General features: G+C 32.5%; 1 protein-coding gene across 1 annotated transcript; it reads left to right on the forward strand.

Annotated features, from left to right (window-relative positions):
• Positions 1-31,013: 31,013 nt before the first annotated feature.
• Positions 31,014-55,163, forward strand: LOC132715558 (annexin-B12-like). The gene is made up of 11 exons (XM_060698570.1): positions 31,014-31,085; positions 35,752-35,833; positions 39,123-39,217; positions 41,206-41,319; positions 42,824-42,914; positions 43,539-43,618; positions 44,231-44,287; positions 46,603-46,774; positions 47,489-47,547; positions 48,379-48,501; positions 55,104-55,163. Exons 1-11 carry the CDS (start codon positions 31,014-31,016, stop codon positions 55,161-55,163), a joined length of 1,005 nt encoding a protein of 334 aa, XP_060554553.1.
• Positions 55,164-72,089: the final 16,926 nt, after the last annotated feature.

Consider the following 72,089-nt stretch of genomic DNA (forward strand, 5'->3'; position numbering starts at 1 on the left):
ATATATATTAGACACTTATTGAACATCATAAACTAAGGTTTGGTACTATTTACGTTATTTTGGACAACATGTAAAACTCAGATCTTGTGTAAAATAAATTCATTAACTTAGTTAGTTCTTGTGTAAACTAAACTGTTCACTTGAAAATGTAATAAGATCTGAATACAAGAAGTACCGTTAAACAAGAATTAAATATGTAGAAAGTTAAAGAACTTTCATGTACATTTTTCTTTAAAACTATTTATATTTTATTTCATAATGACAAGTATTATTGGAAGGTGTGGTTTTTAGAATTTCAAAGAAAAAAACTAATATTAGCTTTACTCAGTCAAATAAATATACTTAAGCCATGAGTTTTCAAAACAATTAGGTTTTAAAGATTGTTTCGAGATTGACTTCTCAGTTTTATAACTGGCGCATAATTGATTTTTGATATTATCGTAATTTAGCCTTGTTTGTTTTAATATGAACATTTAAAATCATTTGGTTTGTAACACTGTCCAGATAAGTATTACCGAAGGCTATTGAAAACTATTGAAATAAATATTACATTTGTCCTTTATATGTATCTGTAACTGTGTCCAAAACTGTTTTAGGACATCACAATTCAAGATAAAATGCACCAAAGTTTCTTTGTCATTTTGAAAATATCCTCATTTATAATATCTATTTAATTAAGTTATAATTGGTTGAATTCTGTGATTTATTCTAAATTGAAACCATATTAATTTTGGATTTTTTGTTAATTTATATGTAGTATCATATATCGAGTGATTTCGCAACAAGTTAAGATTCTATCAGATATTTCATTCATCCATTTTTGTAAAGTATTTGGGTATTGTTCTAAGCAACCTTTTTTATCTTTGATGATTGTTAAAACAGTCCATTGGATAGGTAGATTAAGTTTCCATTGGATAGGTAGATTAAGTTTTGTACATTTAATTTTAGTAAATATAATTTAACAGCTGTTACGATACTCCGGTTTTTTAAAAAAAATACGTCTCACTTTATATATTGCACAAAATTAATCATAAGTGTAATAGTTACCCTCTTGACTTACAAGATCTCCTAAAAACAGAATTCTACCATTAATCCATCTGTTCAGATAAATGCTGGAATTCCCAATCTTAATTTCAAAGTTATCCAACAAAGAAATGGAATAATAATGATTAACATAATTTGGCTTTAAGTTCAAAGATAGAGAATAAAAGCTCTGTAAAATATTTGTCCAAAATGGATTGATGTAATTTTACTTTTATAACAAAATTTATACATAAGCTTAACTATTTCCCTTAAGTAAGCAAAATTTGTTTCATTTTCCACTATAAATATACGACAAAATTGCAATCTAAAAATTATTTGGTTTTCTAACACTGCCAGATAAGTTATTATATTTTCCCAAAATCAAATAAATTGTTAAATGTTTAAATTCTCCCTAATCCATGTGACCCTTTACAACGTTTTCATAAAACATCTAATTCCTCCAAAACTTTATTTCTTGAGTGATTATTACCCTTAACTTTGTCCAACCTCCACTAAGAAAATTGGAAGAAAAATTTGTATTTAATATTTTTTCTAAAAGGGGATAAGGTATATCCATAATTTAAATGAATTAGTTTGGCGATGCCAAAATTGTAAATAGCTAAAGTTTTTCCAAAGACGAGACAAAATAACAAAATATTTCTTAAATTATTTGAATTTTTGCGTCATAATTAGATTATCATTAGCTTAAAATCATATTAAAACTTAATACATAACAGGAGTAAAATGTTCTATTAAATTCAGTCAATGTTCTACCTCTGGACAATCAACACAATGAACTACAACCAAACCACTTTTAGTTTTGTTTCTGGTATGAATAACAAGCCTTTGGTATATAAAGATTTCCCTGTGGTCGTCTGGAACAGGCTAGTATCATCTCTATTATTGGGAACACTTTATATTCTTTGCCGCCATGAATTCTGATATATCATAATTACTTCGTGATCAATATATTAAAATATATCCAGCACATAAAAATGAACATTGTACGGCTGACGGGCATCCCCCTTGAAATAGTTCTTCTCTGAAGAGAGAATCAGTCAGAAAATGTCCATTTACTAATAACACAATATTAAGACTCAACATTTTGTATAAAAAAATTTAACTCAATGTTCCACCATGCAAAGGACCCAAAATTTTAAAAACTTCTAAAACTTCAAAAACATAAAATCCAATGAACATAAAAATCGAAAGAGCCCCAAATTAATGAGAATAATCCAGTCTTGGAAATATTATTTTTCCAGTATAGAAATAACAAATCCATACATTCCGTCCTAGTAATAGACGCAATTGAGTCTTCCAAGGTATGAATTCCTGTTTTGAATCATCATGATTTAATAAAAAATGTTGTCCAAAAAAATTTTTAAACGAAAGCAAAGCACGACAGCACCGATGGGTTGACGGGGGTCCGTCCGTACTGTCGTATAGAATATTCTCTTTAATGAAGCTAACATTCTCATATAAGTCAATGTCTCCTATTATGCGACAGCTTAAAATAATTTCGTGTAATTTAGGAGTATTAATGCCTTCAAAAATATTTTCAAGTGATACAACTATTGTTTCATTTCTTTTAAAAAGGGTTTCATAATATTGTTTTGTTGCAGTAAGAATATCATTTTGTGTTTGTTATACAATACTAGTTTTTGATATAAGTGAAATCATCAATTCTGATATGTTATTTCAATTTTTAAATTGCTAAAATATCTTGAAGGGTTTTTCACCTTCAATGATCCACTTTGCTTTTGACCTAAAAGTCCCTCCATTTTGTTCTTTCTCGGTCTCAAGTGTTTTTTTTCCATCTAAAGTTTCATAGTTGATATTTTGTTCATTTTCAATATTTTCTATTTCTTTTAGAAGTACATCATCTTGATCAAGTTCAATTTTTTCTATGATTCATAACTTATTGCTGTCCCTCTTATACTGAAAATTAAAGTCTAAAAAAGAAGTCGGTTGTTAAAACCACAGGTGTTCGTCCTGTCTTGGTGCCCATACAACCCCCATGCTCACCCCCACAAAAAATGGAAAAAAGTCCCAAAACAACTTTCTGTGATAAATGAAAGAAAAAAAAGATTTTTTCTTAAATACTAATACCACAAAAAGGTCACCTAGTCGCATTAACGCTATGGAGCTTTTCTAGGACACGTTATAAGTTGTTGCTTGAAGAAAATGAATTTAGGCAAGACTGAGGCAGTCTCATTTGGGTCTAAACATAACATAGACTTAGGTCAAATTCATCCCTTAATATTAAATGTTATGACACAGTTATTGAACCATTTTCTTCAGTCAAATATCTCGGAGCAACCATTGATCAATCATTATCTGACTAGGTCAGTGTCGCAGAAGGCTAATGCACGCTTGAAATATTTATATCGCAAAAAAGAAACTTCTGGTAATGGCCTTAATATAATGTCATTTTGGTTACTGTTTTTCAATATGGTTTACCGGCCTATCCCAGTTCCTTAAACACCAATTCCACAACTCAGAACAAGATATGCTTGTAAAACAGAATGTCCTCCTATCGGCAGCCAATTAGTCATGTGGTCAGGTGTAGGTAACTGACTTTTGACCTAGCGACCAAAAAATAATCAAATTAATACACTCTTACCAAAATATATATCATAAAATTTTTAGAATCATGTAGCCTCCTAAAATTACAGTCAATTTTGTAAATTACATAACACTTGAAATGTTTAACCCAAAAGCATTTTTTAGTTTAATGAAAAAATTTTCAACCAAGGCAAACTTGATTTGTTTCGTTTCTGCATCGGCCAAGCCCTTAAAAGTACAAAGGTCAATGTACTTTGAACCCTTCACCTAAAATCAAATATTTATGGCCAGACCGATAGACCTGTAATTTTGAAGATAAATTCCCAAATTTTGTTGAGATAATTGATTAGAAAGCGTTTTACCGTAAAAAGGTCAAAAAATTACTTTACCTCTACCCTTGAACACCAAAAATCCATTGAGATCATCTTCTGACCAAAAGCAATGCATCTGTGATGTTTAAAGGTCAAGGGCCCATGGGTTGTACAGTAATTAATAGGAAACTATTTTGACATACAAGGTCAATGTGACCTGGACTTTGACACAAAAATCGAAAGGGATCATTTACATGGCAAGACATACACCTACAAAGTTAAAGGCCAAAGTCCCATATCTTGTCACGTTATTAATCAGAAACAGTTTTACCTACAAGGTCAATGTGACCTTGACATCTGACCCCTTGACCCCAAAATCATAAGGGGTCATCAACTGATCATGACCAACCAGAATTCCAAGTTTAATGTTCCTAGGCCTAAGCGTTGTTTAGAAATTGATCGGAAACCGTTTTTACCTACAAGGTCAATGTGACCTTGACCTTTAACCCCTTGACCCAAAAATCAATAAGGTCATCTACTGGTCATGAACAATTAAAAAACCAAGTTTGAAGTTCCTAGGCCTAAGCGTTCTATAGTAAATGATCTTACACCGTTTATGCCTACAAGGTGAATGTGACCGTGACGTTAGACCCCTTGGCCCAAAAATCAATAGGAGTCATCTATTGGTCATGAACAATCACCATGTCAAGTTACAAGGCCTTAGCATTCTTAAGTTATTGGTCGGAAACCGGTTTTACCTACAAGGTCAATGTGACCGTGACCTTTGACCCCTTGACCCCAAAATCGATAGAGTGAATCTACTGCTCATGAACAATCATCATACCAAGTTTGAAATTCCTATGTTTTAGCGTTCTTTAGTTATTGATCGGAAACCGTTTTTACCTTCAAGATCAATATGACCTTGACCTTTGATCCCTTGACCCCAAAATCTATAGGGCCATCTTCTGTTCAAGAACAATCATCAAACCAAGTTTATAGTTCCTAGACATAAGCGTTCTTTAGTTATTGATCGGAAATCGTTTTTACCTACAAAGGTCAATGTGACCTTTGACCCTTAAACCCTTAAAATCAATAGGGGTCACCTACTGCTCATGAACAATTATCATACCAAGTTTGAAGTTCGTAAGCATAAATTTTCTTTAGTTATTGATTGGAAACCATTTGGTCTACTCACCGACCGACAGACCGACCGACAGACAAATGCAAAGCAATATACCCCTTTTTCTTTAAAGGGGGACATAATAAGCTGATTAGGTTTGTGCGAGGTCAAATATTGGTCCAAATCACTTTCTCTCACTCAACTTGTTACCCATTAATACATAGAAGTAAGGGAATATTTGCAATCCAAAAAGTCAAATGTTTTAGTTCCAAGTCCTTTTGGTTTGTGAGTTATTGGTTGTGGAACAGTTTGCCAGCTGAACTAAATAGGCAGGTTACCTTCTTTCAAAATATCTGTTAATAAGCAACTTATGGACTACTAGTATTTGTAATATTTTAATACTTTTCTTTTTATATGAGTTTTTAAATTAAAATCAGATTGTTTCGGAATCGGAATTGTTTTAACTCATTTCGTTTATTTTTAGCTCACCTGAGCACGAAGTGCTCAAAGGTGAGCTTTTGTCATCACTCTGCGTCCGTCGTGCGTCGTGCGTCGTGCGTCGTGCGTCGTGCGTCCTTCAAAAAATGGCGTCAAACTTTTCAAACAACATCTCCTCCTAAACTACATGGCCAATTGCAACCAAACTTTACAGAAATGATCCTTAGGTGGACCCCTTTCAAAGTTGTTCAAAAATTTAAATTCCATTAAAAACTCTGGTTGCCATGGCAACCAATAAGAAAAACTTAAAAAATCTTCTTCTAAAAAACCGTAACAGCTAGAGCTTAGATATTTGGCATGAAACATCTTCTAATGAGTGCCTACCAAGTTTGTTCAAATCAAAGCCCTAGGGTCAAAATTGGCCCCGCCCCAGGGGGTCATTGATTTTCCCTATATGCATATAGTAAAAACTTAAAAAATCTTCTTTTAAAGAACTCAAAGAGCTAGAGCTAAGATATTTAGCATGAAACATGTTCTAATGGGTGTCTACCAAGTTTGTTAAAAAAAAAGCCCTGGGGTCAAAATTGGCTCCGCCCCGGGGGTCAATGATTTTCCTTATATGTGTATAGCAAAAAACTTAAAAAATCTTCTTTAAAAAAACCCAAATAGCTGGAGTTTAGCTATTAAGCATGAAACATCTTCTAGTGAGTGTCTACAAAGTTTGTTCAAATCAAAGCCCTAGGGTCAAAATTGGCCCCGCCCCGGGGGTCATTGATTTTCCTTATATGACTGCATGTGTATAGCAAAAACTTAAAAATCTTCTTTGAAAAAACCCAGATAGCTAGTGTTTAGATATAAAGCATGAAACATCTTCTAGTGAGTGTCTACCAAGTTTGTTCAAATAAAAGCCCTAGGGTCAAAATTGGCCCCGCCCCCGGGGGTCATTGATTTTCCCTATGTGCATATAGTAAAAACTTCAAAAATCTTCTTTTAAAGAACTCAAAGAGCTAGAGCTAAGATATTTAGCATGAAACATGTTTTCATGGGTGTCTACCAAGTTTGTTCAAATAAAAGCCCTGGGGTCAAAATTGGCCCCGCCCCGGGGGTCATTGATTTTCCCTATGTGCATATAGTAAAAACTTAAAAAATCTTCTTTTAAAGAACTCAAAGAGCTAGAGCTAAGATATTTAGCATGAAACATGTTCTCATGGGTGTCTACCAAGTTTGTTCAAATAAAAGCCCTGGGGTCAAAATTGGCCCCGCCCGGGGGTCATTCATTAGCTTGACTTTTTTTTTTTTAGATATATACATATTATATATATACATATAATTTACGTTACTGTCTGAAGATATGTAGAAACATTTGAAAGCGCTAACAGAAATAAACGTATAAAAAATTAAAGAACTTTGTACTGTGCATTTCCCTAAACATACTTTTTTTATACATGAGATCCACACAAGGAATCGAACTTCTTTTTTTGTATATATATATATATATATATATATATATATAAATATATATATATATATATATAGATATATATATACATATTATGTGTGTGTATATATATATATATATATATATGTATGTATATGTATATATATATATATATACATATACATATATATATATATATATATATATATATATATATATATATATATATATATATATATATATATATATACACATGCATACATATACAACCAAGTTTGTTCAAATAAAAGCCCTGGGGTTTAAACTGGCCCCGCTCCAGGGGCCTATATACAGGTGAGCGACTTTGGGCCATCATGGCCCTCTTGTTAACACATGTCATTTGAAATTAAATGATGCATTTCTTTCAGTCTAAGTTATACTTATTTTTAAATTCTCATTCCTACATTTTATAGTTTCGTCTCTGTTTCTTGTCAAATCTTTAAGTAATATGATGAGATGTAATGATAATTTGTCTTAATATAAGTTTGTCTTTAGTTAAAATATCATTTGCTTCCTAGTATATATTGATTCTGTTTCAACTTGAATAATGTGTTCTAGTCAAACTGTGTTAAAATGAATAAAACCTATCTGTGATAGTATATAATTGAAATATTTGCACTGGATAAAGGCTATCTATGTCATGTCACCAACACAGGGGAGCACAATGGAAATAAGATTCCCTCTTGTTTGTGCTATCGTTGGTGTTGGCGTGCATGTCATGGCTTAGCTAATATCATTTATGTTATATATTTCGATTTGTTGTTTTTATGTCCCCGCCATATAATGGCTGGGGCATATAGCGTTACCCTGTTCCGTCATTCCGTCCTTCCGTCATTCTGTCATTCCGTCATCATCAGTTTCCGTTCATTATTTTAGTAACGGCTGCACACATTCAACTCAAATTTGAATTTGGTCATGGTTCGATGATTTTTGGCAGAGTTATGCCCCTTTTACTTTGAAAATAATATGAAATTTTCAGTTTTCGTTCATTGCTCACCAACGGTATTACACATTCAACTCAAACTTGACATATGGATGTGTCATGAGACAATACATGTCAAGTTTGAATTTGGTTATGATTCGATGATTTTTGGCAGACTTATGCCCTTTAACTTTAAAAATAATATAAAATTTTCAGTTTCCGTTCATTATCTCCCCAACAGTATTACACATTCAACTCAAAGTTGACATATTAATACGTTAAAGGAATGCGCAGGTTAAGTTCGAATTTGGTTATGGTTTGATGATTTTTGGCAGAGTTATGTCCCTTTCACTTAGAAAATAATATGAAGTTTTCAGTTTCTGTTCATAATCTCCCCAATAGTATTACACATTCAACTCAAATTTAAAATGTGGATATGTCAAAGGAATGCGCTGGTCGAGTTCGAATTTGTTCTTGGTTCGATGATATTTGACAGAGTTATGTCCTTTTCACTTTGAAAATAATATGAAATTTTCAGTTTCCTTTCATTATTTCCTTTAGGGTATTACACATTCAACTCAAATTTGACATATGGGTACGTCAAAGAAATGCGCATGTCAATTTCGAATTTCGTCATGGTTTGATGATAGCTGACAGTGTTATCCCTCTTGAACTTTGAAACAAAATAATAAATTTTAAGTTTCCGTTCATTATCTCCCCAGCAGTTGTACACATTCAACTCAAATTTGACATATAGATACATCTTAGGAATAAGCAGTTCAAGTTTGAATTTGATTGTGGTTCAATGATTTTGGACAAAGTTATCTTTCTTGAATGTTGGAAAAATTTTGAATTTTCAGTTTCAGCACTCATACTTTTGTGGAAATGTATGTAGCTATTATTTTGGCTACAAATATGCAATATGCAATTTACAAAAAGTTAACATTGAATAGTTTCAGTGCCTTGAACTTTGTATAAAAATGGTTTGTGTTAACATTGAAAAGTTTTCAGGGCTTCGAACTTAAAATGAAAAAAATAATTTGTGCAAACAAATTTGGAACTAAATATTATAACATCTGAAATTTTGGATGCATGCGGGGGCATCCATGGCGTGACGACACATTTCTAGTTTTGAAATGCCGTGTAATATATGTATATCACACCAAAATAAAAAAAATGACTTTCTTAATCACGTTTATTTTTCATATCAAGGCATCTCAAAACACTTAAAATATAAATAAATGCCTATTTTTGGCTTGGGATATTTAAGAGACTTTATTCAGACACCTTTTAAAGTCTAGTAATTATGTCATCATATTTATTTTAAGTAATAAATATAAATATATATCACATAAATTTTGTCATTTGTTTCATAACTAATAGTAACAATTTACTTGCGTAATCATATTACAAAACGAACTTGAGAAGTATTCTGATATTGATTTAAATAGAATGTATTTTTCTTTTAAAGTTGTATATTGTCTACTAAAAACATTATGACTTTGTTCGAACATTCACCCCATTTTAAATTATTCATTTGCGAACCCTGACACTCGAGTGTAAGTACGACATTGTGCTAATAAATATATTACCGTGTTATATCTAGTTTTTATTAAACTTTTATCAGTGTAGTTTCAAGTCGCAATAAATTTGCAGCTGTATTTTAAAAAAGTAAAAGATCATGATTGTCCCAAGGTTGCTTATCTGGCAAAATATTGAACTAAGGATCGGTTACTTGTACTTACGTCATTTATAATTTTATTATAATTACCGAATAACATACTTGTATTACAAGTTCTTGTGCAAGTTTTAACTCATTACTGTGAAATATCAGTCAATTTTGCCTTGACATAGATTAACTTGAAATTAAGCTACACATCGTATTCATGTATGATTTTTTACCAATTGATATTTTCTAAGTGATTATTATCATTAATATTCAATTTTTGTCTTTTGTTTAAAACTTCACAAACATTTGCATATAACAATTACAACTGTACAATTGTACCTTTTTTCAAGTAGAATTTGGTATAATGTAAGTATTTTATAGCGTTCAAGTAAAGGAGAATTCATTATATACACATATTACATTTGACTTTTATGTATTTAGCTAGAATAACATAGGTATTACATTTTCTGAAAAGGTTTACATATCTATCACGCTTTATTTATAAACTGTTGCACTAAAATGTGTAATTAAGCGTTTTAAACTTGGAAAGACGAATTCATAATTATGCATACAGTATGTACATTTTAACGTCTTAAACGTAACACTCATATTATTGATATCTATCAGTAAACTCCAAGAATTTAACTTTGAGTTTAAACTCTCGTTTTTTTATATATTTTTTAACTCTCTTCCGCCAACATTGCTTTTTTATAACCAACTTAAATTTGTACAATTTAGGTAACTTGAAATGAACTTTACCTGTAATAAATCATATTAATTTTTGTTAACAAGTTTTCCAAAAATTATTGAAGAAATCTGTCTAAGTACATATTTATATTATTATATATATTGTCTCACTACTTTTGTCATATTCAATTATATGCTCCTTTTAGGAAAAACAAGTAACCTGAAAAGATGCCATTTGACATTTACAATAAAGAGTTTCAAAATTGGTTAAAAGGTGTATTTGGACTAAACGCAACAAGAACTGCATTATGTGAATGTATTTCAGATAAACTGAATACCGTTTTAAGCAAAATGTTCTCCAATGAGGAATTACACCAATATTTTTTGTGTTTAAAAGCAAACAATATATCACTGTTGAAAACAACAACAAAAAAAGATCAACGGGAAAAAGAATCGAAATCAAAGGGATCTAAAAAATCGAAATCAAAAGGATCAAAAGATAAAAGATGGGAATGTGAACATGATAGGTGTCGGGAACTTATGCAATATTTTATTGACAACCATCAACAAAAAGTACATTTACATTACACATGGGCGCTGCTAGGAAAGTCAAAACGTACTGTCACAGCAGGTGATGGCTATCCTTGCAAAGAGTTAAAATGGAATGTTATCAAGCTATATATGCACATTGAAAAAGAAGATGTTATAAAACAATGTTCCAGTTTAGACTGTCTCGATATAACGCATGTTATCAAAATCATAAGAAATTGTAAACTTATAGCTACGGATGGCTCCGATGAACCTTTAGAAAAGGTAAATTTCTTTTTATGCCCCCGCCATATAATGGCTGTGGCATATAGTGTTACCCTGTTCCGTCATTCCGTCATTCTGTCCTTCCGTCATTTCGTCATTCTGTCATTCCGTCATCATCAGTTTCCGTTCATTATTTTAGTAACGGTTGCAAACATTCAACTCAAATTTGGCATATGGATACGTCATGAGAAAATACAGGTCAAGTTCGAATTTGGTCATGGTTTGATGATTTTTGGCAGAGTTATGCCTCTTTAACTTTGACAAAAAAAGAAATTTTCAGTTCCTATTACTGTCCCAAACAGTTGTACATATTCATCTCAAATTAAAGATATGGATATGTCATAAGAATGCATCGGTCAATTTCGAATTTCGTCATGGTTTGATGAAAGCTGACAGAGCTATCCCTCTTGACCTTTGAAACAAAATAATAAATTTTAAGTTTCCGTTCATTATGCCCCTTTTACTTTGAAAATAATATGAAATTTTCAGTTTCCGTTCATAATCTCTCCAACAGTATTACACATTCAACTCAAACTTGACATATGGATATGTCATGAAAAAATACAGGTCAAATTCGAATTTCGTCTTGGTTTGATGATTTTTGGCAGAGTTATGCCCCTTTTACTTTGAAAATAATATGAAATTTTCAGTTTCCCTTTCATTATTTACCCAACGGTATTACACATTCAACTCAAACTTGACATGAGACAATACAGGTCAAGCTTGAATTTGGTCATGGTTCGATGATTTTTGGCAGACTTATGCCCATTTTACTTTGAAAATAATATGAAATTTTCAGTTTCCGTTCATTATCTCCCCAACAGTATTACACATTCAACTCAAATTTGACATATTGATACGTTAAAGGAATGCGCAGGCTAAATTCGAATTTGGTCATGGTTCAATGATTTTTTGCAGAGTAATGCCCCTTTCACTTCGAAAATAATATGAAATTTTCAGTTTTCTGTTCATTATCTCCGCAACAGTGCTACATATTCAACTCAAATTGGGCATATGGATATGTCAAAGGAATGCGCAGGTCAAGTTCGAATTTGGTCATGGTTCTATGATTTTTTGGCAGAGTTATGTCCCTTTCACTTTGAAAATAATATGAAATTTTCAGTTTCCGTTCATTATCTCCTCTAGGGAATTACACATTCAACTCAAAGTTGACATATGGATACGTCAGAGAAATGCGCAGGTCAAGTTTGAATTTTGTTATGGTTTGGTGATTTTTGGCAGAGTTATGCCCCTTAACTTTGATAAAAAAGGAAATTTTCAGTTCCCATTCATTATCTCCCCAGCATTTGTACATATTCAACTCAAATTAAAGATATGGATATGTCATAAGAATGCATCTGTCAATTTCGAATTTGGTCATGGTTTGATGATAGCAGACAGAGTTATCCCTCTTGAACTTTGAAAAAAGCCCAGAAATTTTAAGTTTCCGTTTGGTTGTACACATTCAACTCAAATTTGATACATCTAAGGAATAAGCAGTTCAAGTTTGAATTGAATTGGTCGTGTTTTAGTGATTTTGGACAAAGTTATCTTTTCTTGAATGTTGGAAAAAATTTGAATTTTCAGTTTCAGCACTCATACTTTTGTGGAAATGTATGTAGCCATTATTTTGGCTACAAATATGCAATGTGCAATTAACAAAAAGTTAACACTGAATAGTTTCAGTGCCTTGAACTTTGTTTAAAAATGGTTTGTGTTCACATTGAAAAGTTTTAAGGGCTTTGAAATTAAAATGAAAAAAAAATTGTGCAAACAAATTTGGAACTAAATATTTTAACATCTGAAATTTTGGCTGCATGTGGGGGCATCCGTGACCTGACGACACATTTCAAGTCTAGAAAAATGTTCGTATAAAAGAGTAATGAAATATTCACAAATTATGAAAATCAACCAGATGTATGGCCCCCTTTTTTCGTCAAAGTAGCAGAATAAAAGAAATTAATGTAAAGTAATCAATTCTCAGCCAATACAAGACATATATATAAATTAGAGGCCATGTTTGGTTTTAGAATACTTAACCGGCATTCTAAATACACAAAATATTTCAGGTTTTAGATTCCAGGAATCAGTTAATGCACTCACCTAACAATAAGATGACGGATAGTGATACGTGTAATATATTACAATGGACAAAGAAGCTTCTGGATTGTCTCGATATAGCAGAGAAAACGTATTATAACAATGCTGTGCAAGAACTTCAAGACGTAAGTTATAGCTAAAATAAATATTATGTTCTGATATGACTCGTGTTTTTGTCATTACACATAAAGAAGTAAAAAAAAGTAATAATGGACAACATGTATATGCAGCTGTTATTTCAATACATCAACACCCATAAAAAATGGATAATCAAAGGCAGCATAGATAATGCAGTATTATTGGTATTATCCGTTTCTTTCAAGTTTTAATGTAATATTATCATAAAATCACATTTCACATACAATAAGGCTGCAAGGTTTAAATCTTATTTTTACTTCATTCCGACGATATGATAAATGTTAGAATAATTTAAGACTATTTAGCATCAGCGTAGTGACGTCAATCAAGAAGCGAACTCAATCATTATTTAACGCGCTAGAATGAAGTTATTATAAACTTACATTATAAGATTATCCGTCGATGTGATAAATAACTTTAAATTGTTAAACAATTGGTAAAATAATACATAAATATGTTCATTCATAAGTGTGTTTGATACTTAAAATGAAAAACCTCTCTTCTCATTTCTTTCGTTTATTACATATGCGGTAGTAGGTTGTGTAAACGGAAAACAAAATATGAAACCGGCAGCGAAAATAATCTCTCTTTCAAAAAGCGTGTTTGGACTGGAATAATATGAGTCTGTCGTATTGATACGAAAAAGTAAACAGCCTTTGTGGTGAATTCCTATGCATCAAAACTCCAAACCGGTATAAAATAGCCAAATAACGCCACTCGGACCGACATGATTTTAATAAATATACAATTGTCACAGTTGATTATGAGTGCTCTTTATTTCAAAGTACATGTTTTACTATTTTTGTAAAACATTTGAATTTAAGAGAGATTTCTTTTTCTTAAGCTTTCAGAGAACGATTTTGTTTTAAGATATCAGTCAGATGACTGTGAACGAATTCTAGCAGATGTGATAGATGCAAAACACCTTGCTGATGAATTATATAGTACTATCAAGGATGACAGTCAACAGGCTAAGAGTCAGAGTAAACGTCTACAAGATATGCTTGAAAGTATAGCTGCATTAAGGGTATGTTTCTCAGTTACATGAAATATTTTATATCACAATACGAGAGAGAAAGAGAATCAATATACAAATTCAAATTGAGACTCGGTTTGATTGACTTGGTCATGGACGGTACTGGTAAGTGCAATCTGCCGTCCACTCCACTCGCACCGGCACAATTCATTGGTTTACATGGAATGGTAAAATTTTAAGTTAAAAACAAATGCGGATAGTTATTTTTAAACTTTCCATTTGGTGCCATTTCTTGAAAGGAGGCGTGTGGTCAACTGTAAGAAATGGGCAAAACTTAAAAAAATGGAATTTTGAAAAGGAACAGAGGTTATAAAGCCTGCATTTAAGAGGCAAGCTGTCAAAGGCAAATTTAAAAAAGGCAACATATATTATATGATTTTATAGTTATTAAAGAAAACTGGAAACCAGTTATGCAACCAGAGAAAAAAAAACCTCGTGCTTAATGATATGCAAGGATCGGGAACATTACATTTCTGATTGAATAGACGAGTCTCCACAAAGCACATATGATATATTTTTCAATTTCATTTATATAGGCTAAGCTTTACTTTAAACTGAAATATAAATGGATATAAGATATTAACCATTAAGGAAATAGAAATGTTGGTTACTTTGGCAAATTGGTCGGAATCAGTTATTTTGTGTAAATAGTCATTTTAAAATATTGTTTTTACTTTCACACCTTCAATATACATACATGTATATGGTATATTTGTACATTCCGTTTTTGTAACAACGATTTCTCAAATATTAAATAAAAAAAATCATGACAACTATAAATCTTTAAACTATATAAATTCATTGTTTTTCATTTCAAAGTGTAGAGAATAATAGGTTTCATAAAAAATCGTTTTATTGGTAATATTATACGCAAATATCAGACGTTATTGACTATTGTGGAAAACATAACATTGATGGAAATCTTTTATTTTTAGATTTTAGATATGCTTTCGATACGATCAAGTTTGACTTTCTAGTTAAAACCCTTGACAATTTTTACTTTAAACAAATATATATTCACTGGACAACGTCCCTTTACAAAAATATTTTGTCATGTATATTAAACAATGGGTGGATATCAAAAATCTTCTCTCTAACACGTGGTCTCAGACAGGGGTGCGGGATTTCTTCGTTGCTTTTTATTATCGTTACCAAGGTCCTAGATAATTCAATTTGAGAATAATGACATTAACGGAATCTCAATAGAAATAAACAACGGATATTTTAATCTTAAAATGACACAACTTGCCGACGATACTACAATGTTCTTAAAAAGCTCAGAAGACGTACATGAGAATTATAAACTATTGAAATTTTTGGAAACATTCTGGTCTACAACTAAATTTGCGCTAGACAGAAGGTGTTAGATAAGGAATAACTTTGATAATTTAGAATTAACTAACATAAAATGGATCAAAAACGTTAACGCTTTAGGCGTCTTTTTTGGCACAAATAAAATCAATTCGAACAATCAAACTTCGAAATGAAAGTTCAAAACTGTAAAAACTTAAATAACTCATGGAAGAAAAGAAAACTTACTATAAATGGACAACTCACTGTTATAAAATCAATTTTACTTCCAAAATTTACCTACTAAATGCAATCACTCTACTTTCCAAAAGAGATACATAAAAAACTCAACTCATTATTATATACTTACCTCTGGGACGATAAATGTGAAAATGTCTAAACAATTATATTGATAAACAATTTCGAAAAAAAGGCGGTTTAAACATGATCGACTTTGAAAGTTTTGTTAAAATGCTGCAAGTAAAATTGGTAAAATCCCTAGTTTCAAATGAATTTATTTGCAAACTGGAAAGTCATTCCAAGTTATTTCGTAAACAAATTCGGCATGTTGTTTTTTTTACATGAACTTAAACAAATCTGTCTCAAGTTAACCAAAAGACTATTTACTTTATCTGATATGTATAAAGAACTTATTTAAAATGGATCTTGTATAAATAATTGTAAAGAAGCAGCCAAAACACTTCTTTGAAATTCGTAAAGAAATAATTTGGAGTAATGAACAACTTTTATGGAATAAAAGATCTTTATATTTTCATAACTGGATAAACTCTGACATAATTTGTGTAAATGATATAATCGATGCAAATGGCGAGATTAGTGAAATTCTTATTCTTTCAAAATTCAGAAGTAAATCAAATTGGCTATCCGAAATTTATACGCGACGAAAAGCTATACCGCAACTCTGGAAATTCATCTTAAAATCTGACGAATCAATCAAAACTAGGGTTAAAACTGACTTATCTCCTTTACTCATAAAAGAATCAAACAAAAAACTTTATAACATACTTAGAAACAATAAAACAGAAAACCATACATTCATCGCTAATGGGAAATTTTATTTGAACATGACATTCGTTGGAATAAAGTATACCTGAATATAAAATCAAGCATTGACAATAGATATAAACAGTTCCGTTATAAAGTCATTCATAATACGGCAGGGGATAACTTGTACAAATGGAAATTGAAAAAATAATCCAAACTGCGTTTTATGCAATTGTACTGATAGCACAGAACATTTCTATATTCATTGTCAATCACTAAATGCTTTCTGGAAAATAATTATTGAAACTTTGAAGTCGTTAGGAATCTGTAAACATATATTTTTAATTTCAAAAATATTGTACTGGGTTATAGTTTCGAAAATACGCAGCAATTAAATCCTTGGCAAATTAATTTGATCTTTAAGAATATTGGCTTTAGTAAAAACAAAGCTTATATGACGAGTAACCAACGTGCAGATATTATAAACACTCATGGAATCTTTCTACACGAACTTACAAGAAATATAATTCTCATTTTGTTCAACGCTTTACAACAAACTTTTAATATTGTCAGACATGTAAAAAGATACTTATTGTGAGTAAATTATGTTATAAAAGTTTATTACAGCTATGTATACCTTTTTCTAAATTGTAATTCTTTTATAATATTATATTTGATATGTTAAAATTATTAACAGTACAAATATTATATGCAAATATTCTTAATGTTTTTAAGTAAAAAATTAAAAAAAAGAATAATATGTAACGGATAAGATCTGATGCAATAAGTCTGAAATGCAAATTATATGTTTGCATAATTTAAATAATAATTGTACATGTATTTTGCATGCACTTTAGTCTACAACAAACACAAGATTGGAAATGAAGCTCTCTAAATACAAAAGAATATCAAAAGAATTCTTAGAAATGAAAATTGGTGCAATAACATTGGATCAAACGGAATTCGATAAAAACAGCGCCGAATATAAAAAGATGGAAGACCTTAAGGAAAGGACAAAACGGGAAGTCAAAAAAGCTATAGTATGTTATGATATATATTTACCAAAACTGATGATTAATGTCGTCTAAAATTAATAAAATTTCTTCAGTTTAAGTCAAACTTTTTTATTGTATTTTGTATTTTAATAGCTAAGAGCACACTTAGACACATGCTTACAAACAAAAGGTCAGCAAGCATTTATAAATGACATGTTTTTTCCATTTGATAGAAACAAATGCAAAAGCTGGAGCCAGAAGAAATGGCTGATGAAATTAAAAAGTTGAGAAAAGAAAATGAATCACTAAAGTGTGAAAACGAACAATACAATACAGCGGTAAGTATTCCTAATCAGAACATAAACACGAAATTCACAATTAAACAACAGGTTTTTAATTTTGTACTTAAGAAATTATATCGGTATAAGCGGTGTTAATAGGCTATTTGAAACCGGTTTGGAGTTTTGATGCGTAGGAATTGATGTGGAGGCCTGAGTGGTTAATTTTTCCGCATCAAAACTACAAAACCGGTGTTAAATGGCTAATAAACACCGCTCAGACCGATATTATTTCGATTCCAACAAGATAATATAAGGAAGATCACTGATGTTATTTTTTTCAAGCGGAAATAACTTCCGGTGCCGATTTTCGAATAATGCTGTTTGATTTCGCACCCTATTGTTGCTAAGATATAGAAATGATTAATCAAAGAAATAATAAGAAAAAATGTTATTTTATTAAGATTTCAACAATAAAAACTTACGTCTTAGAATGGATTGTATTGTGTTTACATCAGTGTCCAATTTATCATTCTTGTATGTTTGAAATGACGTCATCGTTTATGACCAATTCGTATACTTAGGATGACGTCAGTACGCTGCTTACGGATTGGCGCCGTTTTGTCAAAATATTTATTAACTGATATGGATCAAATCTGTGGTGTTAATGTATGTGAGATATTATTTCGGTATTGTATGAAAAGAATACATTATAAGAACTGAAAATATGAATTAAAAATGCTTTTTATTGTTGCTTTAAAAGGCTTTGTAAACTATACAATCGAGCCGCATATACAAGTAGTCCCTAACCAGTGTTTATTGGCAGTTTAACACCGTTTTCTTATTCTTTGTCTATAGTGACAAAATTACGAGGAGTGTAAGAATAAATATTATATGAAAGCTATAAAATGATGTACGTATATACTTAAGTTGGTATGTGAGTATATAGGTTTGTCGAACTATTTGCTCTTTTTGAGAGCGTCTTTTTCCGCGCTGCTATGGAAACAGTCGTTATCTGCTCTTGACGTAAAGGCTGCCCGCTGGTGAAATATTGCAATAAATGTGTAATATATTTATAGCAAAATCACTCAAAACAATATATGTCTTTTAGTTAATTATACATTTTTATTACTGAACAAGAGCACCGCTAGACGGAGCATTATATGCCCGAAAGTGTGTTTTTTAGGTAAGGATGAAGCTTTTGTAAGACATGGAAATTAAATAAAGTATAACCTCCTTTAAGTCGCAATCCTCCTTTATAGCTGAAGAACCTTCATATATATACAGTTGCTGTTCCTAAAGCACCACCATCAAGTTGTTAACTTGTAAGTAAAAATGCTACGACGGATGGATATATTGGACATGGCTGTTCATCCTTTTAAATTTTACAGCTGTAGGTTGATTAAAACTTAAATTACTGAGCGGAAACCATTTTCAGTTTTAAGGTTAAAGCGACCTTGAACTTTGACCATGTGACATCAAAATCAATTGGGGTCTTCTACCCAATATTGACAATCATCATATGAAGTTTGAATATTGTGGGCCAAATGGTATTCACAACACTCTTCTTAACTTTATGAATGATTGTCTCGGACTGAATGGAAGTAATGTTGTGAATGAATCAAAGACCATATACAATACTTTGCACTGCCAAATTGTTCAATCTAGCCCCCCCCCTAATTTAGTTGAGAAACGACAAAAACACGAGATTGTAAATTTCCGTACAATTATTAAATAATATTCTATTAAAGTTTCATAAACAATGGTATTTATTCCTTTCAATTATAATCTTAATTTTTATTTTAAAACAACAATTGTTAGCGTTATAAATAAGTTTGTCATTAAAAACCTCTAATAGGTTAATGATATATTTAGGGGTTAAATGTCAAAAATGTTAAACATGTTTGACATTTGATGAGAATATTACAAATGTCCGCTCTATAAATCCTATACGCCTTGAAGAATTTTCTTCAACTATGGCTCAAATTGTAAAAAGCGGTAATGATGTCTCAAGGTCAAGTTGAGCCTTGAAACTCAAATAATAGATAATCTTCTGTCCGCACTTTAAATGTTATACTCCTTAAAGAACTTTCTTCAAAGCTTAAATGGTCACTTTCAAACATAATGTTAAACGGTACATACGATCCGATGCACCTGTAGCCGGTATAAGAGTGTTTGGGTATTTGTGACTCCTTTGGCAGCTCAAGTTTGGTAATAAGTGTTTTATGAATGCAATTGATTGATGGCATGCCGTTTTATTCATATAAATCTTGATACATACTTTTGTTCAGATTGCTAATGTCAATGACATTAATTTGTTTAAATTCTATGATATGAGGTTTGTTAAATCCGTCACAGGGCCGTGGTGCCATCTCATCTAAATTTAACGATACACCTACATCTACACAGTTTCCTTTTCAACTCAACTTTATTTAAGTAATTGAAGGGAAGAGTCAAAAATGGGAGAAGGGGGTAAGTTTTCAGTCAAAACGAAGTGACATTATTCTGTCATTACGTGTCTTCCCATTTCAACCGTAAATTTATGACAAGAAAACCGAAACTTTTCAAGAGCAGCAACAAATTCTCTCCTCTAATATATCAAAGTAAAAGAAACCTGTTGTATTTTATACTGTTTCTCAAAATTTAGGCTCACTGTAACTGTCACTACAGCTGAATCAGTCTGTTAAAGTAATCGAGGTTTAAAATTGGACAGAGGGATCAAAGATGGCTGCCATTATGTTAGTTCCTGTAAGAAGAGAACGCCAATTTTGTTATACCTTGCATTTCTGTTGTACTTTACTAATCGTTCCAAGCAGACTTTCCGGGCACTCTCCGTCTCTCTAAACCATTACGCATGTTCATGCAAACCGGTAGGTCTGGGAACACTAAATTATTCTATGCATTCACAACACTCTCCTTAACTTTATGAATGATTGTCTCGGACTGAATGGAAGTAATATTGTGAATGAATCAGTATAACCTGTTTTCGGAAGCTTAAAAGAACAAATGTCCTTTAACTTACTTGATTGTAACAAAATCACAAGTCGGCTAAAAGCCTATTACGAATGCATCTTCAAGAGACAGGAAGTCGTCTAAGACAAAGGCTAAAGCTAACTTTCTAGGGCTGGACGCCCACCAGAATTTCATTTATCATAGCTGCCTGTCCAAATGCCTCCATACATGACCAAAGTTACTTGGTATTTTTTAAATATCAGGATTTCAGAACACTGGAGCCTTGGTCCTTGAAGTATTGATGTTATTTATGTTGATCGATCACTGTTACAGTAGCAATCTTGAGACGAACTTCAAAACCAAGTTGAATGTAACGCTGACAAGTTCTGACAGCTTTACTGGCGGACCTAAACCCCAACCTGAATGTAACACTGACAAGTTCTGATGGCTTTAATGGGGGACTAAAGGTCCAACCTGCCTTCTTCCGATCATATTTGACTGATACTGCCTTCATAGAGTTACTGACTTTTCTCATCTGAGACTTCTAGAATCCTTTCAACAAAACTTTGGCTACTTTTGGCCACTTTTCTGGCTACTCTATACAATTGACAAGGTGACGATACCCTGCATCCTCTGCAGGGGGAATATGGCGCATCCTAATCCAGAAGAAAGGGAGATTCTTCGATCTGGGATCGCTGCTATCTGGTCACACAGGAATGAATAAACCAGATTAGTGAAACCAAAGTACGTCCTTGGAAAAAGCTCCATGCAATTCTTGAGCACATACTGGTCTCCTGTCAAGTAGTAGTGTTGAATATGTTGACGTGAAATGACGAACTTCTTTTAACGTGCTGCAAAAGCTTGAACTAACATCCAATACCTTCTTATCTTTCCCGATGCCATAGCTTAGCATGTCTTGGATGCAAACCGACAGCAATTTTCATGTCAACTGGCAGGTCAAGAAATCTCTGCTCAGAAGGATATGTCTTTGGATGGTTAAGGACGGCTTCTTCACCAACCAATTTAACTTTTTTAAGTTTGGTTAAGGCTTGGTTAACAAGAACCTTTGCGAGGATCTCTTCTAAAGGACCTGATGAAGTTCTGTCATGGTGGAAATGACTGTCATAAACTTCTGGCAATTTCTCTTAAGATTTCTCTTCTGGCTTATCAATTACTATGCCCTCCAGTGGTCATTTTCCTAAGTGTCAGTTCTTTTTGCTAGTAAAACAAGGACCTTACAATGAATTAAAGCATCTGGTGAATTGATTGGCTCTAATACAAACTCGTTTTGAGCTGATATCTTTCGGAACTTACAGAATGCCTGCAAAGCCTCTGACTGAATTGACATCACAACTGTCTTGTCTATTGAAATTTAAAGTTTCTGGATTTTGATGAAGGACATCAATTCATCTAGGGAGGCTTGTCTTTCCAGGAGCCATCTTATAACTTGGATATGTGCACAATACTCCCTCATCATCATGTTTGAGCCTCTTATGAAAGATACAACGGATATGAAGCACGAAGGCGTGAGCATACATGTACTTGGCTGGTTCCAAGCAGCTTTGTACCAAGCATTTAGCGTGTTTCACGTCTATTTTGTCTTTCTCTGTGGGTTTTCTTTCTTCTGTTGCTCTCCTGACTATAAGTAAAGTATCCTCCGTTTTCTGTTTCTTCAAACTTAATGAGATGGGCAGTTTCGGGTAGCTGACTGTCATTTACACTCCCCATAGTAACATTTCGCTCTCCACCTCGGATTAAGGTAAAGAATAACCTAGAAGAATCAGAAAGCGGCTCTTGTTTTCCTTTTATGAGAAGGGCTAAAAGCCTCTATTTCATGCCTGGTCTTTAATGATTCATCGTGTTTAACCTTAGGAGGTGCAGATACAATGACTGGACTTTTCGTAGTCAGCTTCCTCATTGGCGACTTCGACTCTCGTTGATGACCGGACTACGACTAACATCCATTTGATTAGGAGAAAAGTCTTAAAGAGCTTCCTCTGCCTTCAGATCCAGGATGTCTTCTGAAAGATCCAATATGTCTTTCAGAATTTCTTCTTCTTCGGATTTCTCCTTCGGACTTGGATTTTTTCCCGAAAAATCTATATGTTCTCAGAGATTCAGTCTCGATTTTCTACTTTAGCCAAGTCTTGCTGCACTGCAGCTTCCTTCAACCAAGGATTCCTAGTTTTAATATTTCTGCTCGTTAGAGTTCTTGCTTCACGAGAGTAACCAGTTCCAAAATGGTTCTCTCTGATTTACTGGTCTCCTGCTCACTAGGATATTTTAAACATATCTTATTGATAAATTCCCTAGTAGGCTTATACGCCCGTCCTTCCTCAAGCTATTTAGTCGCAATAACCTCAAAATCACTATGTTCTTTCATATCTAAAAAAAAGGATAACAAATATACAACGCTTACCCTTATCACAATATTTTGTTTTTCTCCTTGCATGCTAGGCATTTATATCGATCAATTTCAAGCGGATCTGTTGTGCTGACATGACGCATGATCCATGGAGCCATTCATTGCAATATTTACACATAATCATAAATTTCCGTTCTGTGGCTTCCTGCAGATGCAATACACTTCGTGTTCTTAAGCATTTAAATCATAAGCATCTGATTCAGGTCTTTCCCTGTATTTAATAATCCATGATGGTACAGTCCGATCTTTACAAGGCATCATCCTTGCATGGCTTGATACGAATTCGGTATTTCGTAATTTTACCCGATGCAATTTTGCTGACAGCTTCTTGGTTATTATGTCTGGGCCTTTCTATGGGGTAAGAACTTGCGGGATTTACCTTTTAAAGATGTTGTATCTAAAAGATAGACAACATCTACTTCTGAATAAGGTATGTAGCCTTAAGTCATAATCTTGCTTTATATGTTTCATGGATGTCTTCCGAATATTCTTCGCAGTCTCATGTGTCTTTTGCATTATTTGTAGAATATTTGACACATATTCACCATACTCGCGCTTTGCATTGGGAAACATCAATTGGTCAATGTATTTACTCCCCTCCCCAACATTCACATGTTTGGTGTGAAACCAGTACAACGGTTAACTGAAGCTCTTATCTCATAGATATCTGTTGAATATTTTGGTCCCAATTAACTTGAGAATGGAAATCTATAGCGACAAAGATGTCACCAATGGCAGCCTTTGCAGTCACTTCCGCTTTCTTTGTTGGTAAAGGTATGCATTCTACCCATTTAGTAAACTGGTCAACCATCATCATGCAATATTTTTATTTTGGTTGTGATAGGCCAAGGTCCAATAAAGTCTATATGTTCACGTTCCAATGGTGCACCTGCTCGATATTGAGTAAGTGAGACCTTGCTATATCGCAGTTTCTTCTTATTTTGATTGCACGGATTACAATATGAAAAATAAAACTCAACATCTCTTAAAAGACAAACCCAAAATAATTTCTCTTTAAGTTTGGATTTGTTATAGCTATTCCCTGATGTCCTATTGATGTTATGTCATGATGCCAAAGTAATGCCTGTTCCTTCAAACGTTAAGGCACAACCAACTGTAAATCCTCAAATATTTTAAAAAACAACACCATATACCAACTGGAATAGTTCTTTATTCAGCCAATAGAATTTAGGTTCTGGACTAGATATGAGTTCTTTCTTGCCTTTCAACCACTCATTTATGAAGTGGAAGAATTTATCTTAAGACGGATCTCTCTGTAAGTTTTCGAAAGTGAATTCCTAGCAGGAAAGACTATCTTTTAAAGAGTGTACTGGCATATTGTTATAAAGCTTTGCCTTTCTTCTCCATTGCCTGAAATAACAATATCGAAACGAGAATCACTTCCTCCTAAACTTGTTACATCTGCTGAGAGCATGCAATCAACTAGAACCCGTTCTTCTCAGTACGATCTCCAAGACCAGTACCCTTTTCATCAAAATAGGACTGCCTCTTTACTGATATTATTCGTACTTGATTGTCTTTAACTTCTAAATTCTGAGCCTGCCGGACTAATAGTCACGGAATTTATATCTAGGCCAGCTACTTTTTTGGGCTTGGATGGTAAGTCATAGATCACAAAGCTATTGATCACAAAGTTGTTATAGAGTATGGTACGACTTTTAGTCATAGTCATTATGTAGATTCAGCTGTACACTGTGATGTTACTTCAAAAATACAATCTGATGTGAATGAGATTATTGATAAAATGTCTTTACGTCATCACTTACAAGACTAAAATATCGAAGATATTTTCAATAAAGAAACAAAAAATGAAGAAATAGTCAATATTTCATCAAGTACGTGCTGTTTCTCCTTTTGTATTATCAACAGTTCGTAATAAAGAAGTCAAAGTAAGAATTGAAATAACCATCCTTTCTTAAAGTGTCTTCGATAGGTAAGTAAGCCTGCAAAAGTAAAAAGTGCAGTTAATGGTTTCATTACCAAACCATTTAAATTGCAAATAGAATCTCAAGTTTATGAAATATTTAATGTTGAACCTATTGGTGATGAAATGCTGACTGCTGGGATATGATATGCATCATTAAGGAGTGATGATGAATATGCATTTTGACACTATGATTGTGCCTATAAGCGGATTCCAATAAATACAAACCGCAGAGAGGGAAAGCCAAGTATTTCAAGAGTAACAGTGTTCAAACGTACTGTGGTTCGACCAAATTCAGTTGTACGGATGGCATGCAGTCTCAACAAACGTCTAAGTGGCTATTTCATAGAGCCAGATGAAAAGTTGAACACAGTTGGTATATTGATGCGAAGGATTTTGATGTCTTCAAAGACGCAACCTATTGTTTGTTTCGTCAACAAACTCTTGCGAGACATTAAAGAAGGGTAGAGTGAGTGCAAATGAATATGAAGTAGATCATATCTTAGATGAACAATACGAAATATCTACATCTCTGCCTAAAGAAAAGAAAATGTGACTTCAAGGAGTCTCTGTCAGAATGGATGGCCTCTTCAGTTTTGATCAGAAAGCCAGACGGATATGTAAGATGTTACATCGATTACGGAGCCCTTAATGGCACCACTGTTATGGTTACATTTTCATTACCATTTGTCAAAGATTATCTAGAAACATTATCGGCAAGCATTTGGTTTTCTAAATTTGATGCAAACTCAGCAAACTCAACAAATTATGGATTCCCAAGACAGATTTGGTGACACTTGTTTGTGTCCCTTGTTGTTTTTTCGTCTACGATAAGTATCTTCCTTTTGCCCCTAGTTTTATATCTTTAATTTTGCTCCCCTTCCCCTGAAGTTCATATCCTGTGCCCTTTTATTTTGTGGGCCTATTAATCAATCAATTTTTTTTTGTTTTCTTTTGATTTCCTTGTCAGTAACTATTATCTCTTCGTATGTATCATTTTAATGGTAGGCCTTCCGTGCTCTGCCTTGCACCCTGTCCTGTTTTTGTTTAAGGTCCTTCTGAGATCCTTGCCACTGGTTCTGCTGGGTCGTGTTGGGGTTGCCTTTCCTTGTTGATCTTGTTTATTATTTTTGTTTGAGCATGTTAAAATGGGGTTTAGTTTGAAAAACGAACCAAGCCACATTTTCAAGAGTAATGGACTTGATATGGCGCGGTCTTACTTGGAAAACGGTATTAGCATTTTTAGATAGTGCTGGGAAGGAATTTTGAAGATCATCTGGGAAACAGTAGCCAAATGGCAATGTCCAAAATTATCGAAATATGTCGAAAGGGATTTAGGCTTAGCAAATTACCGTCGAACATTTGTAAAGAACTTTGAGTATATAGCACTGTTATTAAATAAACTTACTGGAAAGATCAAATTTTCATGGGGTAAAGAAGAACAAAAAGCATATGATACATAAAGGGTAGCTTAAACAACACCACCAGTTTTAGCATTAAAAATTAGGTAGACCCTTTTAACTTGATTCGGATGCTTCGGAGAGTTGCTTCAGGTTCAAGATGGAGAAAAAAAGTAAAGCCTTATAGCATTTTTAAATGTGGATAAATAAGTAAGACTGGTTCAGTACGGTATAATGGCATCCGAATCGGAGAACTTTTGTTTAGGGTAAATTGCTGGGCTTTGCAGGTCAAATCTTGAAAATGGAGTATAAGGATGCAGGTTGGACTTCCCATCTGGCCCTTTCTAGTTAAAGAGAATGGTTCGACTTTTAATTAAAGTTGTTAAATCACGATTCAATGGATTACCTTGCTGCTTCAGCTGATATATTAACTGCATTTACAGATTTTCATCTTTAGATCTTCTGGAATACGTTTGCCATCCAATGCCTACGAGATAAACTGGTGATCCTTTACAACATTTCAGCCTGTATACTCCTAGAATGATCGAAACACGCATGCGTCCCTGCTTCTGTATCAACTAACCTTTGGCAGAATTTCAAAATCGCTTCCCTCATTTTATGTTCTTCGGGTAGATCTTTAAATGCATATGTTGCTAATGTGAGAACTCTATCTGCCCAATCATCTAAAGATTCATCTGATGACTGTTTAGCCTGCTTAACTAAACACGTGCGTGATGTTTCTGGTCGTCAAATTTGTTCTCTAGTTTCTTCATAAGTTGCCTGAAAGAATTATAACGACCTGCTTTAGTCGTTATGGTGACGAAATCTACTGCTTTGCCTTTAAGACTCCAAGTAAGATAATTCTTGCTCTGTATGTCAGACCAGTTCGAAACAACACTATAACTCTCGAATTGTTCTCTAGAAGATAATCCATTTGATTTCCCGTCTTATTGCAATTTTTTTTTTTGGAAGTTTCTTCGAATTAACATCCTTATCTGATTTACGTCAATTACACCTGCAGTATCTTTGCCATCAGAAATTTCATCAGCAAAATTCAAACAACTACTTCTGCCATGATATCTAGATGGTTTACCATATTTATCCTGGGACGTGTACTTTAGTTTTTGGGTCTGTACGCCGATAACTTCTTGATCTAGATCTTGAACTATTACCACAATTAAAAGACCTTTGTTTATATTTATAAGACTATAAGATCGCAACCTCGAATAACTTGGACTTTTTGGATCGAGCTTGACCTTTGGTGTCCAGAAGACGACCTACTGCTGTAACTAATCCCTATTTTTTCTTCAATCTTGACTGAACAACTTTCCTATCTGTTGATCTTTTTCTACTACTGCTACTTTCGCTTGATCCTTCTGATCTGGTATGGTAACTTCGAAGGTCATGTCTCTTTTAGCTTTGGTGTAACAAAATACCTGTTATTTTTAACGTCAACGTATCCCTTAAGTTTTGTATTGCTTGCTGATCTTCAGAAACTGTTCAGGTTTTCTGTCACACCATTTGATTCGAAGTTCCAAAAATGTTGAAGGTCAGGCTTGGTCGGAATTGAATCATCTATGTTTGTAAATATTTCAGATTTTGACATGTTGCCATGAGTTAGAATCAGCATGTTTACATCAGTGATATCTTTGTCAGTTTCACCTGTTCTGCCAAAAGTATAAACCCTTTTGGACCTCTATCTTGTAACCTAAAATGATGTCAAGATAATAATCATTTCCAAGAAGGAGTTCAACTGTGTCGTTTTGAATCTCTGAAGGAACCGTATCAGCTATGTCTAGGTTCTTCACTTAGCCGTCAAATTCTTTATTGTCGAATATTTGAACTTGCTTTTCTGAATACTGCCAGTGATATTTGGTACAATGTTTGCTGTTATCGTCAAATTTTGTCCATCCTTAAGACTAAGGTTCAACTTTGTTAAGACAGTTTTGATCAACTTTAGTTTGTGACTTCGAAATGTTACGCGTTGGATTTCTTGTTCACGCTCCTTTTTGAGCCCCAAAGATTTAGCAAGTCGTTCTGTTATATAGGTTCTTCGTGAACCTGAGTCAAGGAGAGTTCTAACATTTCTTACAATTTGAAGTGTCTTTTACCACGGTTAGTGCTGTTTTCATTAACACAATTTCATTTGATGATAAAGGGGCATTTTCTTTTGTTTTTCAATCACTTGTTTCTTCTGTAGATAGTTTCACAGTATCGTTTGACACATTAGCACTTTCCCTCAGCACAAATTTTTGAAACTTTTTAGGACATAGACTTCTGTGGTGAAAGTTAACTTGATGACAATAAACACAACTTTTTTACTTTAACATTCCGTTGACATATGTCTCTCTTTTAAGCACTTTTAACAGCTTGCTTCCTTTGTTCAATATTTTTATACCTCGGGCATTCATCACTCCAGTGATCCTTGTTGCAAAATCTACATCTCTTAGAATACAGCGTGTTACTTTTCTTTTCACTTGCTTCTAAAGTGATTTTAGGTAATGCTGGATTCCGAGAGTCCTTATTAAAAGTATTACCATATTTTGGAGCTTGAAATCTTGAAACGTTATTTTTGTGATTCAATGGCGTAACAATAGGTTTGCTTTTCTCCGATTTTTCTCTGGATACTATGTTCTGTTGGAGAAGATCACGCAGTTTTTTAATTGTCCATTTATTATCAGTCCCTTTAAGAATGTCAAGCTGCAAAAGGACGTCATTTGGTAATTAACTCCGAATCATAGAAATGAACACATGTTGATCTTAATTCTCATGAAGCACTTGTAGACTGTGATGATTCGTTCAACTTTGTCATTTAAGAAACGTAAATTGTATTTAGGTGGAAATATATTCAACAGTCCCTTATAATGAAGATCAATGATTTCTTGTTTGTCACGGTATCTTTCTTTAAGAATTTTCACAGCTACCGCATAATTTTTATTAGACAAAGAAAGTCCAGCTATTGCACTCTTTGCTTCTCCTGTTAATTTTCCCTTCAAGTAATTAAATTTATCAACGTCTGAAATCCTATCATTATTGAGCACCGCGCTTTCGAACGAGTCCCAAAACTCAACCCATTGTAATCGAGTCCCACTGAAAGAAGTCATTTCAAGTTTTGGTAGCGTTACCGAATGAGCACGCTTGGTCACCTGATCACTTTGCTTTTCGAAAAATTCTTGTTGTAACAGCATTTGAGCTTCACTTCTTTGTTGTTATTGTTGTTCAAAAGAATCCTGTTGCATTTTCATTTGCATGTCACACATCTTTTGGACAATGTTTTCACCTGCATCATGTACAGCCGCGTCACTTACTTAATACAACATTGTTTCCTCCAGAAAACCATTTAGATTCTGAAGCTAACAATCCATTGACCAAGCTTTATCACATAAGTCTCAGTCATTTTTTATTATACTCTCTGTTAAATCCTTATCAGAATCTCCTAGCTCCTGTGCTAATTTTTTCGACTGAATGTTAAGTTTCTAAAGGTAAATATTGATCTTGAATTTACATTCAATCACCTTCTGTCGTAAGATAGTGCAATCTTCAGGAGACAGTCAGTCAGTCTCTGTATCTATCAACGTTGAGCCATGTTGGATTTCTCTATCTAATCTACTGAAAAACCGTGTTCGAACTCCCTTCTTGTATTGAAGGTTACTTTTAGCCATGTTTCATAGGTTTACTTTACAAGTATACAATAAAAAAATCATAAGAGGAATAAATACATAAGCGAAAGGTTGTATCACTACTTTATTATATTCTATAATGTCCAGAAACATACAAATCAGAGCATATATTTATACCAAATTTTTTATCACCAAACAAGTATGAAAATCATGATTTGGAGTAAACCTAAAGAGTAATGATTTCCCGCATTAATATGTTAAATCAACAAGTATTTCGTGTAATTCACGACACCAGTAGCAATTCTTGGTCAAGGTTTAACAGTAGTAGGCGTAGTCGACTGAGATAGTAGTAATTGTACTACTTGCAATAGCAACAGGTGTAGTCATCGTACTGCTTGTAGCTGCAACACTCCCCTAACCCTAACCCTAGGACTTAAAATATAAAAGCAAGATCAACAAGGAAAGGTGGCGTTCAAAGAACGCAACCCCCCCCCCCCCACACACACACACGACCCAGCAAAAAGGCCCAGCGACCAGGAACCCAGAAGGACCCCAAACAAAAACAGGACAATGCACAAGGCAGAGTACGGACATGATTTTCACTTAATAACACCTGAAAGGAAATACAAGTAACCGATAAGGAAATCAAATACAATTGACTGATTAATAGGCACACAAAGTAAAGGGGCAAAGGGAAAGTTTAACCGTCTGAACAGCGCGTTCTGCTTCCTAATTCCCGAACGGATATTGTGAACTACTGGTTTGTAAACGTCATAGGTGTATTGCGGTATTCCATTAGAAACTATGGTATCGCATGTGCTATGTCTCGGTAATATTGACTTGAAATGTTCAGCTTCCGCCGCCGACGACTATGACGTAAGTCTTGATTGTTCTATTTATTGCAAAAAGAAAACTACTACTAATAAATACGCGTATGTATGTCCTCGCCAATGAAAAAGATCTGAACCTAATTTTGACCAACTTCTATAAGGAATCGGAGTAGATATTATTTGTTCTCTTTCGTCATTTTGAAATTTTGCACAAATATCGCAATTATGAATCATGCGCTGTATGTCACGTGATATACCTATTCACCAAATTGATTATTTTGCGCTTGCTCTACATTTTGAAATGCATTGATGAGTTTCGTGCAACCTAGAATGTCGAGTCTCATGTATGTCGGAATAATAGTCAGTCATTTCTCATTAACAAACCTTTATTCACAGTAATTTTTTACCTATAAGGTTTATACAGTTTTGCAATTCAAAACACGAGCATTTAAATTAATATACTGCATACATAGTCAGCTTTTGTTTCCCTCAGCCTTTTTTCTGTTTTAGAACGATGCACATGAGTCAACAAACATTTTTTTATACAATCTTTAAATGTAATCAGAACCGCAAAAATCGGAATAACAGAAAGCAATTAAAATAAAGACCTAAACTGTTTTTTGCTTAATTTTTGGAGTTTCCCGGTAATAAAAAAATCTTTAAGGCCTTGTCCTTTAAATTTTCAAAATTACCTTTTAAGTTTTTCAACCACACATAACGGCCCCTTTCCCCTTTTCGCCCCCCTTATGTCCACCCGGTTTTGCTTTACCTGTATTTTTTTCCTTTTTTGGTCATTATATTGGGAAATTTTTCCAAAAAAATACACATGCGTGACCTTTAAACCCGTATTTTTTTAAAAAAACATTTAAATCAACCCCTCTTTTGGGATAAATGCTTTTGACGCAAAAAATTTGTTTAAAACCCCTTTTTTCTTTTTTCTGAAGAACTACACTTCATTCCATATTTGGAAAAGTCATAAAAAGGGTTTTTTCCCTGTTTGGACAAAAGACAACACAAATTTTTTGTAAAAGTAATTGCTTTACAAAAGAGGTGGGCTAACCAAAAAATGTTTTTTCATCCCAAAAACGCATGGGTTTTCGAGTCTGCTGATATAAAAATTCCACATTAACCCTTCCCAAAAAACTACGAACCAAATTTATTTTTTTTGGAGGATACTTTTCATGGCGATGTTTTGCCCGGGGGCTACTGAATTTTAGTTCCACCAAGTACCTAAACAAATTTAACCGTTTTTTTGCCGAGAACACACTTTTTTCCATTTTTTTAGTTCCATAGTTCCATACTCTTTTTTGGAAAAAATTAAACCAACTCCCAAAAAGGGGTTTTAAGTACTTTTTTGACAAGTTTATTTGCCAAAATGAACTTTTTGCGTCAATTTTTTCTTTAAATGGCAATGGAAAAACACTCGCACATTTTTTTTCAAATGTGTCAAATTTATACATATGCCAGTTTTTGACATTTTAGGAAGCAACCCAAGCTGCGCACCAAATTTTGGGGCGTTCATCCCCTTAAAAAATTAAACCTTTTTAACATAGTCCACCCAAATTTCATTTCGGAAGCAAATAAAAAAAACCCTTGTACAGATAAGCAAGGACGTACTTTTTCATTGTATAAAACGATACACACTCAAAATTCCCAAACCGCTAAAAAAAGGGAAAACCGTTGACTTTTCTAGGGAGAATCTCGATCAAAGTTATTTTTAAATAATTTTTTATCTTTTCCGAAAAACAATTTTTATATTTTTTACAACGAAATTTGCTAAAAAGGTTTTTCCCATTTTGTAAAGGGTTTTGTGAAAATTACTGAAATTTTCTTTTTTTTAAACCTAACCGATAAGTGGGAGTTTTTTTAGTTGTTGCCTTAAAATATTTAAGAAATCAATTAATAAATATACAGGGAAACAAAGGTAACCGACAACAAAAATATAGAAGACGATTTATTGATTGATTAATAGGCCCACAACGTAAAGGGGAAGGGGACCCAAAGTTTGGGGATGGGTGGGGCAAAATTAGAAAATTAAAAAAACTAGGTGGCTTAAGGGAAAATTCTTACGGTAGACGAGAAAACAAGGGACGTAAAAGTGTCATCATAATATTATGAAACAACAAAGACATACGTCTATATGTTACTTCGTCATTTCACTGTTATATCTTTGAGAATTTTATGCTTCAGTTCCTTTCAATTTAATGTTGCCCAGCTAGTAATTTTACAATTTAAAATCCAATCAATAGTTTTTTTATTAATTTACAATTGTATGTAGGTCCATTTGTTACAATTAAATGTAAATTCCTTTCATTGTTTACAATTTTATGTAAGTCCGTCTTTAACTTCTATTTATTCTTACCTACAACATGTACTTTTTTCTTACTTCGAATATCTTATTAAAAATGATCCGGAAGCATTAAAACAGCAAAATACATGACAATTGCAGACTCGGTTTCATTGAGTCTGTACGTGAGGGATAATGAAAAAGTGCAACATCTCATATGATAACATGACAAAACATTCTATAAACCTGGTATCAAAGAGTCAATTATATGATAAACAATATCAACAAGGAAAGGCGGCATAAAGTGAACGCAGGTGTCTAAACTGAGTTAAACTCATGTGACTAGAGAGAATGAGAGAGCATATCATATAGCACAGCATTATGTATCAGCGCTGGGCCTCGGAGAGGCCTACACTGACTATACATTTAGGGTAAGTATTAAGCTAAACATACTCTAGGTGAGTTGTTGTCATCACCCATTGTCTGTCTGTCTGTCTGTCTTTCTGTCTGACCTTGCTTACAAGGAACGCAACCCCCACACGGTCCAGCAACAAGAACAAGCGGCAAGGAGCTCAAGTGGAGCCCAAACAAAAAAGGGCCAGAGCTTAAGGCGGAGCACGGATATGATAATCATTTAATTAATACTTATAAAGAAATAATAGTAACCAACAAGAATTTTAAAGAAACAAATAATTGATGAATTAATAGGCCCACAAAGTAAAAGGGCACAGGGGAAGGGGGACTCGAGATTCGGAGAAGGGAGGGACAAAATTAATAGTAAAAAACTAGGAACAAAAGGGAAGATACTTACCAAAGACGAGAAAACAGCAAGTGTCACCATAACAGTATGAAATAACAAAGACATACATCTTTGAAAGACAAAGGGGCGCTGTCTTGAAGCGGCAATAGCATAAGTCCTGCAGGGGTGATTAAACCAGTTAATGATGCACCAAATCTCACTCTCAGCCGCATCATGTTCCTTTAAAACGAGACATTGTTAATAAAACGAATCCCCGCCAAGTAAAATTTAACGGTTATGGTTACAAAAGTTGAAATAAGTAAAACATAGATTTGATCATGTAGATACATTAAAAGTAAACCCAATGACCATAACAAAAGTACTGTATGTCTTAAAGTTAAAGGAAGGCAGAGCAACAAGAAAATCACCTACAAGGACCCGACAAAGCAAGACAGAAGACGAACATTTAGATAATTCAGTCCCAGAGGGCTTCAAGAACTGTCCATCATAAAGGTTAATGTAGTCCTGTGTTTTGAAAAGTTACAACATCCGCACCTTTTAGAATTACACTTATGTAAAGGATACATTCTAGATTTATAAGGATAGTGTGTATGAGTAATATTATATTTCTTTAGAATGGTATATTTTAAAGGGGATAGCCTAATGCGTTAAGTATAGTTTTATGGATCGAGGAAGATAAAAGAATTAACAAATGAAAACTTTAAAGGCAAAAAACGACAGATGATGTTCGTCTAGGTGAACTGTGATATTTATGATTTTGAAGACGTAGAGTGTACCCGAAGAGGTAAAAGAAAGTGTTTATTATTTATATTAAAGTTATTCATGATAATTTGTTGAAATGAAATGATTCCGTGTACAGTATTTTCTTTTACATTTTGCCCCCCCCCCCCTGGCACCCGGTGTCCCCTTCCTCTACGCCCTTTACTTTCTGGGCATATTAATTAATCAATAAATTGTATTCTATGGTTTCCTTGTCGGTTTATATAATTTCCTTTTAAAATAATCATCCCCTATGTGCTTTGCCTTGTTCCCTGTCCTGTTTTACTTCGGGGTTGCTTGGCTCCTTGCCCGTGGTCCTGTGTCGCTTAATTGTGAGGGGGTTGCGTTCATGGAACGCCGCCCTTCTTTGTTGATCTTTTTTTCATATTTAATGTGAACGTGGCTGTTGTCTAGTGAAAAACTGTTTGTAAGACTTACATCACAATAAACATATTTTTCTGCATTTGTGTGCGTGATTTTTGTTGTTGTTTTTTTTTTTGTTGTTGTTGTTTGTTTTTTACAGGGTGACCTTCTGTCATTGTTGATCAAATTAATTTAATATAGCATAAAAGGGTGCTGCTAAATGGTGCAATCCTTTTCTGTATGATGAAGACTGAAGATCTTTGTGTAAATTGATATTATATCACAGAAACGAGTCTTGGGTGACCGTCTACACATATTGTTCAAAAACTTAAATAAGTGTAATTGTGGTGCAGTAGTGGTAACTTTTCTTTTGATACATTTATTATGATTTCTTTAAACAAATTGTCAAAAAATGATTTGAATCAAAATTTTCATCTTGGCTATCTGATTACATGTTAGACTATTATAACGTTAGACTATTATATTTATAGACAGATTAATTTTGTCAATCGTTAATGTGTTTTTTTTTTCATTATTTGACAGCAAAATGGCACCTTGAGACAAGCAGCTAAATTCAATGCTGAAAATGATGCGATTATTCTAAGTGAAGCTATGAAAGGGTTAAGTGAGTACTCTTTATGTTTATACAAATATAAAAAAAAATATTTCCGTTAAGAAATCCTTTTACGATCACTACTTTGAGTGAAAATAAAATAAGATATATTTTCGATGACGCCTTAACACGGACTGTTTAGTCCTAAGTGTGTAGTGAGCAACTGATTCAACCCTTATGACCAGTGCAGACTAATATAAACCAGCAGACCCTTGCTATCTGTTCATGGTATACATTGTTATTTAGTCAGAAATTTTTCCTACAAAATCATAAATGTATTTGTCAAGATTGGAAGATCCGAAAGAGAGCATATAGTCGCCGCTTTGTCCGGATGTCCGTCCCATTTTCTTGTGCGGAACATAACTTTGTAGGTAGATAGATCTCATTAAATAAAAGTACAGTGCAAAAGAACTGTTCCTCTGCCTAGCCTAATATTGGAGTATTTGCAATTTGTTCATTTTTACATTTTGAACTTTGTCAGGGACAAAACTCTGAAACTAAAATAGACATCAACAAGAAACTAAGTAGGAACATAGATCTCATTGAGTTGATTTACTGTGTAAAAGAACCACTACTCTCCGTAGTCATATTTTGGAGTTATTGCTCTTTGCTCATTTTTATACTTTCAACTTTGTCCGGGACATAACTCTGAAACTATAACAGATATCAACAAAAAACTTAGTTGGTAGATAGATCTTATGTAGATGTTCAGTGCAAAAGAATTGTTACTCTGTCTTGCCTATTTTTGAAATTATTAGCCTTTTTTCATGTTTGCACTTTGAACTATGTCCATGACATTTCTTTGAAACTATCAGTGATATCAATTAGAAACTTCGCAGGTGGATAGCTCTTATCAAGTAAATATGCAGTGCAAAATAATCGTAAATCTGCCTTGCCTAATATGGGAGTTCTTGCCCTTTGTTCATTAACACTGTTAACTTTGTTCAGAACATAACTCTGAAACTACAAGAGATTCAACAGGAAGTAGTTTCTCTGTATGTTAATGTAGCAAAACTTATGAATAATTTAGCTTTAATGAAGTTAATTATGTAAAATAGTAAACTGTAATAAACTTTGTAATAGAAAGAGCATAAATCAGATTGCCGACTGTTTTGGTGTAAACCTTTCTCTTTTAAGAATATGACACTTCTATCGTTATCCCTTTCCCTGTCGTCACATTAAGTAAACCCAAGAGAAAAGTGAGACAACCATTCAGCATACTATGAGTGCGGCTAACTAATACGCGCACTCCTATTAAAGCACAATACATGCATGTATAAAGGATTTAACACATTTTTATCAGAGAGGTCCCAAAACTATAATACAATTTACCCAAAATATATTGAATGTAGAAACAAAGGCATGTATATGAGAGTAACTGTCAGCTGTAGGTCTTTTATAAAAAGAACTTTTTTTCGGGCTTCTATTTTTCTCTATTTTGACTTAACTCATGATAAAAAAATAAAAATATGTTGTAATTTTAGCAAAATTCAATAGTCAATTGAAAAGCAAACAGTGCAAATGATGATTAGACTGCACAGAAGTGTGAGCTTATATTGTTCTGCACTGGTTGCCTAGCATACCCTTAGTTTAATGTGTCTGTAACAGTAGGCATTAGAATAAGGCTAGGCATTTAAATAGATTAGTAATAGGTCAAAATGGTTAAGTGGTTAAATGTGGTGTAGTAGAAATAAAACGCACAACTGACTTTTCCATTTTAATTCTACATAAGTGTACAACTTGTTTTTCATCTGGTCAAATCCGAACTACCCCAGACTGGGCTTTTAGACCACCTTATTTCGCCGCATAAAAATATCAACATATTGTGTTTAATAAGTTATATGTAGAAACTATTTAATTATATCCGACATTTGACCAGTACGTTTAAAGGCATATTGTAATATAATATATATTTATCATGTCATGTTTAAAGTTCACATTATGAAATACATACATGTCATCCCAAAACTGTGTTTGTCATTCTATAAAATATGTATGACTAATTAACCTTAGAGTGCAGTATGCAACATAAAGTTGCTGACTTTTAACCACTTTTCCTTACCACTATTGGTTGGAATCCCGCCAGTGACTGGATTCTGCCACTTGAAAAACCTTTCCAGCTACCATACAGAATGTTGGTGGTTCTACTCAGGTGCACATTCGTGCCAAAAATAATACACAAATAGGCACTTGAGGTCCTCCTCCACCGGTAAAGCTGGAAAATTGCCACATGGGTTATACACATGTTGGTGTGATATAAAAAAATAACACTATCAGCAATTATTTTGTTATATTAAAATCGCATGCTTAACAAGTATTATGATGATCATAATTTGCACAGAAAGAGACAGATAATCTTACCGGTCTTAGTTTACACAGAATCTATTTTCGTTTTAGCGTTTAATTTGACACTCGCTCAAATCTGTTCCTGGAACCAACAAGGACTGAGCAATGAGTGTACAGTATCTTGTTAAAGGACACAACAGCTTGTGCATTTGAACTCAAATGGGTAGAAATCTTTTGATTACATGTCTGACAAATTAACCACTTGACCATGCTGTCACTCATACTTATTGGGTCTCGTAAATGTTTTCTGTTCCTAAATTCAAAATAAACTCTGGCTATTTATAGTATAGGTATACGGTATGAGTTATGTAATAACATTATCAGCAACATGTTTAAATTTGTATCTTAAATATGGTAACCACAAGCTATTGTTACGATTTACTTTTGTAAAGCAGCTAGTCTTTGCTTACATGTAAATAGTAAAGGGACAGATGGTCATATGGGCCATGCAACCTAAAGCCTTACTCAGTCAAGACTTGCTTCCTCATATAACAACAGTACTGGTTAGTTTTCGGAATTGGACCTGTTATGTTTTCAATTTCACAGACAAACTAAAATAGATATGTTTATTTAAAGTTTATAGTGTATAGTACACATTTAAATTGTGTCATATCTATTTTGCTCCAACAATGTAAGAAATTGTTATTTTTATATATACCACCGAAATACACTAAATAAGGCTTTATGGCTAAGTCATAATATTTATTTAATAGTCTGGAGCGTGATTTTTGCTTTACCAATTAAATTAAAGCTAGGACCTGTAAAAGTGTTTAATGTTTACATATTTACTAATGTTATTACCAGTTAATCATCCTGGAATAGAGACTCATTATTTTAAAATGTCCACTTAGAACATGGCATATCTTAGATTCAGTAACGTCATCCTAGTGTGTTAAAAATTTTAACATATGATAAATACTTGTATTTGCATTCAAACTGATTGGCATATTTTCAGACATCGATGAGAAGGCCATCATAGACATATTAGCTAATAGAACTAACAATCAGAGACAGGATATTGAACAAAAATTTAAAACTTGTTTTGGAAAGGTAAAAAAATGAGATTAATCTTTTACGCAGTAATTATATAAAAAGAAGACTTAAAAAATATATAACTTAATGAACATGGTAATAATGTCTGTAATTTGAATAGTATTTTTTCTTTGAAAATGTAGTTAAGAATCGTCAATTGATTTTTTTTCACTTCAGGATATATTGCCTGCTTTTAACATTGTCTTTTGACATCTTATCATTCATATGCAGGCTTCATATATAAAAGGAACATCCTGTGAACGTTGCCTTTGCCTTGTTGATCTTTATTCTTGTTATTTCATAACATCTAACCCCCTTTTAAAATTCCGTTCTGTTTAGTTCCGCCCATTTTTAGCTCATCTGTCAGAAAGGGACATGGTGAGCTTTGTGATTGCCTTTTGTCCGACGTTTGTCCGTCTGTCCGTTCTTTACACCCGATAATCAACCTTTTACCCCACAAGTACAAGTTTGTGTGCAATGAACATGCAAAGATATTCACCCCATCATGTCACTTGAGGTCGTACGTCCGTCCTTCGTCCGTCCATAAACCTTTTTTTAATGACATCTTCTCATAAATTGCTAAGCTAGTTTCATCCTAACTTCACAGGAATGTTCCTTTGGTGGTCACCTTTGAAAACAATAATTCCTTGCTGCACTCTGGTTGCCATGGCAGCCCAAAGAAAAAATTCAAAATATCTCTTTTAAGGTCAGGGTCTTCCATGTGTGTTTAAATAAAAGCCCTTCGGTCAAATTTGGCCGGTCCGGGTCATTGTGATTTTTCTTACATGTTTATAATTAAGACTTAAAACTTATTCTTTTAAAAAATCAATGAGCTATCCCTTAGGTATAAAGCATAAAACATCTTCTAGTGGGTGTCTAACAAGTTGTTCAAATAAAAGACCTGGGTCAAAGTTGACCCCGCCCCAGGAGGTCATAGACTTTTTTTCTATGTATATTGTAAAAACAAAAAAAAAACTTCTTTTAAAAATCCCAAATAGCTAGAGCTTAGATATTTTACATGAAACATTTTATAGTGAGTGTCTACCAAGAAGCCACGGATTAAAATTGGCCCCGCCCCAGGGGGTCATTGATTTTCCTTATCTGTATATCGTAAAAACAAAAATCTTTAAAAAAAAAAAAAAAAAAACAAAGAGCTAAGATATTTTGCATGAATAATTTTCTAGTGAGTGTTTACCAAATTTGTTCAAATAAAAGCCCTGGGGTCAAAATTGGCCCCGTCTCAGGGGTTAATTGATTTACCTTATATGTACATATCTGTCGGAACTGTTGTTTTCCCTAAGCAATAGTAACCAGTATTGTTTTTACACATGCAATATTTCTTATACAAATATGAACTTTGTGATATCAGTTTAAGATTTATATTTTTATCTGCTTTTGTTTTTTTATTGTTTACAATATTACTTGTTTCTTGTCATGGAGACTTTATATTCAGGTAAGCGATTTTAGGCCCATCATGGCCCTCTTGTTCCGTTGAGCTATTACTTGGGGACCTTACACCATTTTTCATGGAATTGCACCTAGTGTTACATTGTAGGTTCCATGATAACCGCCGTATGAACACATTTGCATATGTTTTGAAATTCAATATTTTACCCTTTTCATGTTTAACTGATGAATTATGCCGGTGCTAATAGGCATGAACGGTAAATTGCATTTTCCATTACCGTCAATGAACAGGCTCAATAAAATAGAGCCGGCAACATTTTCAATTTTGCGTTTTGGACTGTCTTTAAGGATTCTTTATTTCTCTATTTTATGTGAGATAATGTATTTAAGGTATTTTAACTACCATATTTTATCAAACTTGATCTGTATGTTTTAAATAGTTTTGTTGACAAGACAAAAATGTTTTAGAATATTCTTTTTAATGCCTTATTCAAAATAAAGAAATAAGAAAATATACATACTTATCATCTAATAATTAATTTCCAAGTGAAGCTTAAAGTAAATATTACTGGCTATTCAACTATCAAATTTTATCACAGGCATTGACCGAAGAATTAAAGTGTAAGTTAGGTGGAAAGTTTAAGGATGTTATGATTGATTTAATGTGGACACCGGAAGAGTTCGATTCCTACGAGCTGAAGAACGCAATGACGGTAAATGACATTTAATTAGATTCCATTTGATGCTGAAAGAGGCCTCTTTGGTGCTGGAATTAAAATAATTGACTAACAGTTACTTGAACTTATACTCAATGTTACAGGTTTGAATATTTTATTAAAGGTATGGAAGCTGTTCACTCTACTGTAAGAGATCAGTGGTTCTACTTTCAACCCTACCTTGCCAGAAATAATGTTCAGGAATGCATGATATTGGCACCTAACTTCGAGTGCCCTCAAATGCTTTAGCTGTAATCTCACGGTAGCTCTGAAAGTTATTTTATTAAATTGAGTGTAAAATAAATACAACATACTGCAGCTCTTTCAAAAAATCAACTAGAATCATTATCATAAATGTTTAAAAGTGTAAAAGCGATAAATGTTGGTTTGCACTCGAATAACTATCTTAAAATAGGGAACAAATTATCTAAAAACATAAATTGTCTGAACTATTTGCACACAGGTGTTGATCCAGGACTAAGTTTTACCAAAGGATTAACAAGTTCACAACAAACTAGTTCACACGAGCTAAAAATATGCATATTCCACAGCTTGTTTAACATTAATTTTGTTTTCAAAAAGGGGTCCTTAATCCAAACGTACTATAAATAAAGTGACTTTAATAAATGTAGTTAATTACTAAACCTTTATATAATGTCCTGTTTTATACATACAAAACAGAATAGCCGAAACCAAGTTGTACCCAATTAAAAAAAAACCCTACTCTGGACAAATCAATAGACACCTGGACATAAGTTAAGCACATCCCGGAAATTAAAAAATGGTTGTGATTGGGTTTATAAGTATAGTGTTGGAGCGTTTACAAAATATTTACTGGTCGATATTTTTGGTAAATGTTAAAATGACATTATGTAGACAAATTTTTAATAACGTATGTAACCGCCACGTGCCCGGATATTAGTCAATTTTGACAATACCGCAACTGAAATTTATTTGGGTCATGATACGAACCACCTGTTGTCAACCTGCAACAACTGGAACAAGCTCTGCACCAAGAATGGCCAAATTTACCTCAAAATCGCATTAAACGCTTTACTGGTAGTATGAGGAGAAGGGTTGAGGCTATCATCCGGGCACATGGCGGTTACACACGTTATTAAAAATTTGGCTACATAATGGCATTAACTTAGATTACGTAATCGGCAACATTAACAAAAATATCCATCAGTAAATGTTTATAAACGCTCTAACACCGTACTTATAAACACTTACATTTTTGGTAAAATACAACACAATTGCTTATGCTTCAGAAATATGGTTAAGAATAAACTTAACTCGTAAATTTACTGGTTTATGATAACCAAATTGGTAATGCTACATATCAAATTACTTTTTTCTAGCTCAATTAAGTCGTCATCTCATGACTGTGCTTTCAATCACAACCAATTTTAAATTTCCGAGGTGTATATATAGATATCTAAATGATATACGGGGTATATGCATGCACAAATATGTAGATATTTAAAAGATATATTTTCAGGGTATATGTACAGATAGAGATGCTATGATTGAGATATTGTGTTCTAGAAATAATGCACAAATACAGAAAATCAATGAAGCATACCTAAGAAGTAAGTGCTAACGTACCTTTGTAATCGTGTTTATCTATTGCTAAATTTGCATGCTGGAATTCTTGTCCATTTTTCTATTTTGAACTAACCATTATTACTTTAAGGGATTGTAGGATTAAAACAATAAAATTAATGGTAACACATATATGTATGTAGTCCAAATTGGCTCTCAAATGTGAATACTATCTCTTGGTGAAAGGCAACATTGTTATTGTTTTACTACACTATGGAAGTTGATAAAAATGTTCCAATTAAAAGAGTTGCGTTCAATGAACGCAGCCCTTCGTTGATGCTCTTGTTTTCTATATTTTCTGAAAAATTATTAGTAATTTTGAACATTAGAGTAAGAAAAACAGCAAAAAACACCAAAATGTTCACTATCAACAATCATTTGTGACATAGTTACAGAATATAGATTTCATTTAATCCTAAGCATGCTGGCTGCTATACAATCTTCCCACGCAACGAGTCATAATAATTAATGTTCTTGTCCAGATGAAAGACGGAAGCGTTCATTTAAAACTTTGAGCAGGGTAAGTGGTATTAAACATATGCCACTATACTAGACATTTTTGTAGTTTTTATTTTGATAGATGTTATAATAATTTTATGTTATTATTTCAGTGTATAAATGGAGGTTAGAACAAGACATTATTAATGAAACATCAGGTCATTTCAAGGAACTCATGGTCTCTTTGGCTAACGTAAGTGAAGGTGTGTGCGTGCGTGCGTGCGTGCGCGTGCGTGCGCGCGCGTGCGTGTGATTAAACATGTTTTATAAAATATACCTGAAGTTTTACATAAGCATAAGTTATTAAGACTCACTAAGTGTAATTGCTTTATATGTTACATTGATTAACTTGTCTGCCACTAGTGTAGGTTTGACTCCCACTGAAATGAGACCGAAGGGCTGCTTGATGTCCATCTCCACCCACCAATAAAACTGGAAATTTGTGGTTTGAAATTTACAGTGTCTGTGTAAACTAACCCCATCCCCCTCCTCTCCCAAATAGAAAAAAAGCATCTCACCCTCCTCTCCCAGCTGTAATCCCACCCACCCCCAGCTTTAACCCCATCTCTCCCTCCTTTCCCAACTGTAACCCCATCTGCCTCTCCTTTCCAGCTCCAAATAAAAAGAAAACATGAATGTATTGATTTGCTAGTCAGTGTTTAAACACCTAAATTATTTTAAATCTTTGTCATCTTTCATTTGTACAATATAAAAGGAACACATAACTATAAAAGGTAAAATATATATGTACATACAAATTTGCATCATATATATATCTGTATTATGTATTATTTTATTTATTTAGGGGGAAAGAATGGAGAATCAGGCTGTAGACATGAACAAAGCTAATTCTGATGCTCAAGTATGTATATATACATATATAGACTAAAAATCTGAGGTTAATATAATCATCAGGGCAAATAAACATAAAACAATATAAAATTCATTCCATCCATTGTATATCAATACATACAATACATTTTTTACAGTACAATCCATGTCTTCCTTAATATGGAATGTTTTACCTTTAATTTTAAAAGAATTTCCCTCTATTATATGATCACATAGACCACATCGGAATCGCTGCATTCAGAAACTTTAGGAATATTTTTGTTCTCTTCAAATTAGGATCTAATTAGTAAGTGTTTTAAATTAGGGAGCTGACGTTTGCATTTAATTATTTGTGTGTTGTTTATAATTTTTCAGCTCACCTGAGCTAGCTCAGGGTGAGCCATTAGGATTGTTGAATGTCCGTTGTCCGTCCACATTTGCTCGTTAATACTCTAGCGGTCACATTTTTGCCTCAATCATCATCAAACTTTGTCAGGATTCTTGTCTAGGTAATTGCTTGGATGAGTTCGAACATGAGTCATCTCGGATGAAAAACTAGTTCACACGAGCTAAAAGTATAAAAATCTTGTTAACACTCTAGTTGCCACTGTTTTGATCTTAATATCCTGCAAATTGGTTTGAATTTTTGTTTTGATAGTTTCTAGATCAAGAATATGGGTCACCTTGTGTCAAAAACTAGGTCACACCGCACAAATATGGAAAAACATTGTTAACACTCTAGTGGTCACATTTTTTGCCTCAATTATCTTTAAACTTTGTCAGAATGCTTGTCTAGGTAATTGCTCGTATATGTTCGTGCATTAGTCATTTCGGATTAAAAACTAGGTCACATGAGTAAAAATAGAAAAATCTTGTAAACACTCTAGTGGCTACTGTTTTGATCCAAATATCCTGGAAATTGGTCTGAAAGTTTGTTTTGATGCTTTCTAGATTGAGTTCGAATATGGGTCACATAGGGTCAAAACTAGGTCTCACTGCTCAAATATGGAAAAACCTTGTGAACACTCTGGTGGTCACATTTTTGACACAACTGTCTTGAAACTTGGTCAGGATGCTTGTCTAGGTAATTGCTCGAAAGAATCCGATGGGCCAGGTGAGCGAAATAAAATTTCCATATTATTTTTAAGAATTTCGAATACCTCTCTATTTTCAGGGTTTTTTTAAAAATATATGATAAAATAGATTCATTGTTACGTTCATTTGTGTTTAATAAAACTTTTAGGCACTTGCATTGTCTTTATAACCTGAACATGATATTTTCTTCTTATTAGAATATTTGCCAGCTCCTATGATTTTAATTTGAGAACAGTGTTATTTGAAACTATTGAACATATTCTTCTTGCTAAGCAAAATGGAATATTTGTTTTGGGGTGTTTAGGATGTCGTGATTTGTAATCTAAATATTGTCTAGAATCAGTGTCCTTTGAAGTAAATGTCTGTAGAGCTTAATTATCAAAATATCTATGAAAGGGAGTTTTGTGTTACTAATTTGCATTTTAAATTTAATGTTTTTTATGAAAGAATTCAATGTCATTTCAAACAGATATAAATCTTGGGTAGGTTTAAGCCAAAATATGAAGCAATCATCATCCAGGTATCTTTTCCATTGGCCTCTTATCTAGTCAGCAAAACTATCGTCTTAAATATTTTTTTTCTATCAGTATTTCTTCAAGATAACCAATTACTAGAGAAGCATATGTTGGTGCATCTTTTGTACCCATGATTGTACCTTAAGCTTGTTTGTAGAATAAACAATTAAATGAAAATATGTTGTTTTCTAAAACAATTTTCAAGGCCTCAATTATAAAATGCTTATTAAAACGATCTATTAAAAGTTCTCGGTGTTTATCTAAACCAAAAAGAAGTAGCATTTATACCTAAGTCATGAAGAATGTTTGTATAAAGACTAACAACATCAAATGAAACCGTTTATGCATGTTCATCATCATCATATCATCATCATCATCATCATCAAAATCATCATCAACAACAATTTCAATATATTAAATCTAAATCTTTAAACAGAGAAATAATGAATAAAAGCTGTGAATGTAAATTAGATTATCTTGAAAAGCAAGCAGTGCGATATATAGGCCAATTGTAGAATTTTTGTATTTAGACTAGCAATACAATGTATTTACAGTAAGGGTATATAAAGATGGTGAGTTTTGACATTTATATGTTTTAAAGAAAGGTAAATCCTGTCAGATAAGACGGTCTCCATAATTTTGTTTTGTGAGTTTTACGTGCTAAAAATGTATTGATTCAACTTTGAACTAAGCCATGATGTGAATGAAATAGCATTAAAATAGTTATATTCAACAGTTCCTTGTACAAGCTGAGATCAGCAAAATGGGTACGGAAAAGTCACGAATGATTGAAATCATGGCGTTGCAAAGTTACGAGCAGCTGAGAGCTTTATTTAATGAATACACAAGCATCTCTGGCCGAAGCATTGAAATGTCAGAAATCCTTGACGTTGAAATGCTGCCTGTTAGTGAGTATTTTTATTTGTTATTTTATAAGATTATACAGAATCTGTCATTACTCGTTATATGAATATGTCATGAAACAGATTGCGCAACTCGATTTTTTATGTGAATGTCTCAGAATAAATAGGCAAAGTATCTTTACATGGATTCCAAAAAATATATGAGCATTATATTGAATGATGAAATATTTTACTTTCAATCAGTGCAGATTATTTTGTTTGAAAATACTCAGTTTTCCTGTGAAGAAAATGTGTTTTCATAAACTGTGCGCATGCCATAACAGTAAGAAAGATGATTACTTTTATTTTTGAAAAGCAGTTATGATGATCAAAAATATTTATTTAACTGGCTATATGGCTTATTGGTCCAGTATAAATTATTGTAGTTTTATCTATCTTTAGCCAATATGTGAGAGTTTTATTACAAACAATCGTTTATACCCAGCCATATAACACAATTGAGTTATTTGGGAGATATCAATTACTTTATGATGTTTTTGCCAAGTATATAAAAATACAAATTTCTGCATTATTCAATGCAAGTAAACGTTACAAGTGTGCAGTTCAATAAAAGATATTTTAGGCATATATTAATAGTTCTATAGCTGTTCATTAAATTAAGCAACTACTGAAAAAAGTTGGTTATAAAACAAGCCATTATTCCCCTTTTGTATTATGTAAGAATTTTGAACATGTGGTATCTTGATTTCTTTTTAACAGTTGAATGTGTCCGACACAGGCCAGGCTACTTTGCAAAAAAAATATACAAATCTATGAAGGTTTGTATAACAATATTGTTTTGCCTCTTTTCACAGCTGAAATACAATTGCTTGTTAATTTCTAAAGACGGGGGTAACATGTTTCTAATCCAGGTACATATATTTTATCTGCTGGCAGCAACTGAATTACTCTTGTTACCAGTGCAAATTACGATCAGATGTCACATCTGTGCCATTTGATTATGATCTGCAGAGTTCAATAGGTAAAATTTTTCAGGTAAATTAGTTTTTAAGCAATTTGCCTTATGTTTTTGGTTTTTAATACACCCGAAAACACTCTTTTAGTAATGTTAAATTAAGGGTTTTCGGGTTTCTTTCATTTAGAAGCTGGACCTATGCTGCTTTAGCAGTTATTTTGAAATTTCCCTAAGATGATGAGGGGTGTCCATGGTCGAGTGATTAAGGTCGTTGACTTTAAGCCATTTGCCCCTCACCGCTGTGGGTTCGACTCCGGACAGACAAGAACTTTGATTTTTTCATGTCAAAAACCTATCAAGCTAGCTAACAAAATGTCATTGGTTCTGCTATTGGTGCCTGTGCGTAGCTGAAATAATGCACGAAAGGGTGCCTGAGCTCTTCCTCCTACAGTAAAGCTAGCAAATTACCATATGACCTACACTGTGTTGTTGAGACGTACGAGTAAAACGCAACCAAAAAACAATAAATATGATGATTATTTGCCCAAATTGAATGAAAGACATACCCAATTAAAATAGTTAGCGTCCAAATGGTTGAAAATACAGATAAATGAACAATATTTTTAACAGCAGCATAAATGCACAGATTACCGATATAAATCAATATCAGTTCTCTGAATGTTGACTATTACAGGATGCTTCTACAGATCATAGAACATTAATTCGAATCATGGTAACAAGGGCAGAGGTTGATATGGAACAGATCAAACAAGTTTTCCAGAAGATGTATGGTCAAAGTTTGGAACAATTTGTTAGGGTTAGTATAGACTGTATTTATATCTTATCTTCTAAAAGCTATCCTGTATGTGAACTGGTCTGCAGACTGTATTCTATGTTTTAGCTTGAATAAATTAAACGCAAAACAATACGCTCATTGTTGTTAAATTTTGTTATCCATTTCAGGAAGGATTTACTGACAAATTTAATGACTGTTATTATTTATAATGATGCCTTTAAAATTGGGTATTATAAAATATTTTCTGTTAAACAGTCTAATTAATAAATTATTTACATATTGAATATATTATACGAATGTGAAAATAATATATAGTATATGTCTGTAGAGTGAAATATTATTCTTTCAGATGCTTTGTTTCAAAACAAATATATCATATACATTTGTATATTGGCATGTAGAATTGTACTCCAAACAAGTTTAAAATATATTTACTACAACCTATTTCAAGATATTTTCAGTATTGGTATTTGTGTTGTGTTTTCTATAGAATACTATGTTAGTATAATGTAGGAAATTATTTTGAACTTTATTTTTCAAAATATTATAAAGGTTTTTAATTGCGAGGAAATAATTAAATACATACAATTATTTATTCCCTTTAATAAGAATTGACTGAAGATCGTTCAGATAATTTATTCTGTTAGTTTTATGAGGTCTTGTACAGGTAATTTATTGCCAGGAAGGTAGGATTTCAATCAGACAGTTAAGCTAGACTTGTTCCTGTTCAATTATAACAGGTCTATGATTTAACATATTTGAATTTCCTGCAAATGTTAAAAACTAGTTGCTATGACTAAATGAGCACAAAGTGCTTAGGTGGTGGCTTTTTTGATAGCCCAGTGTTCATCAAATGTTGTATGTTAGTATTCACAATGTTTTTAAACAACGTCTTCTTTTAAGCCTAAAATGGTCCTTCAATAGGATTATTTTATCCATTTTACATTTGACTTACGTAAGCGATATAGACCTTCTTTGTTCTTATGTTAAATAGTACTTTTAAACCAGGTTTGCCTGTTTTGGTATTGATCAGTTGTATGCTTCTTGTTTTATTAGATAAGTCATATAATTTAGAGATATTACTCCCATCATTAATTACTTTTCATTCTTATGATGTACTGAAATGATTTATTTGAAGTTCATACTAATTTAAATATTGCTTTCACTGTATGAAGAACCATATATTTCTTAATTGCGACAAGTAGTTGTCTGGATATTAAATTTTTGTGCCCCCACTATAGGAGGGAGTATATTTACCCTTTTCCGTCCGTCCATTCATTCTCATGTTGTGATGCACGTAGCACAAAAAAAAATTCAACCTAGAGTCATGAAACTTGAAAGAAAAGTTGGGCAGTATGTGTGCTGCTGTGCACCAGGTGTTTTGCTTGTGGATTTATTCTGTTTTGTCAGAGTTATTGCCCTTGACTAAGTAAAAATTTGTTATTTTTTAATTTGTGTCGCATATAACTCAAAAAGTCTACGGTCATGAAAATTTACAGGAATATTGATCAGCATGTGAGGTTGTGCACCTTGGGGTGTGCTTGTAGATTTATTCAGAGTTATTGTCCTTGACTTAGTTAAAATTTGCAATTTTCAACTTCGGTCGAGCGTAGCTAAAATAGTATTTACCATAGAGTCATGATACTTTACAGGAATGTTGATCAGCATGTGTAATTCTGTATAAGGGTTTCGCTTGTAGACTTTTTCAGTATTACTAGAGTTATTGCCCTTTGAATTAGTAAACATTTGCAATATTCAACTTGTGTCGTGTGTAGCTCGAAAAGTATTTGACCTAAAATCATTAAACTTTATAGTAATGTGTGTTGGCATGTGTAGTTGTGCGCCTTATGGTTTGCTTGTAGATGTATTTAGTATTTGTAGAGTGTTTGCCCTTGACATAGTATACGATTTACAGTTTTCAACTTGTGTCACGTGTAGCCCAAACAATATTTGACCTAGAGCCATTATGGCAGTGTGAATAGTCATTCACATGTATGTAATATATTTGTATCAAATTTATCAATAAGTGATCACTTCCCTGTCTGTTTCATTAGAACAGTTAAATCACGAGTTAAACGTGGTTTCCATAAGACAATGAAATATAGATCATTCAAGACATTTATATAATGAACAATCTTTTCAGACTGATTTAGCTCGATCTTCTCTAGAATCTGTGGAGTATATTGTTGATCCAAATTTAGCTTTACAAACCTTTTTTTCAATAGTAAAAGATATTATTACCAAACATGCTCCAATAAAAGAAAAGAGAATTAAATTTGATGCACAGCCTAAATGGTTCACTGATGAAATTAAAGCAATGATATTTTTAAGAGATAAATATCACAAAAATGGAGATTTCGATAATTATAAATTATTACGAAATAAAATAAACTCAGAGATTAAGAAAAGCAAAAAGAATTTCTTCAATAATGCAATAAATGAAAGAAAAAATCCAAAATACATTTGGCAAAATTTAATGATTTAACTAATTTAGGTAAAAAGGAAAATGTACTTATTCCCGAACGGCTCACTTTTGGCGATACTACATTTACTGATCATGCTAATATTATAAATGAATTGAACAAACATTTTGTAAACATTTCTAATATTGTCGAAAAAGTACAGTTATCTAACGACGAATTTAAAATATTGAAGGATAAGTTAGATAATAAATTGAAATGGAAAGAATTCAAAATTTAAAGCATTTCTGCATTTGAAGTTGAAAACATTATTAATAAACTAGATGCAAATAAGGCCACTGGACTAGATGAACTAGGTCCAAAAATAATAAATCGTGTGGTGACTTTGTGACCCCAATGATTGCTAGCATAATTAATAACAGTATAAGACAAGGAATATTTCCCGATGAATTAAAAAATGCCCGAGTTATTCCAATTTTCAAATCTGGACTGAAAGATGATCCGAGCAACTATCGACCTATTTTTATCTTGCCTACAATATCTAAGATTTTTGAACGTCACATAGCTAATCAGTTACAGCATTTTTTCCAAAAAACAAATATTTTACATAATAAACAATCAGGATTTCGAAAGAATCATTCATGCAATACGGCCCTAATTCATTTGATAGACTCCTGGCTAAAAGATGTTGATAGTGGCAAATATATAGGTACAGTATTTTTAGACCTGCAAAATGCGTTTGATTTAGTTGACCATGAAATACTTTTATATAAACTCAAACTTTATCACTTTTCTGTCACATCATTAAAACTGTTTCATTCGTATCTGTCTAATCGTATGCAAATAATTTAAATTGGAGACTTAAAATCTGACGTACAGTATGTTACCTCTGGCGTTCCACAAGGCTCAATATTAGGTCCTTTACTGTTTCTTCTTTATATAAATGATCTCCCAAATATTTGCGAGGATGTTAACATAGATTTATATGCTGATGATTCCACGTTGCATAAATCTGGAGATGACATATCAGTTATAGAAGAAAAACTACAATATAGCCTTAATATGATTACTAAGTGGTGTAAAATAAATAATATGCTTTTACACCCTAAAAAATCTAAAAGTATGCTGGTAGGTAGTAGACAAAAGCTAAAGATTGCAAAAGCAATAAATTTGAAAATTAACGACTCAACTCTTGACAATGTAGAATCACAAAAACTGCTTGGTATTTATGTTGAAAATACACTCAATTGGCACTGTCAGGTAAATGATGTGTGTAAAAAATTGAACTCTAAAGTTAATTTATTTAGGCGTATAAAGTACTTTTTAAATAAGGAATCTCGCATGCTTTTTTATAATGCATACCTTCTTCCTATTTTTGATTATTGTTGTAATATATGGGGAAAAGAAAACAAAAAATATATATGCCAAATATACAAAATACAAACACGAATTTGCAAAATTATTCTAGACCTTCCAATGAGAAAACAATCAGAAAATTTATACAAAAGATTAAAAATATTGCCTTTCAAGAAAAGATGTATTTTTCACAGCGGTGTCCAAGTATATAAAGCATTGAATAATATGTCCCCTCAATATATCCGAGACTTACTTACCATATCTAATAATCAAAAGTATAATCTAAGATCGATATCTCACGGAAATTTAATTTCGTCTTACAAACCACGTACTAATTTTTTTAATGACACATTCCAATTTAATACCATGGTTATTTGGAATTCCATACCACTGACTATAAGAAGAAAAACAAAATTGTCAATATTTAAGAAATGTTTCAAGAAATACTTATTTAATCAAATTTAGCACGGTCCGTATGTCTTATATATACAGGATACGCTCTTTATATTCATACATGTGTTTTTTTATTATTATGTTTTCTAATAATGGGTGTCTGTCTTAGTTTCAAGTTTTTTGACTCTGTTAATTTTGTAAGTTAATTTTACTTTTTAAATTGCAGATTAAAATGATGCACTGATGAAAGTATTATGTTTAATGATAAATAAAATGAATTGTATGAATGTTCAGTATATGTGTTAATATATGTTAAAATTGTGATAACCATTTAATCATTTCTTTTTACATGTTATATCGATGGCTCAGCGCAATACTGGTCTAACTGCTATTTTTGAAAATGTTCAGGAGAGACAAAAAACTGATTTTATTCAAAAATAATTATATTAGAAAACTTTATTTTGCTATGTTAACATTAATTATATAAGGAAATAATGCCATTTATATATTTTTTATTTAAATGTTACAAATTGTGTATTTGAGAGTTAGACCTTTATTGCGCTGAAATTCTGAGCACAATACAAGACTTACTTGAGTTAGACTCAAATTCCCTCTTGCAATTTGGTAAAAGTGGTACAAATATTTGAGTTAGACGTACCTTACATATTTTGATATAAATGAAAAACAAAATTGTTTTATTAATTTAAACATTGTTTAAAATATTCTGCAAGGCTGTAGAAGAACTTTACAAAGACTAAATCCTTTAATATTTTTCTATTAATATATCATGCGGGCTGACTTTAGATGAAAGTACACTTCTTTCTTCTTTTTCAATTTGTTTGAGTAAGATTTTTTGCAGATTATCTGTGCAATAAATTTGAATTCTAAACAAAATGCAAACAGTTTTGATTCATATATTGTTATGAACAGTCATCATGAACAATGATGACTGATGATCCAGGTATATATCATGATGTCATCAAAGTTTGAAAACAGGGAATGTACATTTTGTATAACCCACATTTGTACAAAGAAGACATATTTTATTTTCTCAATGCACACTATTACCACCATTGGTGCTTAAATGGTGTGATTCCGATATTACTGTTATGCACTAAATCTTAATGAATTTAATGTATGCGGTTGTCTTTTCTGATGGTATAATCATTTATAAATATCAAATATTTTCAAAAATGGCAGTGAAACAATGTACAGTCTTAAGCAGAACACATTATATAAATATGAAAAAAGTGTAAAATTAAGAATTAGGAAATCTAAGGTCAAACTAAAAAAAAACAATTTTTAGAGGGGATCAGAGGTTATGAATCCCTAGTGTAACGCGTGTTATTTTCCATTTTAAATGTGTGCATGAGAAACATACACTGTCTTTTACTAAATTGTACAAAAATGATAGTTTCACCTGCACTTTATGTTATCAAATAATACAGTATGAGTATGATGTAATGACTTCAAAGGCAAAATAAATGTGACACTAAGTTATAATTAATTTTTTTCAAGATTTTTCATTTACAGTTACTTGTACATGATATGCAATTGGCTAATATTTCGCGATTAATACAAAGCACTGATGGAGGCAAATAATTTCTATTGTTTCATGAATTCTCACATTCCTTATAACACATTTCAATGGGATATGCATATTATTCTGTACCTGGAAATGAAACATTTAAGGTCTAACTCAAGCATTTTTGTGGAAAAGTGATATATTTGACATCGCAATAAGAGACCAACTCAAGTTAGACCTATATTGCACTGACGAAATTGAACTACCTGAGATAGTCTTTTATTTTAAATGTAAATAAAAAAGGCAAAATAGGCATAAATTACCCTAAAATTTTCACAGAATGTGTATTTGACCTTACATTATCAAAATATGTAAAAAAGTGATTTTTGGTAAAAATGTCACTTAGACCAGTATTGCGCTGAGCCATCGATATTATCTTTGATTGATATGTGTTCTTTTGTGTGTGTTTTTATTTTTTATTTTTATTTTAGAAGGCTGCATTGTAAATAAGATGTTGCAATCTGTATATGTCTTAATGTGTTACCTTCGGTAAATAAAGTTATTATTATTATTATTATTATTATTATTATTATTAGATTGACAAGACTTGGAGTATGGGGGCACCCGTGTCCTATGGACACATTTCAAGTATATATATTGAAATAAGAAAAAATAATTTGAAAAACACGTTGGCAAAATATTGCTTTGGTCAGAGTTATACCCTTTGAACTTAATTGAATTGTTGAAGTTGGATTTAAGGGGTTGAGAAGAAGAGCAAGAGATAAAGGTGATGGCCTAAGAGCACATTCCTAGTAGCTTGTTGTCTATGCCATGTTTCCCACATACATTCCTTGTATATTTTTCCATCTTTTGTATGTATCTTTTGTGATTTTTGTAATTGGCACAAAGTGTTTTTCTGTAAATTTCAGGACGCTGTTTCTAGCGAATACAGTCGTGTAATACTTGGAATGATTGGCGCAGGCTACTAGAACCACTACTTGATGTACTTGACTCAGTTTTGTTTTAGTTAGTTTTAGTATATATATATAATCATCCTGATCTCTTTCTTTATTCCCCCCCCCCTACTTATTTCCTTTTTTTATCATGTCATTACATTGATTTCAGTTGATTAAGTGCATGCTTGATCAGTCACCCACAGCTTAATCAGAAACCATATCAATATATATTGAAATAAAATGATAAAAATGTCATATCTTAAACTCTTACTAGTTTGAAAATATTAAACTGATTATCTTTTTAATCAGATAGAATTTTTGAATATTAATGTCTCTCTTACATTTGACTAAACACATTCAGGACCATTACCAATTGTTATGACATTGGCATATTAATGCGCACGGACGTGAACTTTAGAGATTTTTGACAGATTTTTGTTTTCATTTGGTTAAAACATATTTTATTCGATACATTTACATTATGATGATCAATATATACACAATACATTTGGAATTGGACAGAAAGCTATATTGTCTTGATATTAATAACGTCCACGAATATATTGACAAGATGTATTTTCATCGAGTGGTATGGAAATAAATATTTCCTGAGTTGCGGTATTATTTTTAAAATTATTCTTATTCTATTTTTGACATTACAATTTAAAAGACTTGCCCTAAAAGTGTGTATATTGGCTGAATTTAGAAGAAAGAAGTCCGGCAAGACACAAGTGAAAATGTAATGAAGAATAGATTTTTACAGTGCAAATACGAAAATGAAAATATGCATTTTATTTCTAATAAATAATTGTTCTCTATATATCCAAATATAGTTTATTAATAAATCTACGTGATCAACATTGTTCACTATAAAAATATTGCTAAACTCACGTAAGTAATTTCTATTAGATTTTTAATTGGTCATCAGCGTTTTACTGTGTTGTAAGATAATATTACATTTATTGTATTTACTAACATTGTAAAAACATTTCTAGACATACTTTTCTATATATATCCAATATAAGTGGTCAGCTATTTTCATTGTAAGTTTAACTGGTCAGCAGATTCTTCTATACGTTTAACTGGTCATCAGTTTTTTGCATGACGTACAGTACGTTGAATCTGACCATATAGAATAAGAAGAAAATACGGCAAAAAAACACTTAAGCAATTTATTTTATATCTTAGTTGCTCAGCAGTGGTTTTATTGGTTTCCGAGATGTGGAATCTGTTATTTACTAACATAACAATATTAATTAGAAATTCACGGCATTACATATTTCTTTATATATATCTAATTGGTCAGCAGTTTTCATTGTAAGTGTAACTGGTCAACAGATTCTACAATATGTTTTACTGGTCAACAGTTCTACAATAGCCGATTCTACTATACATGTGTACGTTTAACTGGTCAGCATAATGCACAATACGTTAAACCTACTGACCATATAGTATAAGAAGAAAATATGGCATAAACCACAAAGCAATTGCAAGATGTAATATTTACTAACATTGCAGAATGAATTAGTATTTCACGATAAATTTCATTTACCTCTATACATCACTTTCTCAGTGTTGAGCTAAAATCACTTTGGCTATATATACGCTATAAAACAGGTGGGCACCGAATTTAGTATATCTTAAATTGCCAGCAATGTTTTCTTTATTCAATCACATTTATTTACTATCTCTAAGAAATATAAAAGCGCTCTGTTCACCAAGTACCAAAAATGACCCCATCATAGATATGGTGTAAAGCCTAAAGTTGTATATAAGAACGAGCGTCAATTCAGTACGAAGTTGCTAATTGGATATTCGAACAACCAACGGTAGTTGGTTTTTTCGTAATCCCCAACTTCACACCAGCAGGTATTCGATAATCCGAACTTGGCACGTTTTCAAGTAAAAAAAAATATAATGGATATATAGCAAGATAGATGTATTCTTCAACATTGAAACACCTTGTCTCACTTTATCCACCAGGGGAATCAGTTGGTTATAGTAGAATATGCTGACCAGTTAAACATATAGTGAGCATTGCTGATCATTTGTATCAATTATATAGAGAAAATTATGTTTTGACGTAAATTTCTTATTTTTTAACAATGTTAGTAATAAAACAAAATCTATTTCTTACAAAATAATAAAACCACTGATGACCAATTATAATTTAATAGTTATTACTTTAGTGATTTTAGCAATATTTTTATAGTGCCCAGTGCTGACCAGTTGGAGTTATTAATGAACCATCATTGAATTGTCGAGTAAACTTACGTACTACTGACCAGTTGAATATAAGGAATCTTTCCACTTTGTATTTTACACAGACTGTCCAAATTTACATAATCATCATTATCATTTTCCATTTCAAAATTTTATTTCTGTACATATTTTTGTAACATGATATTTGAATATAATTTGTTTGTCTTTAAATAATAAACAATTATTTTAACATTTTTGCATCATTTAAATATCAATATAACATCATTTTCATCTGAAATCTTTCGACTTTATCTAAGTTTTACACAGTTTATTAAATTTTCCATGTAGGTATAACTCTATAAGTATTTGCCTTAACTTTGGATATAAAAATGTTACCTATTAATTTATAATTTTATTTAGACGTGTTAAGCAAAGTAAAAAGAAAAAAGACCCCCCCCCTCCCCCTAGAAATTTATTTAAAAAAGTAAAATTATTTTCTCATACTCTATATCGTCAGCTTTTTCGTCAGCAGTTTACAGCCGCCCAATCAGATACAAAAAAGGATGTGAGCATTTGAACCGGAAGCTGTTAGTCGACAATGCGACAACGCGATGGCAACAGTACGATAGCGCGATGACGACAGTACGAAAATGCGATGACGACAATGCGATTATGCGATGACGACAGTGCGATAATGTTATGGCGAAATAACGATACCGCGATGGCGACAACGCGATAGTTTTATCGCACTACCGTATTGTCCCCATCGCATTATCGCTCTGTCATCATCGCGTTATCGCACTGTCGCCAACGAATTATCGCACTGTTGTTATCGCATTGTCGCACTATCGCTTTGTCGTCATCGCACTGTCGTATTGTCGTCTTCGTACTATCTCATTGTCGCCCTCTGGATTATAAAGAACATGTATAACCAGGTTGGCCCTAACGGTATTCCGAAAAATAGAGCAAATGATTTAGGTTTTGTGGAGTTGTTGTAAGTTCAAACATAAATATGGTTGTATAAAATCTATTTATTTAAAGTCAGGTAGTTTAAATTTAAATGCTTTACTAACTTAAAGTTTATTTTGTATGTTTATTGATGTAAATAATTATCCACTGCTTAAACGATTAACACACATAATACATGTACATGTATTTTCATTTGTTGCATGCCCGTAACAATTATACTACCGTGTGTGGCATCTTTGGTGTTATAGTTTAGATAACTACATGTATATCTAAAAAAAACTCAGGAGTTTACTTTGGTTTGAAAATTGGAAAATATACACAAGTATAAAGAGTGAAATTTATACCAAAAAAATGCAGTTAAAATATACAGAGACCTGAATGGTTCTTGAGAATTACGTATGCACTTGAAACACTATTTTACCTTCTTTTCATATACTTTTACAGTCTCTTGCTGTATAGTGAGAGTCCCTCCGAGGGTTAAATACAAGAATCGTTCAGATAATTCTACAAGCAAACTATTTTCTATGTTAAAAGTAAGATATCTTACCCTCATATTTTATAGAGACCCCAAGTTCAAAATCAGTATGGTTCCCAAAATTCAAAATGGCCACCAAAATGGCGGCTGAATTTTATTAAATATTCACATACTCGTATATCTATGTTGAAATTACCATAATAGGATATTCTAATCAATTTTGTTAAATATGAACATTGTAAATGGATTGTTTTCTAACATATATTGATTTTTTGTTCATGAAAAAGAAATATTTAATAACAAATTTTAGCCATTCTTTAGTTGAAAATGTATAAAAAAAAAAAGAATTTATTACCAAATACAAAGTTTCACTTTTACTAGTGCTTTAAATGAGCCTTTCAGTGAATCAAACTAGTTTATGATATATTTTGCCATTTTACAAAAGTTTGCTACACCTATGGATTTTCTTTGTTTTACTTGAAAAGTGGGTGGGGTAAACAGACTCGATTGCAAATAATGGTAATGACACACACTGCATCTGTGCAATCCCAACATAATCACTTTAGTGAAAAAAATATATTTAAAATCATACTGATGTTTGGCTATATTGCAGATTTATTAATAAAAAAAGTACAATTTCTCATTTTATATATTTGATTTAAGATAAAGGACACAAAACAAAATATTATTCCTTTTCGTTGGTACCTATGACATCATTTTCTAAAGTTGTTCAGATTCAATTGAAGGTTTTGTTGTTTTCATTTAGAAAAATCAGACAAATTTTGATTAAATTCTGATAGCTGATTCATTTTCTTAAACATTATACCAGATTGCTCACAAGAGTATTCCAGCTACCAAAATAAGAACGTATTGCAAAAAAAAAAAAGAAACCATGGTTCAACGATGAATGTAAAAAAGCCGTAAGTAAATAGAAAGATTCTCTTTAAAAATTCGAGCAATGTCCAACATCCCAAAACCTTAAAAACCATGGAATATTACGAGCTAAAACTTGTAGACCAATTCGTCAATATCCTTATAGATATGCAGTTATTCAAAAACATATTCCACTGTTCAATTTAAATCCAATAATGGTAAGATGCAAAAACAAAAAAGTTGATTAAAGAAAGCATTAGCAAAAACATTTGCAAAATAATAACAATAATAATAATAAAAAATAAAAAAAACAACTTTTTTCTAATAATTACTCAAAGGAGTTTCTATTATCAGAAAAAGGAAGGAAAAGAAGAAGTAAGATAGCAGAGATATTTCCAGACGGCACTAACAGTATGGCATTGACAAAAGACAATTATTTATGCTTAATAGCTTTTAAAGAGAATGAATAATTTATTTTCGTTTGAGCAAACGAATTAGAAAATAAATGTTTTTATTCTTGGTAGAGCTATTGAGTTATGCTGTAATATATAGTAACAGTGTAAAGATTTGTTGCACGAGATTTTCGTGCATTAACAAAGCGTATGATATTTCGATACTGGTTTCCCGGGGTTACTAAGTACTGATAGGATAAACTCAAAGTCACACCAAATAAATTAATAAGATTCGTTCTGAATCTTGGTTATAGGTCCCATATTGATAATGAACACTTTAAAATTTAAAATTGGTTGCCTTTCCAAAAAAGAGTCGATCAAAATATCCTCTATAATGTTTTTAATATAAAACGTGGACTTGCCCCTGAATATATGGGATAAAACTTTATTCCCTTAGATTCTGTTCATACTTACATGACCAGGTCAAGTGAAAATGGGTGTTTTATGCTACCTAAGGTCAAAGATTCCGGATCAAAGTCTGCTGCTTACAGTGGATGTGTATTGTGGAATAAATTACCCTCTTCTATAAGGATGGAATCAAAATTGTACAATTTTAAATTATATGTTATAAAACACTTGGAAAGTGGGACGTGATCACACTAGTAAGAAAACAAATTGCAGATACTGTGGATATGAATATCCTCATAAATCAGGAAAATGCCCAGCAAGTGTTAAGACATGCACCTTTTGCTCGAGGAAAAAACATTTTGAAGCAGTCTGCCTCTCAAAGAAAAAGGACAGAAGTTTCATGTTCAATCTGAATGATCAAAGAAAAAGGACAGAAGTTTCATGTTCAATCTGAATGATAGCTTACAAAGTGAAAGTGATAAGGACAAAGAAAGCGAAGATGAACGAAATATATGGACGATTTGTCAATTCTATGCAATTACAAAGACAAAAGCTGAAGGTGCATATCAACAAATGTACAATTAAAACATTAATTGATAAGGGATCATCAATAAATGTACTTGACGAACACACGTACTAAAAGCTTCAAAATCAAGTTCATCTTAAGAAAGCACACAGCAAAGTCTTTGCATACGGTAGTTACCTTATTAGGCAATCCAAGCACGAATTAAATCTAAAAACAAAATAACAACAACATTAGTATATGTGACAAAAGGCAGCAGTGGTATCTTCTCTCTTCTCAGACATATGTTGACCTAAATATTATTCCAGAAATAAACACAGTCACAGACAGCAAGGTCGATGAACTAAAAAGTACCAATCCCGTGTCCACAGGCATGGGGGAAATAAAAGCAACAAAAGTCAAACTTTATGTGGATAAAAATGTTCAACTAGTTACACAACAACATAGACGAATACATTTTCACTTAAGAAAACAAGTTGAAAATGAGCTGCAGAGGTTTGAAGACCTAGATATCATTGAAAAAGTTGAGGGTCCACAGACTGGGTATCACCCATTGTAGTAGCTCCAAAGGGTTAGGGTTAGCAACCAAATAAGGATATGTTTCGACATGAGGCTACCGAATCAAGCCATAAAGCGCACAAGACATATTATCCCAACAATTGATGACATGATTGTGGACTCAAGTGGTGCCAAAGTTTTCTCTAAACTAGATTTAAATCATGGATATCACCAATTAGAACTGCCAGAGGTATCACGCAACATTACAACAGTTACAACACCGATATAAACGCCTCAGTTTCGGAATCAATAGTGCAGCAGAAATATTCCAAAATGTTTTAAGTACGGCTCTAAAAGGTCTAAACGGCGTTAGAAACATTTCAAATGATGTCATTATATGGGCTGGCGACCAAGCGGAACATGACAGAAGACATGAGGCAGTGTTAAAGAGACTTGAGCAGAAAAACTTAGCTTTGAATAAAAGCAAATGTGAGTTTAATAAGCAGAAACCTTTTTGGGTAAATTTTCAGTAAAGATGGAATGTCAGCAGACTCTAAAAAGTTGAAACAATTAAAAAGACACAGCCTCCAAAAACAGTTTCACAGAAGTCGGAAGTTTCCTAGCAATGACAAATTACGTGTCACGCTTTATCCAAAATAACAGCACTATAGCAGAGCTAATACGTCGTCTAATAAAGAAAAATGCAAAATGGACATGGCGAAATAAACAAGTGGAAGCATTTATCAAACTGAAATCTATTTTGAGAAGTGATACAGTCATGACATACTTTGATCCTAATAAGAAAACACAAATAGTCACAGACAGATGCATCTCCCGTGGGCGTGGCAGCAATTATGCTCCAAGAAGGTAAAGTTGTGTGTTATGCAAGCTGATCCCTGACAGATTTTGAACGAAGCTTTAACAGTCAATGCAACAAGAGAAACAAAACTTAGCATTAGTTTGGTAATTAGAACATTGGCATATATACTTACTTGTATTTGGACATAAATTCACAGTCACAACTGATGCAAAAAGCAAAAGCTCTCAAAATTTATTCGAATATGTCGATTCATTTATAGTAAAAGAACCAAACATACTGTCTGATCACTGTGAAATTGACTTCTCTTTTATATTTAAAAAGTCAGATAATTTAAATTTTACAAATAATGTAAATGAGAATGAGAATATAAATTATAAATATACATGGTATAATGAGAAAGCCGGAGAATATATAGAGCGGCTGTCTGCACACGATACTAAATCGAAATTTGATGTTTTTATGCAGAATATTGACAATTGTATATGTAACAATGATATTGATTCTTGTTTAAATGAATTCACCAATATTGTTGATGATGTTGTCACCCTTTTATTTAAATGTAGAACAGAACGTATAGTCTCTGTTAATAGTGTTGACTCAGGCCTGTCCTGGTACTCTGTAGAATGTGACGAGAAACGCAGATTGTTTTATGCGGCCTTAAATTTGTATAGAAATGATAAATCAGACATAAATAGGCAGAGTATGAATAAAGCCAGGTCTGAGTTTAAATCTTGTTTGAGAAATGCTAGATATAGATATGATAAATATGAAACTGAAAAGCTAGTCAATGCAAAATACACAAATGCAAAACTTTATTGGAAAATGTTAAAAAAATGTGCTGGTATTAGTGACACAAATATTTCACTTGATATTTTTGAACAATATTTTAAATCGGTAAATAATCCCGATGATCGTTTTTTTTAGTCCAGATGAAGATATTTTGCATTTTATAAACAGATATGAAACAGATATGTTCAATATTATGTTTAATGAGTTAAACATACCATTTTCGACAGACAGTTTATTGCAAGCTATTAATCAATTAAGTCCAAATAAGGCCGGCGGCCCGGATTTATATATCAATGAATTATTTATGCATGGTAAACATATATTAGTCCCTATCTTGTTGAAGTTATTTAACAGAATATTTGAAATAGGTTATTTTCCAGAAAATTGGTCAGAAGGATTTGTTTTTCCATTACATAAAAAAGGTAGTATTAACAAGGGGAGGAATCACGCCGTTCGTTACCCAAACAAACAAGATGGTGGATGCAACCAAAAAGTAGGTTTTTCCCTTTTTTCTCTGAAATTCGTGATGTTCTTGTGTAAAGGTACATATAACAACCTTCTCCACAATTTTCCTGGCACACAGAAATTTATTTCATGAAGTTTCGTCCCGTACTTCTTCTGAAATGCGCGTCACCAGATTCGAAGCGAGAGAATTTTCCACAGGTTTGATCGTGGTAACGTACGGCTTCTTCTCTAAAATTCACTGTTTTGTTTACATATATGTATATTAACTGAAATCACTGACATTAAAAGTTGTAATATGTCGGCATCTAAGCATTCATGCCCATTCTGGCTAGAATAACCGCTGACAATATTAAAATCGGGGCATTTTCCGGAAATGATAACGTATGGCGCACAAAATATCAATGATAACGTACGGCGCATTTTTGTCTGCTTAATTGATTTTCTATATAAGAGAAAAGTTATGTTACCTGTTACCAGACATAAGAGGATGTGTAGAACCAAATAAAGAAACTGATTATTATTTAGTTTTTGCATAATATCTGTCAAGACTGTCATGTGTTTTTGTATCGGATAGAAATATCCGATCCAAGGGCTCTTTCGCATTGGGCTGTAACGAGTCTTGCTAACTTAAGCCCTTGTGCAGGTGCCAGTGGAATGGATATTAAAATCCGATAGGTAATCACGAGTGATATGTTTTCTTGCATATCATACTCGAATATAGAGCAACTTTTCCACCTTTAGTGATCTTAAAGTTTCGTCAAAAGTGAAACTTGATCCCAAATTTCAAATATCTATGTATATGTTAGTGCTCATCCGTACTGTTCTATAGAAATTATAGATTTTGACGGGAGCGATAGCGACAGAAGGATGTTTTAATTTCTGTAGAACAGCTACGGATGAATACTAACATACTAAGCGTCAAGCTTTTTTGGCACTTTATTACGTCACTATGCTGTTCTATGAATTATTATGAAAATGAGAAATCGACTATGAACGGAATTCGATAAAGTGTCGTCTTTTGTTCTTCAATGAAAATTAACGCACAGATTTTCTTTTAGAAATACAGCGCTTTCATTGGGTAAGAAATAAATTTGGACACTACATAAACTTCTATTTTTCATAGTACTTCATAGAAATGTGTTCGTAAAATAGACAAGTATAGTGACGAAAGAAAGTAAATATTAATGAAGCCAAATAAAGCTTGACACTAAGTATGTTAGTATTCATCCGTAGCTGTTCTACGGAAATAAGAAACATTCTCCGGCCGCTATCGCTCCTGTCATAGTTTCTAAATTCTGTGGAACAACACAGATGAACACTAACTGATTACTACGCTACTATGATAATATTGTTTACGAAGTATATGTTACTAACATATACTTCGTAAACACTATTATCATAGTAGCGTAGTAATTTTTACAGCTGTTCTTTCATAAAAATAATGACGTCATCTGAGCGCATTCATGAGCGGTCTAGCTTTAATGATTTCAGACGGGTTCTCGGACATGGATAAAACATCGTAATCCAAATCCGATTTGAAACTTTATCATGGTAGGTAAAATGTTTACCGCAAATTTCAATGACACTCTTTTATTGCTGATATCTGCAATACTATTTTGTAAGAGATTGATTGTTTTTGTTGGGGCGTTTGCGAGAAAAAAAGCCAAAATATGATAGGCAAATTTATGAATTGGATGTAATTGTTTTGATCAAATCATTTATAATAAAAAACTACGGATATGTCGTGCAAATATATCTGACGTCATAGTGGCACAACGTCACGCTAAATAGAAAACGTTTCGTCAAATAAACTGGAAATTTCTTACATAATAAATTTATTGAACTTTTTCGCAAAACATTATTTTCTAACTAATCCAATAAATTCAATATAGAAGCTATACTCATTCATTATTCTCTTTTATGAATTTTCTTTTAATGAGCGACCAGATTGTATAAACACAGGCTCATCTCATCTGGGTGTAAGCTAGTCGCAATCACTTTTCGTTTTGTTTATGTTTGACGTGGTTCAAATATTAAGATTTTCTTATCAGTAATTTGTTAAAGTAATTTTGGAAAAGAAAATATATCAAGTCTTCCGTACCATTTTAACATTTTTGCTCTGGTGAATGCATTTCTTCTTTCTGATAAGGGAATAAGACCATAACTATCGCACAACACTGGCGAAATTTAATGTGAAGACAACAATACACAAATGTTTCCTAAAAGTGGCGGCTTTTCTTTCCATTCTGCATTTTATACAAAAATATTCTCAAACTATAAACGTGTGTTTTACTTGGTATATTTACAACGAATATCTATCATGCCACCAGCTAGAAAGATATTGATACCCGATGGTGCAGCATTGTTCAATAATTTATTTCTGAAATGACAAACTTTTTGTTTCAAATATCTATCATTTCCTACATACAAATAATTTATTATCAGCTGACTGGACAAATAGAAATCCACCAAGTAGAAAAATGCGCCGTACGTTATCATTGATATTTTATACGCCATACGTTATCATTTCCGGAAAATGCCCCGATATTAATATTTACACCAGTAAATCTAGCCAAAATGGGCATGAATGCTTACTTGACAACATATTACAAATTTTTAAAGTCAGTGGTTTCAGTTAATATACTTATATGTAAAGAAACAGCGAATTTAAGTGAAGAAGCCGTACGTTACCACGATCAAACCGGTGGAAAATTCTCTCGCTTCGAATCTGGTGACGCGCATTTCAGAAGAAGTACGGGACGAAACACCATGAATTAAATTTCTGTGTGCCAGGAAAATTGTGTAGAAGGTTGTTATATGTACCTTTACACAAGAACATTATGAATTTCAGAAAAAAAAGGGAAAAACCTACTTTTTGGCTGCATCCGCCATCTTGTTTGTTTGGGTAACGAACGGCGTGATTCCTCCTCGTGATTAGAATAGTCTTTGGTATTGAGTTTTCAATATAGTATACCACTATTGACCACAGGGGCATGACTTATATTACTTTGTTAAAGGTCCAATAGGTAACATGCAAATATCTTAGTAATGCATTGAAGCAGTAGTTTCACTCAAGCCGACATTGATCGCTCATCTGAGATGCATTGCTAGAAAAAAATTACTGTTGCTAGAATCAGCAATTAGATCACATTGGGTTTATTACTTTTTACCCGAACTGAACAATTTCACGAGTATTTGGAGATGTCTGCAACAAAATGCTACAATTACTAGTTTATGTTCTATGCTCTAGGCATTGTAATTTCACACAAGAAGACTTAAAGATCCTGTATGTTGTAATTGAGGTTGTATAACACTCTTAAGTGAAATTATATACATGTATATGTATATACTTATGCTTATAAAACAATTTTCAAACAGCAAAAATATGTAATATATATACTGCAAATATTTGTACATATTATATGTAATCATTAAAATATATGCGTAGTCATTAAAATATATGCATTCATTTCGTATTGAAAAATTTGACTTAGACTTAAAAGAAAATAAATTTTTATTACCTCCCTTTATTTACATGAAATGTTAAATTCGGTAATATCTTTATAAATAATGTTTTTTGGAACTTACAAAAATTGATAAATCTTAATTTGAGCATCATATTTATGATAAAAAAAAAAACATTAAAAAATGGTCTTCCAGAATCTTTAAATGTAATTTTCATATATGCATGTATAAGTTTACATAAGCCAAGTGACAAAAGGGATAGGAATCAATTTTGACCCAAGGAGCTTCATTTATAGATTTTTTTTCAGAAGACCACAAGGTGATGCTACATACTAAATAGCTAAGCTTTGGGCGTAACTGCCTATGTGATAACGTTTTTAAGACGATTTTATCTACAGCCTTTATTAACTAAAGGACCCCTGAATCCAGGGTGGTTTTTCCCCAGGGACATGATTTATTTATCTTTTGAAGAGGTTTACTAAGCAATGCTACCTCAGTACCCCTGAAATTGTTTTTTTATGAGAGGAAAATTTCCCGCCTGAGACAGGGCCAATTTTTACCCTAGGGGCATGATTTATATAACTTTTGTTATAAGGCTATGATACATGGATAACATGCTTTGGGCATTTTTGTACTTTCAGAGAAAATTTTAAGACATTTTATTTTTCAAGTCCAAGCAAACTAAGTGACTCCTAGAGCTGCCCCAAGGCTAGGCTAGATTAGGCTACATGACAAATTTCTTAGCTCTCGGCCTTAAGTTTCACAAAAGAAGACATGTATTTTCCTATACAAGCCTTTACTAAAGAAGTGAGCCACGGGCGGACCATTTTGAACTAGAGTCATGATTTATATAACGTATGAAAACAGGACTATGAACAAGGTGATGTTGCGTGCCAAACGTGAACATTGTACTTTCAGAGAAGCAGACATTTTTTATACATGTATATAAGTATATAAATGAAGATAAAGTGATTCACATGGCGGAGCTATTTTTTAACCCATATGCATGACCACGGATCTTAATTGTAATATAAACCCGTGGCATGAGGTATAAAAGTTATGTAATGTTAACTTAAGACAAGGAACATGTCAAATATCTATGTGTCTAAGCAATGAAGATTCAGAAAATAAAATAAATCTATTTTCCAGTATAAATCTATGTAAAGGAAGTGGCTCCGGAATCTACTTTTGCATCATACTGGAACCATTTATATAACTTTTCACCTTATGATCATTGTAAAGGTTGGTCAAAATCCACCTAATGGTTACCAAAAATATATTGTTTAAAGAAATAGTAGATATTGACGAACCACAATCGACTGATGATGAACAAACTGGCATCAAAATAGCTCACCTCAGAGCACTTTGTGCTCAGGTGATCTTAAATAAGACGTTTTCCTTGCATTTTCCTACATAGGTCTATATAAACTAAGTTATCCCAAGTGCTGGGTCGTTTTAACAATAGGGGAGATTTATACAACTATAGTAGAGGTTCACTAGGCAGTGTATTGTGCCTTATATAGACATATGGACATAGAAGTTTCACAAAAGGAAACTTAAATGCAATTACGTATACAATTATATATAAACTAAGTGACTAAGGATTAAGCTAATTTTGACACTAGGACATGAGCTTGAACTTATCTTAGCTCAGGACTTTGTACTTTCAGAGAAGAAGATTTGCATATGTTTACTATATCATTCAAAGTTCATTCATAACCCTACCCATCACCGTAACTATTTGAAAATAAAGTTGTCTGAAGCAAAGGTGCTAGTCGCATTGATTTCACCAAAAATAATGCTTAATCTCGCTATTTATGTAATATTTTATAAAAAGAGTGTTACAAGAATATAATAAAAACATTAACTAATACTTTCATGTCTTTCATATTCTCAGTGAGCCTAATTATTTCTAAAAGCATCCCTCAATGAATGACAGAGTATGACCAGATACAACCATCCATGTATTGTTTTGACGTTCAAGTATTGCCTTCACCTTTTAAACTGCTGACCTGGCATTTGCATGTGACAAGTTCTCGTAATGTGCCACAGAAGTATGCCTAGTTACATTACTTCAAAATACATCCATGGATGACATAATTGATGACTGGATATAACTATCACTGAAACTAAAAACCTTAGAAGTCCAAGTGTGACCTTGATCTTTAAGCTACAGAACCATATGTTTAAGCCAAGTTATTACAGAATCTGTCACTGAATAACATGGACTCAGGACATGACTATCAATGCATTATCATATCATGACTTTTGGCATGTATATATTTGACCTTTTGTTCACTACATATCATCTTAATAAGCAGCATATTTAAGCATATTAAAAGTATATCCGTGAATGACAAAGCTATGCATAAAAGAAGAGAATCTATTCTCAAACTATTTGTTTGACCTACAAATGTAACCTTGACCTTTGAACTGGAGACTTGATCCCTATGCACGACACAATATCATGTCTTACACATTTATGCCAAATTATATAAAATCCATCCAGCTAAGGAACCAAATCTTTCGCGCGACACAGAGACATAATGTGCAACACATTTATGCAAAATATTTTTTTTAAATTTCATCCATCAATAACAGAATTGTTAATCGGACACGAACATCAGTGCAATTTTATTAAATATTTCCTTTCAATTCAGTGTAACCTCGAACTTCAGACCTAAACCTTGCATATGACATATTGTTGCATTGTGCTATAAAATCATTTTTAAATCCATCCATAAACAGCACAGTTATGGACCAAACAAACTTTTTATGGTTTGGGCAGATGTTCGGAAAGACAGAAGCTACAAAAACTTAATGCCCATAAAAATATCTTAACTAGAAATATGTCCATAGGATACTTGTGCCCGACTTAATTGCCATTCAGTATTGTATATACATACTGAAACTATTTTAACAAGAGGGCCATGATGGCCTCCAGCCTAAGTCGCTCACCAGAAACAACTGCTTTTCTGTAAAAGATAAAAGACTACCTAAGAATGCTACAGACAAAGTTTGGTGATCATCCATCAATTAGTTCTGTAGAAGATGCCTATAGGTTTTTGTATTTTTAGCTCTAGAGACCCCTTTAAAGGGCCAATCAAATTAAAATGAGCAAATTTGATACAAGACTACCTAAGAATGCTACAGACATATTTTGGTGATCATTCATCATTTAATTTAGTAGTAAAAGATGTTTAAAAGTTGTTTGTTCTTTAGCTCTGTTGACCCCTAAAAGGGGCCAATTGAAATGGAATGAGCAAATTTAAGTGTGACTGTCACAAGGAAGCTACAGACCAAATTTGAGGTAACTCTGCCCTTCAGTTTCAGAGAAGATGAATGTTGACGACAGACAACGGAGCATCCCCCTTTGATACTATTAGCTCACCCTGAACCTTCGGTTCTGGTGAGATAATAAAGGTTAAGTGTTATATTGATATATATGATACCATGTAATACAAATGTAGCAATATACATGTAACTCATAGGTTCCACTCATGTTCCTGGAATAATTCATATAGAAGCACTAGAAGTCTTCCTTCACCTGTAAAAAAAGAATGTTGTCATATGACCTTTACAATGTTGGTGCTAATTATACCAAACCATGCTAATGTTATCATTTTTAATTTGCCTTCCCACCAATCAGCAGCAATCATTTAAAAGCTTTAATAACTTTTTTCACTTTATTTAAACAACTCATTTACAGATGAAATGCATGTAGTACTGAGAATAATTTATATTTTAAAGGAACTCTACTGAGATTTAAAGCCTGAAAATATGAATTTCTTTTATAGATCAGTTTGGGCACTTAAAACATAAAGATATACAAAGATAATTGAGAAATACACATGTATACTCAGAAATAGCTTGATAATCTTATTTTCTGCACCAGTCTTGAGTGAAAAGCATTGCCATGCATTTCTATTTTCGGTCATTGTTCACAATTAGAATGATTATTTTGGAAAAACGGAGTAAGCAAATTATCTGAAATTTTGCACATAAGTTATTGTTATAGAACTTCATCAAATGGAAAATAAATCTTGAAATATTATTTTCCAGTACTGTCATGTCAAAAAACGTCAGTGGAGTTCCTTAATGAAAAAAAAAGATTTTTCATATTTCTAAAATGAAAATGCTCAAAAACAAGTAATAAAACAGTTTCACTAAATCGATCAATAATTTTCTCCAACATGATATGCAACAATTTATTTTTCATATGTACGAGTATAAAAGACTGTCCAAGAAACTTTGAACAGTTTGACTATTTTAACAAGTATTTCAATTAAATATTCAATCATTAAATTGGTTAGCACTAAATGAATGTTCAATGTCACTGGAATGTGTAAACACTGACCCTACTGTAGCTAAATTGAATACTTTCTTCAAACAGAGAATTGAAAGTTTCATGTAGGATTAAAAGAAACAAATGCACAGTGATTAAACTAAACTTCTTCAATATGGTCAATTTTGCATTCCCTTGTTTATAAACAAGTAAGCGCCAGTTTTAAAATCACGAACGAGGAGCAGAAAACCAATGAATAAAAGTCTCACAGATTTTTCAGTTATTAAAAAGCTTTCTTGAACATTATAATAATTCATGTTGAACATTTTCATTGTTCCGCTCATATAAGTCTGGATTACATTGACAATAATGAAAAGAAAAAGGAAAGTGTGATTCCTTAGTGAATGTGAGGGACAAGAGATTTATTCAGCCATTCTTACAACTCAGCATCTGCCAAAGGATCACGTATATACATGTATATAGAGAATATATACTGGTCTTAATGTAAGATCAAAACAAATGAAAATTTCACTGTGCGAAAAACTAGATTAAATATTGTTATATGTTGCATAGAAACAAATCAAGATGGTATATTAAGTGTTAATTAGTATATTTCTGTTGAAATCTCCATTCATTTCATCCATACACTATTCTTTTGCATACCAATTTAAATTTGCTCTGACTTTAAAGTCTTCTAATTCAATGATTATATTCCAATCATCTGAAAAGCTTGTAATAAAAATCAGTCCATTAAAAAAATATATGTTCAATTACATTTTGCATACTTACATATAT

The sequence above is a fragment of the Ruditapes philippinarum genome, unplaced genomic scaffold (assembly GCF_026571515.1).
Source record: "Ruditapes philippinarum isolate M1 unplaced genomic scaffold, ASM2657151v2 ctg1757_1_1_1_1, whole genome shotgun sequence".
NCBI classification, from domain to species: Eukaryota; Metazoa; Mollusca; class Bivalvia; order Venerida; family Veneridae; genus Ruditapes; species Ruditapes philippinarum.

Coding starts and splice junctions, on each gene's coding strand:
- LOC132715558 (XM_060698570.1), top strand. CDS start 31,014: ATGGTATCGCATGTGCTATGTCTCGGTAATATTGACTTGAAATGTTCA. Junction 46,775..47,488: donor CGTTGAAATGCTGCCTGTTA/GTGAGTATTTTT, acceptor TCTTTTTAACAG/TTGAATGTGTCCGACACAGG. Junction 48,502..55,103: donor GTTTGGAACAATTTGTTAGG/GTTAGTATAGAC, acceptor TGTAAATTTCAG/GACGCTGTTTCTAGCGAATA.